The sequence below is a fragment of the Eurosta solidaginis genome, chromosome 1 (genome assembly GCF_040869045.1).
Source record: "Eurosta solidaginis isolate ZX-2024a chromosome 1, ASM4086904v1, whole genome shotgun sequence".
In the NCBI taxonomy this organism is placed as follows: Eukaryota; Metazoa; Arthropoda; class Insecta; order Diptera; family Tephritidae; genus Eurosta; species Eurosta solidaginis.
The window spans coordinates 326,946,548-327,018,636 of NC_090319.1; the positions used below are offsets into that span (position 1 = coordinate 326,946,548).

General features: G+C 36.9%; 4 protein-coding genes across 10 annotated transcripts in view; 2 read left to right on the forward strand and 2 right to left on the reverse strand.

Moving 5' to 3' along the window:
* Window positions 1–6,997, forward strand: part of LOC137240877 (aminopeptidase N) — a 309,531-nt gene extending 302,534 nt beyond the window's left edge. Inside the window, 1 exon segment of the mRNA XM_067767799.1 lies at window positions 2,114–6,997. Within this exon segment, the coding sequence (XP_067623900.1) occupies window positions 2,114–2,369 (256 nt within the window). The 3' untranslated portion in view covers window positions 2,370–6,997.
* Window positions 6,998–25,970: 18,973 nt separating this feature from the next.
* Window positions 25,971–29,465, forward strand: Spag1 (Spag1 axonemal dynein assembly factor). Its single transcript, XM_067772916.1, has 5 exons — window positions 25,971–26,243; window positions 26,316–26,734; window positions 26,827–26,954; window positions 28,659–28,786; window positions 28,845–29,465. Exons 1-5 carry the CDS (start codon window positions 25,971–25,973, stop codon window positions 29,349–29,351), a joined length of 1,455 nt encoding a protein of 484 aa, XP_067629017.1. The 3' UTR covers window positions 29,352–29,465.
* On the reverse strand, window positions 29,258–51,153 carry LOC137244229 (uridine phosphorylase 1). 6 transcript variants are annotated; one of them, XM_067772957.1, is made up of 8 exons: window positions 51,129–51,148; window positions 40,264–40,295; window positions 37,410–37,533; window positions 37,216–37,353; window positions 36,722–36,931; window positions 33,760–33,898; window positions 33,463–33,677; window positions 29,258–29,617 (listed from the first exon to the last, which is right to left on the reverse strand). In XM_067772957.1, exons 2-8 carry the CDS (start codon window positions 40,275–40,277, stop codon window positions 29,522–29,524), a joined length of 936 nt encoding a protein of 311 aa, XP_067629058.1. In that variant the 5' UTR covers window positions 40,278–40,295; window positions 51,129–51,148; the 3' UTR covers window positions 29,258–29,521. The 6 variants fall into 6 exon arrangements, with proteins under 6 accessions (XP_067629058.1, XP_067629065.1, XP_067629048.1 ...); XM_067772964.1 differs by lacking the exon at window positions 51,129–51,148 and adding an exon at window positions 51,085–51,100 and having other exon boundaries at window positions 29,259–29,617; XM_067772947.1 differs by lacking the exon at window positions 51,129–51,148 and adding an exon at window positions 50,870–50,971 and having other exon boundaries at window positions 29,259–29,617.
* A 17,525-nt stretch (window positions 51,154–68,678) lies between these two features.
* Window positions 68,679–69,801, reverse strand: Spc25. 2 transcript variants are annotated; one of them, XM_067772990.1, is made up of 3 exons: window positions 69,496–69,801; window positions 69,225–69,429; window positions 68,679–69,151 (listed from the first exon to the last, which is right to left on the reverse strand). In XM_067772990.1, the coding sequence occupies exons 1-3, from the start codon at window positions 69,614–69,616 to the stop codon at window positions 68,902–68,904; spliced, it is 576 nt and encodes a 191-aa protein (XP_067629091.1). In that variant the 5' UTR covers window positions 69,617–69,801; the 3' UTR covers window positions 68,679–68,901. The 2 variants fall into 2 exon arrangements, with proteins under 2 accessions (XP_067629091.1, XP_067629083.1); XM_067772982.1 differs by having other exon boundaries at window positions 69,225–69,432.
* Window positions 69,802–72,089: the final 2,288 nt, after the last annotated feature.

The following is a 72,089-nucleotide window of genomic DNA, read 5'->3' on the forward strand; positions in this document are numbered from 1 at the left end:
TTTGACCAGGTTTCCATAAAAATGTTTCCATTATACGATCCACAAATATTAATTGAAAATGTATTAATTCCACATATCATCGCATAACGGGCCCACAAATGGTGAGCATGTATGTGTGCATAATTCGCCTCAACGAAATTGTGTCCACCACGATAAACTTCAAGCAAGGCGAATCCATACCAGGTGGTGGCAAAGCGAATTCAACCAACTCGCCGTGCAAAAGAATGTCAAGTCAAAAGAAAATTTTCATTGATTTCGATTAACTGACATATTGTTGTACAAGGCTTTGTATGGATAATTATCAAGAAGAAGCAATCAGTTGATGGGATAACACCACCTGTAATGAATTCGCCTTGACTTCAAGTTTAGACATCGGTGAAACAAGTGGTGATATGGCTTGGTGGATAAATCATCGCACAGTATATCAAGGGCTAAAAATTGCCTTTTCTTTTTAATAAAATTTTTTTTTTATTGGCAAAAATAGGCAATAACTTAATAGTTCCTAGTCATACAAGTTTAATATCGGGTTAACTTGCCAAAAAAAACTTTGCTGCTACAATTTTTAAAACAATACACAATAAAAGTTAAATAAAACAAGATAAATTAAATAAGGATAAAATAAAATTAGTTCAGTTAAGATAAGATTAAATTAAATTACATAAACCAATCGAAACAAAATAAAAATAAAAAAAAATAAATAAAATAAAATTGTATTAAAAAAAATAAAACAATATAAATTAAATTAACAGAAAATGTAATTAAATATAATAAAATTAAATTATATAAAATAAAATAATATTTAATAAAAAAATATAGTAAAGTAAAATGAAATAGATAGTTTAACACAAAACAAAATTAAAATTACTTAAAATTAAAAAAAAATAATAATAATATTAAATTAACATAAAAAGAAATAATAAAATAAACTTAAATGCGCAAAAGTAAAACAAAAATAAATAAAAAAATTTAAATAAAATAAAAAAATAAAATAAGATAAAAAACTTAAGGGAATGTAAAATTAAATAAAGTAAAAAAATATTAAATAAAATGAATGGAAATAAAATAGTAAAACAAAATTTAAAAAAAAAATAGGATAAAATAAAATAATGTAAAATAAAAAAAAAAAATTAATAAAATATCAAATAAAATAAAATAATTGATAAATATTTAAAAGCATGGTTGAGAACACTGGCCTACTATATCCATCTCAGGTTAAATATTTGAGAAGCACCCCGGTTTTAATTTCGTGCGGCAGTAGGGCAAGGGCTTCAAGTTTCCACTCTAAATGAAGTGTGTGCTCCAGCCACATCCATCCAGCATGAACCATTCTAATCCAGTATCCGGAGAATATTTCAACCGGTCTGAATATATCCGCTACTTATCTTAAAAATGGCTGACGCCCATATTTCGTTGCTTTAAGACCGCTACCTTCTAGAAAACTGAAGGACTGCAATTGTCTCTTCTTATTATTAGTCTCGAACCTTCGCCGCCCCTGCACTGAAAGGGTGGGTGAAAAAACAAATCAATCCTACATGGGCTATAATAGGGCTTCTGCAACTGGAATAAAGAACACCTTTCGGGGATGAAAGGAGTTTTGGATATGAGAAAACGAGTTTTCGTCTCTTGTAGTTTACATACAAACGTGAAAAGATGGCTTAGCTTAGACAGTCGCCATGTCCGGTGTTAGCTCTAATTTCCAAATAAACAAAAATATATCACGATTTCACACGTGTAGCTGTCCGGAATATCAGAACTGCCAAAGCGCAAGTATGCGGTTGTGCTCTTCAATGGCACTAAGTACCTCTTATGTCCTAATTCTATTGCACCCACAGTATTAGGAATGCAGACCGAGGTCGATAATATTAATATCATCAGCGAACGCCAACAAACCTAATAGATAGTTTTCAATGGCGCTTTAGCTCTGCTGTTCAACCTATCGTCTATCAAACTTGTTTGGGTCTTAAAAGGTTAATAAGGGTTCTTCTCAATTCTATCGAATCCCCGTTTGTAAACGTGGTACATCAGAGGAGAAATCTTTCTTTCTATATTTGAGAACATAGATATCTTAGCTAACCCGGAATTTCGCTCAATAATTTTTTATTTTCCTTCACAGTTTCGGTGATGGTTTTTCTACACTTTCCGAGATGATAATATCGATAACGACTTACATGAATAAGGAATATCACAAAGATCAGCTGAATCAATTTGCCGATCGTGCAAGCAAACTTGGACTGACAGCAGTCGAAGAAGCAATTGGACTGGCCATGGAACAGGTCAACAATAATATTTATTGGCGTGATCATTCATATTATCAATTGAAAAGTTATTTGGAAGCGATAGTCAGCGAATTTCATATGAATATATTTTAAATTTAAAATAAATATTTAAGAGAATTTTAAGGAGTGCAGAGAAAGTTAGGAAAACACTCAGAAAAAAACGCTTAAAAATCTATTGGAAAATTGTAATATGAGAGATATTTATGTAGATTGTATTTACTTGAAGAAACGAGTGTAGTGTGTACTAAGTAGGTATATATTTGTATGTATGTACGAATAGATAGTATGTAAGTAAGAAATTATGTATATGACATGCAGAATGGAAGAACCTTAAGATATTGCGAAATGGCAAAACATTTACAGAAACAAAGAAAGAAAAATTGGAAAAATTATGCATCAAATTTAAATTTATTTATACAAATGATTAAAAAGTAATTTTTTTGTTAATTTATTGTTTTGCATAAACAAAGTGATATATTTGTATAAGTGATTGAGCTACATATAAATATTTTTCTCAGCTAATTACACTGGTTTACAGCCAAAATGCACCAGAGACGCCATTATGTAATTCCTATATAAAATCACCCCCTGATTTCGAAAATCAAGGTTATTTTTAATTCTATGGTAACGTTTTTGAAATATTTACGAATAACGGGTTTTTCCAAAAAACAAAAATTGGGTTCACTTAATCATATATATCTCCAGAACGAATTGAGCAATTCCAAAACGGTTTGAATCTTTTAAAAGGTAATAAAATTTTCTATACACACTTTTTGCTAAGCCCTGTAGATTCAAAGATAACGAACAATCATTACGGATTTTTTCCATTTTTTTTTGTAAACATATAAAAAAAAATTGTATTTTGTGAGGAAGGATCTCGAAAACTTTTTATTTTTTTGCAGATTTGTTTTTTTCTCTCTAAGCTCTGTTTTATTACAAAAAAAAATAAGCTTTCATTCAACAAAATCGATGGACTAATACAAAAGTTATAAGCATTGAAGTAAATATATCCATTTAATACTTAAGTACCCTACTGGTACATACGTGATCAGTTAGTTAGCGAATATTAACACATATGTACCAGTAGGGTACTTAAGTATTAAATGGATATATTTACTTGAATGCTTATAACTTTTGTCTTAGTCCATCGATTTTGTTGAATGAAAGCTTATTTTTTTTGTAATAAAACAGAGCTTACAGAGAAAAAAAACAAATATGCAAAAAAATAAAAAGTTTTCGAGATCCTTCCTCACAAAATACAATTTTTTTTGGAATTGCTCAATTCGTTGTTGAGATATATATGATTAAGTGGACCAAATTTTTTTTTTTTTAGAAAAACCCATATAATTAAAAATAACCTTGATTTTCGAAATCAGGTGGTGATTTTACATAGGAATTTCATAATGGCGTCTCTGGTGCCGAAAAAAAAAATTGGAACTTGTGATCCAGTGTTATTTAAATTAAAAAAAAAAAATATTGACGAATTTTTAGCAAATTGAGCCAAATATTTTTTTGTCAGCGCATTAGTAAGCGAATTTTTCGAAATATAAGCAAAGAGTATTTAACGCAGCTTATTTTTACTTTTATTTACATTTTAATTTCATTATTGGCCATGTAAGATTATATTTTTAGGCTTTTTCCTCAAATTATTTATTTTTTCATTAAAAAGTTAAGTATCGCGCATCAAATATGTTTTAATTTTAACTAAAATGCGTGCGTTAATAAATTTCGCTCAGTTAAATATAAAAATCTCAGAATAATGAAACATTCGCCTGTTTTCGTTTTCCATTTTCATTACATTGATTAAAAAAAAACATTAAAATATTTTGGCTAGCTCTATTTCTACAGAATTTTGTAGCGTCATCTTATTAATACAACAAATGCGAAAGTTGGGATGTCAGAATGTGCAGACGTTTGTTGTTGCTGTTGATGTGTTAACAATGCTTCGCCCCATTCAATAGGTGCAACCACTCATAAATTGGAATCAAAGTCCTATAACGGGATACTAAGGAAAGTAGCAGTTCCAATCGGGGTGAACTATAGGGAAGTTGCTGGTAGATACGCCAGAATAAAATTGGGCAAGGGTGACTCTTGTCTGCCTTGTTGCTGTAGCAATAAGGCCACTCCCCGAAGGCCTTGGGGAGTGTTATCGATGTTAATGATCCTTTGCCGGATGCAGATCCGGTACGTTCCGGTACGAAGCACCATAAAGGTACTAGCCCAACCATCTCGGGAACGATTTGACATGACCACATGAAACCTTCTGGGCCATACCGCCCTGCCACGCCTAGATCCAACAGGAGTTCTGGGTCGCCAGAGCCTCGGCTGCTAATGAAACAAGATTCGACACGGCTAGGTGAGGTTGAAAATTGGGTTGTAGAAGCTATATATTGCACTGGCAACACCTTGAGTGGGTTGCGCTACACAACCTCTTGAATCAGTTTGGTATTTTAGTGGCCTCTTACGACAGGCATACCTACCGCGGGTATATTCTAAGCCCCCTAACTCGCTGGGGGTTGTCTACCTTGGTAGTCCGCTTTCTTTTTCAGCAAGGTTTGTATAATGTATATTGATAACGGGGATCACCGGGCGCGACCTAGCAAAGGTGTTTACTGGTTCTATGTGGATCAAACGGCTGCGTAGGCAGGTGGCGAATCTTATCTTATCTAGAAGGCGGAGCTAGAGCAAGCAGTTGTTTGCTAGGTTGTCGCGGTTTGTGACAATTTAGCAAAAATTTATCATGTTGTTATGATATTTAATATTGAGGTCTTTTGTCTCCCTATTTAGACCAGTGTTGCACAACGCCGACAGATCTTCGAATACAAACGCAACCTTTTTTGTAGTAGTATGTGTTTACATGAGAATCCCTGTTGTTCTGGCAAAGTAACCCATTCGACATGCACTTTCTCATGGCCCTATTACAATGCCCATTATTAAGCCTGTTCGATGGATATTTCTCAAGGTATTTAGTTTACGATCGCCGTGGTGTGATAGTAGCGTGCTCCGCCTAACACACCGAGGATTCTGGATTCACGGCCCGAGCAAAGCAACATCAAAATTTTAGAAACAATTTTTTCAATTAGAAGAAATTTTTTTAAGCGGGGCGACACATTTGGCAGTGTTTGGCAAGCACTCCGAGTGTATTTTTGCCATGAAAAGCTTCTCAGTGAAAACTCGTCTGCCTTACAAATGCCGTTCGGAGTGGGTATAAAACGAGTAGATCCCGTCCCGCCAACTTGTAGGAAAAATTAAAGGAGCACGACGCAAATTGAAAGAGAAGCACCTTGCATTTATTTTTTTTATTTTTTTAGTTTACAATGTGGGGGATGTTTAGAAAAAATGTATCCTAAAATCTGCAGTGTGTGGCACGACGCCCTTACTATAAGGGCAAATGATGATATTTTTCAAGGCCTTTAGTTTGCAGTACTATTTGAAGAATGTTTACGGTGCTATTTGAAGATTGTTCGGCAACATTTTTGTAATATTTTCAGTGTCATTTTCGAATCACTTCGGTACTATATCCGGAATGGTTTGAGATTGTTTTCGGCATAATTTTCGGACCATTTCAGGATTATTTTAAAACTATATCCGGATAATTAAGAATTGTTTTCGGAATCATTTCGGGTGTATATTTAGATTATTTCGGCTCTATGTCGGGTTGTTAACGGGATCATTTAGGTACTAAGTATCTCCTGATCATTTGGGATTTTCGAGATTGCTTTTGTCAGAACTATTCCGAGATCATTTCTCTGCTATTTCGGGTTAAGTTTAGGATCATTTCGATACAGCTTTAGCGATAATTTCCGGACCATCTGAGGTTCATTTCGTAATTGTTTTCGGATTAATTTCGGTGCTACCTTGGGATAGTTTCCGCCTTGCTTCGTAAAAAACTGCGGACAATTTTGGGATTGGTTTTGTAAGACTACCCCTAAATAATTTCGGAACTATTTCGGAAATATGCCGGGACCGTGTCGGTATGATAATGGGACTATTTCGGGGTTGTATTCCAGATGATTTCGAATATGTATGGAGAGTGAAGAAATGTAATATTTTTAGTTCATTATTTATTAAAATGTATAATATCCAAAAAAATCAGGTCCCTAATAATTAACGTATTTATAGTTGTAGTATATGTATTTGTATACGAATTGAATAATTTAAATAATTAATGATACCTTAAATTTATGTATGTATGTAACTATGTAATCATCACAACTACTTTTGTAAAAAAATATATATTTTATTAATATAGTGACGTTCCTATATTGAAACACAGGGTCGAAATTGCCGTATGCATTCCGTGATCGAGAAGCAATTTTGAAATTTGCAATAAGTCCAAAACTCTCAAAATTTGTTATAAAACTCTTTTCTAGAATTCCAAAATGAAAATTTTGAAAATTATTTTTTTTTAATGAATTAATCGTTCTTGAAATATTTGCGTGAAAATATTTTAGACAAAAGTACATCCAATTATCGGGGGTTAAATTGAGCGAGACTGTTTCACAAGTTCACGTACAAACGTCACTACGCTGAATTAATCGTACGAAAACTATAATGACCTAAAAGTTGATTTTTTATCACGGAACGCAAATCGTAACTCGACTCCATGTTATGTATTGCAAGTTAAAGTAAAAAATAGTGTTTACTAAAAACTTGGCCAACAACCCATATTAGATTTAAGTTGAAATTTGAAAAATAAATTTAATTAAAATAAATAAAAAGGCAAAGTATTTTATTAGTACAAAGTAGGTATCGAATACAGCTAATGAATTATGTACATTAGGGCGTATCACAAAACAAAAATTAAAAATGTGCCCCCTGCATTCGAATACTTAACATCCGTTTTTTAGTGCGAGTTTAAACTCCAATGAGAGTTGAATAGAGTTTAACCCTACCATTTCGGTCGCTTTTTATACTCAGCTGAGCATAGCTCACAGAGTATATTCAGGTCTGTTCTGAATTCCGATTCCGATCAATTTTTTCGGAATCGAAATGGATTGGTGTTCTCAATTTCGATTCCGACCAAAAATTATCGTTTTGAAAAGTATTGCCTCTGAGCAGTCGGAATGAAAATTAATTGGCAGATTAAACACAAATGTTGCGATATTTGTCTTTCAAATAATTTTTTTTTAATTCTTCGTTTTATTTGAAAGAGTTATGTGTAGTTTTTTGTTTAAATTTGAGTTAAATATGCATAATAAATCTTTCTTTAAAAACTTTTATCAAGAAATCTATTAGGCAAAGAAATCGATGCTGATCGAAATGAACTCGACCTGTTCTGAATTCCGATCCAGCGCATGCGCAGTATTAATCGAAAAACTCATTATTGCCATGTGTAGAGAAAAAATATTCGAGTGCCATATTCCAAGAACATAAAATCTAAGCACTTTTATTTTTGGTCCTATGTTTGTTATTCTATTGGCATTATATGAGGAATTATAATAATAATTGTTATTATTTATAATTATTATAAAGTAGTTGCTAAAATACATCAAAGTAGTACAATTTTCGAAAATATTTTCGTCCAATGAATTTGTCACTATAAAAAGTACGACTAATGGCAACCCTTATTTACTTCGATCAGCTGATATCTACTGCATTGTGTATCATACGAAGTGTGATAAAAATAAACACTTACAAATATTTGGGAAAAACAAGAGATTTTGTAATGTAAGTATTCATTTGACAGTTTTACTTTGCTTTAATTTGTTCCAAATATGGATATATATATGTATGTTCATATATTTCAGGGGAAAGAAGCGAAACCCAAAGCTGGAAGAAATCCTCTTATCCTTTATGCAAGGCAACGAAGCCATTGCTAAAGGTTTCACTAAAGGGGACACAGTGGATGTAGAAGCAAAATGGGGTGAACTAACAAAGTCCCTGAATGCTGTTGGTCCTCCGTGCAAAGATTTGGCTGGTTGGAAAAAGGTAAGGAAGTTTGTTTGGTTATTCTTTACTTTAGCTCCCAACGGCTAAGACTCAGCAAAAAATTTGGGAAAAGGGATGGAAAGACGCGTTTTGACCGTATCAATAATTGGAAGTACATTTTTTTGTTTCTGTGAACATTTATTGGCACCTTTCTGAGTTGGCTGCATTCGGCCACGATTTAAAAAAAAAATAACTCTTAACCGATCCATCACCGGCTACGCGATATTCAGTATTACTTTGTAGAACAGCTTTCTGCGCTTTTCGGAACACTCTAAATGTGTGACTACAACAACCAATAAAAATTACGGAGTGTTGAACTTTGATTGCAAATATCTCGACAGAAATAAAAAATCGCCTTCGGATTATTGATAAGGTCAAACCGCGTATTTTTTGTATAACTCCCCCGGCATTTTTGAACGTGTTTTAGCAGTTGCGTGCTGCCGCAGAGAATACTCCAAATCTCGATTGCAATTCGCTTATTGTAGTAAAGAATTGTGGACGTCCACACCAAAAATACACGATTCCAAAAATGTTTAAAATTGACTTTTAAATGCACATCCCTTTCCCTGGCGCCCGCTGCTACTACTATGCTCAGTTCATTCGAAAAAACTTTTTTCAATTTACTTAAAATTATAAATAAGTGAATTGTGCTTTTCTGGTGTGGACCTTCACATTTACTCTTTGTTTTCTTTTGGTTTTATTTCAACTGAAGAAGCGATTGCGGTGCTCTGTAGCCTATATAAATCTGTGAATGGTATGGATGGCGTCAGACGCTATGGACCCTCACAAGCTCCAACTACAAGCAGCAACCGGGAAGTCCCAGGTGACGGCGCTGAAAAGTCTGCTGATGAAAGCAGCGACAGCATTGCAGAGTCAACCACAAATAAAGCTGCTACAATTGAGCCACGAAATACATCGCGTGCACGTCGGCGATCTATTGACACTTTTGAAAAAATGTGCATGGAGCCAAATGCTGCATTTGATCGGATTGCCCGTGCATTCGATGAACTGCTAACATTCAAGAAAAAAGAATTGGAGATTAAAGAGCAGGAGGAAAAGGAGAGAAAAAGACATAACGAAAGATTGGAGGAAATAGAGTTGCTGAAGTTAGAAACTTTACGAAAATGTTTGTAATTGCAATGCTAAACCAATGCTGTGAATATCGATCTCTATTTGTACATTAGGGTGTCCTTTATTTCCCAAGTTGTTTATAAGCAGCACCCGCAAAATTTTGGTTAAGGCCTCATAACTAATTTAAGAACCAGAAAATTTATTAATTTTTATTATTACTATTAATTTTGTAGAAGTCAATGGATTACAGGTATTTTTTTTTTTAGCAATTTTCGCCTACTTTGGCTTCAGTAAAATTATTTTAATAATTTTTTTATAAATGAATATGTTAGTGAGTGTTAAAAAATTTGTAAATGTTAGTTTACAAATTACACAAAAATTTAAATAATTTTCGGAAAAACTTTTACGTTTGTAGTACTAATCTTGAGTCTATAAAAAAAAATTTTGTAAAGTTTTTGCAAATTTTGCATAAAGTGTTAACTTTTAATTTACTGTTTGTGTAATATACATATACCCCATTTCATAATCATAAGGTCACTCACGTGGACATGTTCCAATTAAATTAATTGCCAGTTAGGAGCCGTTCAAATCTGCGTTCTAAACTTTTTAAATATTCTTTTAAAGAAAAAAATTTCTAAAAATTAAAATAGATTTTCCCAGACTTAGGAGTTATACCCCTAGAATCTAGAATTTGATGGAGTTTCGGTTTTTTGATTTGAAGTATTTCAAAAAAATTTCAACGTTTTTCAAAACTTTTTTCAACTTATTCCAAATTTTTTATTTAAGGCGTATATTTGCAAGGCTCCTAACTTGGAATTAATTTATACAAAAATTAAAATTTAAACGAAATGATAAACAAAATAAGAACATTTTAATATGAGTGACCTTATAATTATGAAATTGGGTATATATTTGCATATATATGAATAGAAAATTAGGAAACATAATTTTACTGAAGCCAAAGCTGAAGAAAATTGCAGGAAGTTGCCTATACGCAGACTTTGGTTTGGATAGAGATTCGAATCACGAATCAGAAGCAGCTTTGAATTGAACGGAGAATCAAATCACAAGTAAAATTTTTCTTTTATTTGAACAAATTATTAAAGACACGAATAAAACGATTGTCAATTTAACACTTTAATTTGAACAGCAGTGTACCTGTAAAAACACATGTATATATTTCAGGGACGTTCTTGTTTCAAGAGGAGCCATTAATAATAATACGTAGTTATTGGAATAAAAGTTATAAATCACCATTATCAATATAATCAATTTATTTTACCAAAACTAATAAATATGAGAATTTTTTTACAGAGTGGTGGAAAATTATGGGGGGGGTGGGAATATCAGAGGAAAAGGAAGAGGAGTTAGGAATGTCAGAAGCAAAAGACTACGGAGTGTGTGATGAAAATTGAGAGGAGGAAGGTGGAGAAAATAGGAAGAGAAAACTCAAGACCCTGAGAATGAGGTTTCCGCAAGGAAAGTGCGAGCGACCTCATTCCTGACCTCTGCTCCATCTATAATGATCTGCTCAATTGGTTCATGCTCCTCTTCGGTTTCAGCATTTCTATCTGGCATTTCGTGATTTCTATAATCTTCGTTTCTTGGAACGTTACGCTTGCGGCAAATGTTGTGTAGCGCAGAACAAACATTGATAATCTGCGCAACAAACTGTGGATCATAGTGCAGAGTTCCTTGCAAGCAACGAAACCGACTTTTCAATAACCCTATAGTACGCTCAGCCATATTGCGGGCTGTAGCATGCTTTGTATACATGTTCCATGGATCCGTGTTGTGGGTTCCTGTATGGTGTCAACATAAAACTTTCCAGGGCATAGCCAGAGTCCGCCAAAATCCAAGAATTTTCGGTACGATTATTGATGTAGAATTGTCTCACGTCACTTTGATTCCAAATGAAAGAATCATGGCACGAACCAGGGTGACTTGCATATACTGCTATTATTTCCATATTGTAATTGCAAACCTGTAAGACATTTCATGATTTCTAGCCAAATATTGTAATATTTGATAACATACTATCATAACATTAACGCTAAAATATCCCTTTCTATTGAAAAAGAGGGACTCGTCCACTGCTGGCTTTATTATTTTCACGTGAGTGCCACACAACCAATGACACCCGGAAAATTAAATTGCCTGTAGAAATATTGCTTGGATCGATCCATTTCCACAGCAGATATATTCAATTGAATATTCTCTTCACAAATACAGTTCTCCAATTCCTGGATAGTATAGTGTAATATCTCCGAAAAACTACTTCTGCCAACGTTTATGTCCTGATCCTTAGGTATGTAGGTTCCTGGGCACTCATCTCAGATTGCTGTTTAAAATGAACGATATCGGACTATAAACACGCCCACTTTTTCGATATCGAAAATTTCGAAAAACCGAAAAAGTGCGATAATTCATTACCAAAGACGGATAAAACGATGAAACTTGGTAGGTGAGTTAAACTTATGACGCACTGCCCACTTTTAAAAGAAGGTAATTTAAAAGTTTTGCAAGCTGTAATTTGGAAGTCGTTGAAGATATCATGATGAAATTTGGCAGGAACGTTACTTCTATTACTATATGTATACTTAGTAAAAATTAGCAAAATTGGAGAACGTTCACACCCACTTAAAAAAAAAAACTTAAGTCAAATTTTAACAAAAAATTTAATATCTTTACAGTATATAAGTAAATTATGTCAACATTCAACTACAGTAATGATATGTTGCAACAAAATACAAAAATAAAAGAAAATTTCAAAATGGGCGGGGCTCCGCCCTTTTCATTTAATTTGTCTAGGATACTTTTAGTGCCATAAGTTGAACAAAAATTTACCAATCCTTGTGAAATTTGGTAGGGGCTTAGATTCTAGGACGATAACTGTTTTCTGTGAAAATCGGTTGAAGCCACGCACAGTTTTTATACACAGTCGACCGTCTGTCCTTCCGCCAGGCCGTTAACACGACAACTTGCGCAAAAATCGATATTTCTTTACTAAACTCAGTTCACGCATTTATCTGAACTCACTTTGTATTGGTATAAAAAATGGTCGAAATCCGACTATGACCACGCCCACTTTTTCGATATCGAAAATTACGAAAAATGAAAAAAATGCCATAATTCCATACCAAATACGAAAAAAGGGATGAAACATGGTAATTGGATTGGGTTATTGGCGCAAAATATAAATTCAGAAAAAGACTTTGTAAAATGGGTGTGACACCTACCATATTAAGTAGAAGAAAATGAAAAAGTTCTGCAGGGCGAAATCAAAAGCCCTTGGAATCTTGGCAGTAATAATGTTCGTGGTATTATATATATAAATAAATTAGCTGTATCCGACAGATGATGTTCTGGGTCACCCTGGTCAAAATTTTTGTCGATATCTCGAAAACGCCTTCACATATACAACTAAGGCCTACTCCCTTTTAAAACCCTCATTAATACCTTTAATTTGATACCCATATCGTACAAACACATTATAGAGTCACCCCTGGTCCACCTCTATGGCGATATCTCGAAAAGGCATCCACCTATAGAACTAAGGCCCACTCCCTTTTAAAATACTCATTAACACCTTTCATTTGATACCCATATCGTCAAACAAATTCTAGAGTCACCCCTGGTCCACCTTTATGGCGATATCTCGAAAAGGCTCCCACATATAAAACTCAGACCCACTCCCTTTTAAAATACTAATTAACACCTTTCATTTGATACCCATATCGTCCAAACACATTCTAGAGTCACTCCTGGTCCACCTTTATGGCGATATCTCGAAAAGGCGTCTACCAATAGATCTAAGGCCCACTCCCTTTTGAAATACTCATTAACACCTTTCATTTGATACCCATATCCCTGCTCCATCCCTGGTCGCCCCTTTTTCACCTTTATGGCGATATCTCGAAAGGGTGTCCACCTATAGAACTAAGGCCCACTCCCTTTTCAAATAATCCTTAATACCTTCCATTTGATACCAATATCGTACAAACACATTCACCCCTGGTCCACCTTTATGGCGATATCTCGAAAAGGCGTCCACCTATAGATCTAAGGCCCACTCCCTTTTAAAATACTCTTTAATACCTTCCATTTGATACCCATGTCATACAAACACATTCCAGGGTTACCCTAGGTTCTTTTTACAACATGGTGATTTTCCCTTACTTTGTCTCCACAGCTCTCAGCTGAGTATGTAATGTACGGTTACACCCGAACTTAGCCTTCCTTACTTGTTTTAAGTTACAAAGCAGCAAAAATTTTATGTTACAGAACAAAGTGGCAAGGTTAAATTATAGTCAACTTAAACTGGCGTATAAACTAGCACTGAAAACCCGAACCTTAATGGAGAGTTCAAAAATTGAAACAAACTTTTTTTAGTACACTGTAAGAACTACGAATTTCATTTTATTACAACTTATTTTTCATCATTGATTTTAACGAATGATACATTTTTCTAAAGGTATTTACTCAAGCCACAATTCGTCCGAAGAAGTCAAGTTAAGTTTTTCTAAAACCGGCACCCTTCACTCGAACCATATATCGAAAAAAAACTTGAATACTAAAATAAAAGATTCAGATATCAATTGTATCATTATTCTAGTAAATAAATTACTACCTTTTTAGTATTTACTACAGTGCAAAAGTGATAACTGAAAATTTGATATAGAAAACATAGAGGAAAGCCCGATCTCGCTGTTAGATCTCGTTATATTCGATTAATCCAATATTCGGATTAATCGAATACTCTAATATTCGATTTCCAGAGTTCGATTAGTTAAAATCGAATAATCGTCGATTATTCGAATAACTACTGCTGAACGATTATTCGAATCTTAAAATATACATACATAGATACACGTTAAGTATAAAAACTCAATATTTTTCATTTTAAACCAATGTTTCTAATTGATACTCCAGAGCAGCAGCAGAAACGAAAAATATGCTCTGCTACTGCTCCGGATCTGAACATGCATAGAGTATAGAGTAGAACAATTGAATAAAAAGTGATAGTAATGCTCCGGGCGCTGCTATGAGCGACGTTGTGTTTTAGAGCGCAGAAAATACATAGGAGAATAAAAACGGTAAGGTAGGTCGCGCGTTGCATTCTGTGGTCATTTGGGATTATTTCGTGGTTTTTCCGGGGTAATTTCGAGGTCAGTTTGTGGTAATTTTCTGAAGATCTTAGGAACTCTTTCGTGGTTCTCCAGGGGTCATATAGGGATAACTTTTGGGAAATATCCATCCCGACTATTTCGGGATCACTTAGGGACTATTTCTTGGCGCCCGGGGTCATTTAGGGATGACTTCAGGATGGTTTTGGAGACTATTTCGGGGTTATTTTTGAGAATTTTTTTTGGTGATTTCGTAATGGTCTTTGGGTCCTTTTCAGGTCATTTGGTTTATTTCAGGGTCCTATTTTCGACCCTCAAATAGTTCCCAATATCATCACGTCTTGACTTCTTGAAGTCCATTCATCTACAGTAATGGACGCACTTGCTACCTCAGCCAACTCGTTAGAAAGTTTTTGTTGTATATCATTATATATAAGCTGTAAGCGTGATCGAATGCTTTGCTCAGAGGGAACTTTATATCCGGGTTCAACTAAACTCATGAGCTCACGAAAGCCATCGGATGAAACAAACGGGATTGGTAGCATATTGCTGGTCACTAAACGCGCCACTCCTCGGGATAAAATTTCCTGTCGCTCTAATGTGCATTCGTAAACATCGTTTGCATTTTTTCTTTTGCGGCCACGAGTGGGTTGTGCTGTTTGCGCTTCATTAGATGATGCAGGTGCAGGTGTGCTATATGTTTTTTATTGGTAACGATAGTTGCCACTGCATCAGAGGTAATTTTTAAGACTTTTCACTTACATGTCGCCAAACTGACTCTTTTCCCTCCTGTGAATTAGTCGTAAGTGGTTAATAAGCAAGGACCTAGAGTTGCGAAAGCTTAAAATAGCACCACAAATGGACGGGGGGCGTCTTAATTGCTGTTCAGCGAACATATCGTTCAACATTGATGCCACTACCCAATGAAGATACTCTCTCAGCTGTGCATTACAGTACATGGATCTTCCAAACTATTAATTTATGCTTCTTAAACACCGTCAACTAGTGGGGATTTGCTTTACAAATATCATGTTGATAATATTGTAGCCTTAGCATCTGATCACGAAAACGTTTGCGTAATCCTTAGCAAATTAGAATGGTCTGATATAAAGGGTGGCTTTGGGCTCTACCCAAAATCTATTAATACTTTTGCTGAAACATACTTGATTGATAATTTTTCAAAATGTGACCTTAGTCAAGTCAACAGTTTTTATAATACTTTTCATAAAATTTTGGACCTTATCTTTTTAAGCGATATAAATTTTTCTATCTAGGAGTGCCTCGACCCTTTGTTTGCATCATGTACCGCTTGTTCTTCATTTGGAGTTTTATGAGTTTAATACTTATTGTGAGGACTCTTTTTCAAACTTTTGCTTTAAAAATTACGATGTCGATGTTGTCAATACGGCAATTGATTCTATTGACTGGGATATGCTATTTACTGGGGTTGAAGTCTCAGGTTGTTTTGATATATTTAAGAATAATTTAAGCACTATCTGTAGTGACAACATCCCGAGAGCCAAAAAAGGGCTTATAAAATTCCTTGGTTTACTTAGGACTTGAGAAATCTTAAGAATTAAGGAAAAAGTTTTATAAAAAATTTAAAAGATCAAACTTGCCTTCTCATAAAGAAAAGTATTTGAAGTACTTAAAAGAGTTTAAGTCATTGAGCAAGGATTGGAAGAAGAAAAATGTGCGTAACTTTGAGGCAGATATAAAATTGAATTCCAAGGCTTTCTGGCGTTATGTTAAGTCGAATGTTCGAATGTATTGTAAAAGAAAAAATTATTTTATCAATAAATCGTCTAATCTCTGTAGATCAGCATGGTTTCATGTCGGGAAGATCAACCACGTCTAACTTGGCAGTGTTTTCGGAATACTGCATCGACGCTTTTACTAATCGAACCCAAGTAGATACCGTGTATACCGACTTTTCAAAAGTCTTCGATAAGTTAATCATAGTATTCTACTATTGAAATTACATTGTTTTGGTTTTCATTCTGTTTTTTTGAAATGGATTAAATCATATCTCTCCAACCGTAGTTGTACCGTGGTAGTTGATGGTGTGACTTCATATCCCTCCATAGCTTCTTCAGGCGTTCCTCAAGGAAGCATACTGGGCCCTATTATTTTTGTGATTTTCATTAATGATATTGCCAGCTGTTCTGAATCTTCGCAATTCCTGCTATACGCAGATGATATGAAGATTTTCAACAAGATTATTTGCCCCTCCGATTCAATTAAACTTCAGAAGAACCTAGATAATGTAGTTACTTGATGCAAAAATAATAAACTTGCGTTAAATATTAAAAAATGCTATCATGTCCCTTATTATAAATCCCGTTTACTCATTCCTACTTCCTATCACATTGGGGGCGCGCAACTAAGCACTGTGTCCGAGGTCACTGATCTTGGGGTGGTCTTTGATTCTAAGTTTTCTTTTCATAGTCATTTAAACTTTACAATAGCTAAGGCTTACTCGATGTTGGCTTTTGTTCGACTATTCAGTTCTGATTTCACTGACCCATATACTTTAAAATCACTATATACTACTTTCGTACGTTCGAAATTGGAATATGCCGTATTTATTTGGCGGCAGTTTTATGCTTGTCATATTTATCGTCTTGAAAGAATTCAAAAAGTACTTATTAAGTACGCTCTACGTCCCCTTCATTTTGATCTTCCTTTTCCTTCCTATTAATCCAGATGTTTGCTTATCAATCTTACGAGTTTGAACTGCAGGTGAACTTTTCTCTCTTTAATATTTGTTTTTAATTTAATCCGTGGGGCTGTTGATTGTCCCTACCTTTTAGAACGCATTTTCCTTGCTATTCCACATATATACCTAAGAAATAATGCGTATTTTTTTGTGGGATTGGCAAGAACTAATTATGCTGCAAATGCTCCTCTTTCCAGAGCTCTTAAAGAGTTTAACTTGCTCTCAAATTCGTCAATTTTGGACTTTTCCTACTCTGAAAATACTTTTAAATTGTTACTTAACGAAATGTTAAATTAGTGGTTAAGTCTTTATATATGTCATTAGTCTGTAAGAAATGTAACAATTTCAAGATGAGTAAATAAATAAATAAATAAATGCCAGTTCCTTGCCTGCACTCCATTTTGTAAAAAACCTCCAAGCCCAACTTTTTTTGTTGCGCTCATTTTCCCAAATAACACTTGATAAAATGAAGTACATATTCGATTTTGGTAAGATATTCGAATAACCGTTGAGTTATTCGATTAATTTAAGCAAACCAATTATTCGAATAGTAAAATTCGATTAATAAACGTACAAAAATCGAATATTCTAATAATCAATTAATCGAATTTATAGAACAGTTTTAAGTGCCCTACTCGCTGTTTTTACAGTGTCGAAAATTTTAATTTTTTTAACTTTTAAGGTAAGTGTTCAAACACAGGGGGCACATTTACAACATCGTTATACGCTTTAATGTACATATATACATACATACCTACGTATACGAGGTTTTCAATTCTGAACGTAACCCACTTACGACTTCGGTAGCCAGTCTACCAAAAAAAAAACTTTAAATCGATTAATTTGAAGTCCACCGAGGATACATTTTTGTTGACCTTAAAGTCATGCAGAAATAAAAAAATAAATAAACGATTTTTTGGTCTGATATAAATCCACCCCAAAATAATGCAAACATAAATATCTTGAAATGGTTCAAAAACAATGCCGGATCAGTATCGAAATGATCCTGACAAAAATTCCGAAACAGTCCACAAATTAAAAAAAAAAAATTCTGAAATTAAGACCTGGAAATTAAAGCGAAATAGTCTTAGCGGCCGCCGTAGTGTGGTGGGCTCCATTCCCGGGCAAAGCAACAACAAAAATTTAGAAACTAGTTTTCCCAATCAGATAAAAAGTTTTTCTCTGCGGGGCCACCTCGCCGGTGATTTGGCAAATACTCCGATTGTGTTCCTGCCATGAAATCTTCTGAGTGAAAACTCATGGGTCTTACAGATCACGTTCGGAGACGGCGTAAAAACATATAGGTCCCGTCACGCCGATTTGTAGGAAAAATTAAAAGGAGCACTCAGAAGTTCGGCGTAAGTTCTTCGGAGATATATCGCGCTTTGTATTTATTTTATTTAGTCGTAGAATAATTTAATAGGTCCCAATTAAAATTCAGAAAAAAATCCGAAAATGGTTCAATAACTATTCCGAAACAGTCAAAATTATACCGAACTCTATTATATACAAAGTTGTCATGTGAATATCTGGATTCCGTGACGTATTCTATGTCTGACATTATAACTCTACTAGGTGGCAATTATATGCAAAAGTTGCCTCTTTTCGATATTACATATAAAACCGGAAACGTGATTGGTATGTGAAACCTCACGTACCAGTACTTTTGCCTACAGAAATGTGTTATACTTTTAGGAGTTCGATTTTGATATATAATTTCCCAATGAACAACGAAACAAAAGTTCTTAAATATTTGAGTTATTGGCGACCTTCCTCCTTTACCTTGTACGAAACTCCACGCCAACTACTGAAGACGTGTAAAACAATTCAGCGCTGAAGACTGTTACCGTGAGTAACCGAAAATCGGGAATCGAACCCATCACACCACGGCGGCCGCCAAGACTATTTCGGTGTAATTTCCAGATTGTTTCAAGGCCTTAATTTCAGAATATTTTAAGGGATAATTTTGGTAAAATTTCTGGACTGTTTCGGAATTTTTGTCAGGATCATTTCGATATTGATCCGGCATTGTTTTGGTACCATTTCAAGATATTTATTATTGAATTTATATCAGACCAAAAAATTTAGGAATATTGGTACAATTAAAAAGCACTTTGGTATTTAATTTAAAACCTCTAGCCAGCAAAGCACAAATGTAAAGTTCTTAAATATTAGAGAAAATGTCAGTTTCCTACTTGATATTCGGCGCATTTTCAAACTCTTCTCAAATGTTATTGTTATTTTATTATTTGTTCGAGAGATATTCATAAAATATAACCCAAACAGTATTGCTTTACTGGCTGTCAGAGCTTTCGTGTTTCTAAGATTTTAATTTTCAACTTGCCTGTTATTTGAGAACTAAAAATATGCCTTTAAGTTTGAAAACGCTAACTAGTTTTTCAGGTGCATTTGAAAACATGCATTTAAGATTAGTTCGCAAATGCATACTAACTTGGAATTTAACAACACGCTTGTTGGGTTGCTTTATCTTTTTCTAGTTTCAAAACGAGCATCGAATTAATTTTGGGTTGTTGATCATCGTTTGAATATACACCGAAATAATATTTTTGCATCCTTCGATAATATAATTTTTTCAAGTTTATGTTCAAGATCATTCTCCAATTATTTTCTAACTTTTCGTAAATTCCTAGTTCTCGAATCTTTATCCAGGACATTTCTCCAGTTGATATCCTACATTAGTTATTGAGTTGAGTTGAAGTTAAAACAAAAATGTTCTCCAAGGTAGCACCACCAAAGCTAGCAACTGTTTATTATGCAGAAATAAACGAATGGTTGGAAGGATAAATAAAGCGTTATAAATATAAAATAATTTATCATTATTTACATTATTTTCCATAAAATACTGCAGTACTGGAATCCTACATTTGGCTGCAATTAGAGACTCACACTTGAGTACAAGCTGAGAACTATATTTTTCTCAACTTGGTAAACAGCATTTTTGCTATATAAAAAAATCCCTTTTTGTTGAGAAAACTGTGATTTTCAAGTTGAGCCAGTGTTGAAAAACAACAACTAAGATTTGAGAAGTATACTTGGCGTCATCCTGAGCTTTATTGTAACACAAGACCAAGCGTTACCTCAATGTTCGCTTAACGCTAGCCAGTAGTTAGAAAATCTGTCAAATAAATAATCAATCAGCGTCAACCTGACATTGAGAAAATGGCCCTAAGTGTCAATAAACTCGCTTAATGAACATGTACGATTACATAATTAATAATTCACGATAGCCATTGTGTAAACATAGCTTTAGATTGCGGTGTCCTTATGCTTTCTAGGTGATTGTCAACATTTTTAAGAAAACCAAAAAACAAATATATAACACACATTACTATATCACTATTTAAGTACTGAAATAAATAGTGAAAACTATTTTTTGTAAATATCAAAAATAATTATAACATATTTAAAGGCATTTGAACTTTTTGCACCGTCATTCCTTAAAACATTATTTTATAAGTAACTAACAGACCCGGCAGACGTTGTTCTGCCCTAAATTTGGTCTATCTGCATACATTTCAATAAGCTTTTTCCGTCTAACTCTGCCCTCGCCCCTCTACACTTTTTCCTAATCTTTGTATTCACTCCTCCCTCGATATTTTTCGCTTCAACTATCTCCATCTTCGTCTCATTCTATCTCTTTCTCAGTTTCCCTCTCTCTTTTCTCTTCTCTCAAGTTTTTCTCATTCTTCTTCATATCTTATTGCCAGTCCCAGAGGGTGGTATGCATTTTCTTCCAGTCCCATTCCGAGTGTCAGTCCCAGTCCTAGTCCTAATCACAGTCCCAGTCCATCTCTGGTCTATTTCCCGGAAAAAAGGATCGAAAATACTAATATAGGCCAATTTATATACCAAATTTCAGGCAAATCGAACAGGACGTATGTAAATAGGTATGTGGGTATTATTAATTCATGCCTTTATTTGGGCTTCGCATGCATATTTATCAGTTTTGCCAGGTTTATGCGACTAAATCGAATATCACAATGAAAATTACTTTAAGGCTCGCAGTAACAGCTTTCATTTGATATCCATAATATATACACATTCTAGGGGTATCCGAGTCCATGTTTTGGCCTATATCTCGAGACCCTAGTCACCCAGCGGCATAAAACTTATTCTGTACTAAAGCACACATCAACAGCTTCAATTTTAAATCCATAATGTAAACTCACATCCTAGTGTTACCCTGATCCACGTTTTGACCTATATCTCGAGACCCTAGTCACCCAAGGGTATGAAAATTACCCTCTTATCAACAGCTTTCATTTGATATTCATATGGTATAAACACATTCTAGGGGTACCGGGATCCATGTTTTGGGCTAAATCTCGAGACCCTAGCCTCCCAGCGGCATGAACTTACTCAATATGCTCATACAATTTCATGAGAATCGGTCAGGCCGTTTCGGAGGAGTACGGAAGCGAACATTGTGACACGAGAATTTTATATATAAGATATTTTTAGCCAAGTTAAGTAATTAATATAAAAAATAATTACTTTTATTGTATTAAACGAAAAAAATTTGGAAAGTGCTTAAAAACTACTTTCTTGTGTAATTAATAAAATATGTGTTAAAATAAAAAAGTATCTAAGTTGTCTCTTATCCGGTGAGTCATATTTTGTTTTTAAGTCGGACGGAAGTCATCATCATCATTGTTAAAGGCTTAGCCGCTTATTGTTGTTGTTGCAGCAGTGCTTCGCCCCATCCAATAGGCGCGACCGATCACAAATTTTCATCAATATCCTCTAACGGGAGTCCAAGGAAACTTGCAATTTCAAAAGGGGTGGACCATAGTGAGAGGGGTGTTAGAGGCGTTGGTTCCACAATACAATTGAAGAGATGGTTGGTGTCATGTGGGGACACATTGCAAGCAGGACATACATTTTGTATGTTGGGGTTGATTCTGGATAGGTAAGAGTTTAACCTGTTACACTACCCAGATCGAAGTTGAGCTAGAGCGACGCGCGTTTTCCTAGGGAGAGTGCGTTCATCTTCTGCGAGTTCTGGGTATTTTTCTTTAAAAACTGGATTCGCCGGGCAATTCCTGATATAGAGGTCCGACGTCTGTTTATGGATAATACTGAGGACCTGCTTGTCCTTTTTTGATGTCTGTTGAGATGACCGGGTTTCTGGGTATTCAACAGAAACTGTTTGTTCAGTATTTCATTTCTCTCCCTGATGGGTAGTACTCTCGCGTCATTGTGTAGATGGTGTTCTGGGGACATAAGAAGACAGCCCGTAGAGGTTCTGAAGGCAGTGTTTTGGCAGGCCTGTATTTTCTTCCAGTGAGTAACCTTTATGCTTATCGGTCATATCGGGCACGCGTAGCATGCAATCTTATGAGCGTTTCTTTGTCTTTACCCCAAGTGCTGCCGGCAAGAGATTTGCGGATTTTATTACGGCTCTGGATTTTAGGTACAATATTGGTTGCATTCTCTCCAAAATGTAGACCCTGATCGAACGCCACGCCCAAATTGTTCGGGCGTAAGACAGTCAGTAGCATAATGCCATCGACGTGGATGTCCAATATGGTCGACATTTGCCATGTCCATGTTGTAAATAAGATCGCCGATGATTTGGTCCGTGACAATATCAGGTTTTTCGAGGTGAAAAAACTGGCGCGATCAGATAGATAGCTGACCTTTGGCTACTTTGGCTGTTGCGTAGCAAGTTTCGCTTCCTAATTCCCTAGTCACAGCAAAAGTATTTGTGCTTCTATTCGTTGCACTATGTTCCTAACTGCGCAAAGTTCATAGAGCTAATCAATAAAATTCTTTAGATACACTTTGTTGGCAGACAGACCTACAAACATTTCACTGAACTATTCTCTCGAATACTCCAAGCACCATACCATACGTCGTTTATGATCCCAAGTCATACAAGAGATTGATTCCTGAAGAAAATTTCATTTCATTTTCAGTTACCTTCTTAGTCAAAAGCAGTATCTGTTGTCGGGATTTCGATTTCTCTATCGGATTTCTAGACTTACATTGTTTTCGCTGTTAATACCGACTCCCAGATAGACAAAGTCGTTCACAACCTCGAATTTATATACGTTAACAGCAAGTACTTCTGGTTTCAATTTTTTTGCTTCTTTATTCAGTCCAGAGAATCCAGAAATTACGGCGCGTTTATTAAAGCCAATAATATCAATATCATTCATCTGAGTTTAGATCTTGCTATTTTCTACAGCAGCAGGTTAAATCAATCGCACTATAGCGAGCCGCATGCCCAAAGCCGTTTGGTTGGCTCAAAGAGTCCTTCCAAATCCTTAAAAAGCTGGTGGTGTTGCTGAACGACATTTGGCAAAGCTATATAAGTTGTGCAGGGAACTCAATTTCAACATAGCAGCATATAACCAACTCCTTTTTTGGGGGTTTCGTGAAGATCTGGTCGATATTATATTTTTAACAGGTCTAAATCTGCACTTCAATTAGAAGAAAATTTTTCTAAGCAGGGTCGCCCCTCGGCAATGTTTGGCAAGCGCTCCGTGTGTATTTCTGCCATGAAAAGCTCTCAGTGAAAAATCATCTGCCTTGCAGATGCCGCTCGGAGTCGGCATAAAACAAGTAGGTCCCATCCAGCCAATTTGTAGGAAAAAATTAGAGGAGCTCGACGCAAATTGGAAGAGAAGCTCGACCTTAAATCACTTCGGAGGTTATCACGCCTTACATTTATTATTTTTATTTAAGTCTGCACTGATAAAGTCTAATTAGTTCGTCGATTTTAAGCTTCAATCTCTCGCTCAGTACGATAAAAATTTATACGCGACATTAAGCAAGCTTATTCCGCGGTTGTTGTTGTTGATGTAGCGATAGTGACACTCCCCGAAGGTCTTAGAGAGTGTTATCGATGTTGATGGTCTCGGGAACGATTTGTTATGACCACATGCGACCTTCTTAGCCATACCGCCCTCCCACCCCCTAGATCCATGAGGAGTTCGGGGTCGCCAGAGTCTCGGTTGTTAATGAAGCAGGATTCGCCACGGATAGGTGAGGTTGACAATTGGGTTTGGAGAAGCTATATATTTCGCTGGCAGCCTGAAAGGGTTGCGCTACATAACCCCTTGAATCTGGTATTTTAGTCGCCTCTTACGACAGGCATATCTACCGCGTGTATATTCTGACCCCCTAACCCGCTGGGGGTTATTCCGCGGTAATAAGCGCGTATGCGCTATTACATACCTTCTGGATATGGCAGAGCACACTTAAATTCCAATCTGACGCCATTGGTGCTTTTTACGAACTCTTCGCCTCCGTGTTTGAACAGCTCGGCGGATAATCCGTCGTTACGCGGCCCATTTTTGTTTCTCGGCCAGGATCTTTCCATTCCCATTCGTAATACCTGGAAGAACGTATATTCCTTAATTGGGGATTGGGATATTGGTTTCGTCAGCAGAACATATATTCCTTCATCAGGGATTGGGATATCGGTTTCGTCAGCTCCCTTGATATCTAAAAATGAGGACAAGGGCTTCCTGTACAACTTAAGCACGCTCTATACTTCGGTGACCGAACCTCCATTATCATTCACACACGAGTCTGTCCCTGTTTTGCAAACATCCGTCATCCACTATATTTGTTGATAGAACTATAGGCGTACCAGTTGTATATGCGGTTCTCTTAACATTTGCGGTGTCTGCAGCGGCGGTACGTACGGAGGAACTCATGTGCTCCGACTATTCGGCTACATCGTCAGACCGAAGATTGATCTAAGTGAGCAGTTGTGAAAGCCAGCCGCTACGTAAGCAGCTTTTCACGGACAAACTTTCCTTGTGTCACTGCGTGCACTTTATTCGTCCCACAAACCCAAGTATCTTTACCACCACAAAACTGACACAGTGGATTATAATTTCTCGTATCTTCTTCTTTTTTTTCTTGTAGCGATAAACACACTTCCCGAAGGATTGGTAATAATGGTCCTATGCCGGACATTGGTTACTAGCACTATTGAAGTACTAAACCGACCATCTCAGGAGCGATTTGATAAGACCACTTTGTTGTTGTATTAACGATAAAGGCACTCCCCGAAAGTTTTGGGGAGTGTTATCTATGTCGGTGGTCCTTTGCCGGATATAGATCCGGTACGTTCCGGTAACAAAGCACCATTAAGGTACTAGCCCGACCATCTCGAGAACGATTAATATGACCATATTAAACCTACTATGCCATACCGTCCCCACCCCTTAGTTTCATGAGGAACATGGGGTCCCAGAGCCTCGACTGCTAAATATGTGTATGTGCATTCATATTTGTAACATGATTCCCCTCGCTTAGGTAAGGTTAACCATTGGGTTACGGAAGCTTTGAAGGTATAAAGCTCCGTACTACGCATATCAACCAATTCGAATCTTTTACCGCGGAAATATTCTAAGCCCCAATTGCGTCACCTTACTTTCAGCTACTACGGCTGACGTCACACGACCCTGTGGTCTTGTCACATTCATCTAATTCCTAACCTTTGCTTTCACGAGAACATAGACCAGTCAGGCTGCACTTGCTCGCCTTCGTCTTCGACTCTAACTCGCTGGAAGGCTTAGAGATGCTCATTACTTTGGCCTAATTTCGGTCTGGGTGATGCAACGCCTAGTGTGCACATTTCGAACTTCATAGATCCCAAATATTTAGCATGCACATTCGATTCCAATACAACAAAACCAAACCGAATGTTTGCTTCATGATTGGCTCGGTCTCTAGTCGTTACCATGGTCGCGCCAACTCGTTGGAACTTGTTTTATCAATTTATGAGCAAATTAGTTTCGTAAAAGTTATTTCGATGTCAAATAAATTTATTAAATAATAAATATTGTTAATCAATCCCGCGCTATCATGGACGGCATAGAAGGAAAGAAGCTTGTCGATAAGTATGAGATCCCAATAAATCATTTGGATTTCGCTTACATTCGCGAGTGTAAAAATGCGCGCGAAATGGAAAAAATTGTACAAATTTTACGCTCAGGCGAGGAAGGATTTTTTCCTGATCTAACTAAATGCGCCGAGGACAAGTTACGCGAACTTAAACCAAATAGTCGCCTATTTCGTTATGAAGAACAATTACGTGGGCGAGAGGCGTTATCCAATCAAGACTGGAAGCCGATTTATGTAAGTTATAATAGGAAAGAACCCAAAACTTAATATGAGTTGTAATTAACTCCCATGCTCCATCTCTAAAAGGATTGGACAAATAATATAAAAGTCACAGATAACAAACTATCTGCTGCAGCTGAAAAAATGGCACCCGATCTTGCCTTACCGCCCATACGTAAAGGGGGTATAATTAAAAAATCATCTGAAGAAAAGGAAACGGAAAAGCAGAACCAAACCACTAAAGCAACGAAACCATTAAAAACATCATGTGAGCGCATTAAATCTACCGATTATAATAAATGGGATAAATACGATGCGGATGTTGAAGTTCTGCGCATGGAATTGGCTGAGGAGCGTGTGCAGGAGGAAGTAGAACGCAAAAATCTTGGCAATAAACAAAAATCTAAATTACAAGAGAAGGGTGCAGGTGGTGATGCGGATTCTCTCAAGCAGCGTGACGTAATGAGCAAACTCACCGAGGTGGAGCGCGAACGACTTGCAGAAGAGTGAGTAACTTTTTTACTATAAGAGCTTGGAATAGTTTTCGGGGCTCTTTTGCTTGATGTATACTTATGTAAATTTTCGGCATTTCTTTTAGATATCGACTACGTGGTAACGATTATTTTCGTGCTAAAGAATATGAGAATGCCGTTAATGAATATAATCGTTCGATTGCTGTGTGTCCCGAAAAAGCGGCTCCAGCCTATAATAATCGGGCTGCTGCGAGTAAGTACAAAATATACAAATATACATAGATATATACATATATGTCGGGCTTTTCACGGCAAGTGTGTATTTCAGTATTGAAATCTTACATTTGAATCCAATCAGAGAACCACATTTGAGTGGTTGAGGAATGTGACATGGGAACTTAATGTGGAGGATAGATTAGGAAGCTCTTGGCACGCACTGGGCACTGCTAGTGCTATTAAAATGTTTAAAACTGTAAAACGCACAGCTCTAATTGGAATCAGCGGAGTTCTTTAAATAAGAAGCCTTTGTGGGAAGGCGCTATGATATTGTTCACGAATATATAACTTCTTGATGAAAAGATGATAGAGTTAATCCATAAATTCAAGTAGATAAATTACTGTACTTTTTTCGCGGAGTTCGCCGCAAATTAGAATGATGTAGGTCCGGTGCCATCAATTGGGGTCTAGAGCATAGCAATATCTCTCGCCCGCGAATCTTTTGGCTCGAATATACGTGGCGTAGCTCCTCGAATTGGTGTCCAGCATGCCTAGAGTAGGGTTCTTTCTGATTCCATGGATCGCCATAGGACTTACTCAAAGTCAAATTCAGTCTTCATCTAATATGGCATTCAGTATGGCATCTACCACATGCGCGAATAAATGGGGATGGAAAATTGTATTTCGATATAAGTGGAGAATATAAATAGGATTACTTAAACTGAAAAGAAATATGATCATTTGATTAAACAACGATTACTTAAGTAAAAGGGTGGACATCTTATGAGAGCCTACGCGTTGGCGTCAGCGAATATAGGAGAAGTTCTTAATTGTGTATTAAAACACTGCACTGGCCATGTTATGGGAATTAGGAAAAATGCCTCAGTTCAGAGATATTCTCAGTGGGACTCGTTTAGAAGCACAATAAGAGAGAAACTCCGTTGAAAGGACCAGTTAGAAAACTATTAGAGTAACTAATTTTTCTGCCATTGGCACCAGGTTGTGCAACGCAAAAGTCTTGCGCGATTTCTTGGGCGCCAAACTTTCACTTACAGCAGAGACGTTGGAGTGCTTATGAAATTTGCGGCCAAGAATATGTTCTCTGTCCCTGACATGATTGTAAGCAGGAAGCAGGACGTTGTATTTGACAGGCGAAAGACGTCATATTCCTATATTAGCCATCAGCTCCCACCTCAGTACCTTTTGCCACAATCGTGGCTAATATTAGTCTTAGTCTGCAGTTGCTCTAAATGTTTTCGGTTAACTCCTGCCCAAAGAAAATTTTCAAGGATTTTAAGATAAAGCTTAAACGTTCGAGTCGGCGTAAAACATGTATGTAGGAAAAATTAAAAAGGAACACGACGCAAATTGGAAGAGAAGCGCGGCTTAAAATCTCTTCGGATGTTATCGCAGCTTTTATTTATTTATTTATTTAAGCCAAGTTTTGGATGTGTTATCAGATGTGAAAGATCGAGCTATCTAATTTGAGCTTGAAGTACTATTGTCCTTGACTCTTAATTACTTCCAATGCAAATCTTGTTCCGTATAAATAAATAAAATAAATACTTGGCGCGATTTACCTCCGAAAAGTTTAAGGCCGATCATCTCTTTTTTTTTTATTTTTCTCCATCAAATTGACGGGACGGGACCTATGTACATATTTTATGCCGAGCCCGAATCTCTATATATATGTATAGAGTATAATCTCTTAAAAATTCACTACTGATTGAATCTCTTTTAGACATAAAACTCAAGTGGTATTCCGAAGCCATTAAAGATTGCGAACTATGTCTCCAAATGGAACCTGATAATCTAAAAGCACGATTAAGGTTAGCGGAGGCCACATGCTCCGACGGATTGCGAAAAGAGGTAAACAATTGAAAGCAAAACAAATTTAAACAATACATTAACTTAACACCTGTTCCAGTCTTATGCATTGTACCTAAAAGTTCTCGAGTTAGACCCACAAAACGCTGTCGCACTAAAAGCTACAACAGAATTAAAGAACCTCTTCGGTGAACTCCCTCCACCAACTGCCACACGACTACAAATTAAAGAGTGTAGTAGTACGAAAAAAACCAAACCGAATGCAAAATCAAACAAAGAGAAGAAATCTATAAAAACAGAGAAGACCATTAATGAAACCAAAAGCTCATTGTCATCGCCATCATGCTCGGCAACGAAACCAATGGATTATGATTTAGCGGATTTAATAAAACCAAATCGTTTGGTTAAAAATAAATTAGCTACTGCGGCTGCGGCTTTAAGTAATATGAAGAGTATGAAAGCGCCTAATCAACAACAACAAAAACCTATAAAATGTACATCGCATGCAATGAAGCACCCCGAGAATATTTCCCAAATTCAGAACGAGTTGAAACTACGGACAAACGGTGTTCAGCATACTGGAAAACTTTTCATCCAAGAGATTTAAATAAATGATATGTAATAAATAAACTTTTTGAATTTGTAACAGTTGCTAAATTATTATTATCTACACAAACATATTTACAATTTGCTGTAGAAAAAATACATAATCATTATAACATTCCAATTTAGCTAATAACAATGTTCTTATTTAATTAATACATTTTGGTGTTGATTTCAGGAGGAACCCAAGATATGGCTTTTAATAAAGCGAGCCACAAGTGTGAAAGGCCGTTCTTCGAAAGCTTTTAATTGTGCCTTTGGGGTTTCCACCTAAAATTATTAAGACAGAAATATAAAACAGTAATAAACATAGATCAGTGCTCTGCGACAAGGATTACGATTGCGAGACTGGAGTTGGCAAATATTAGGCGCCAGTGAGTGGCTGTAACAGTATCTGCATTACGTTCGCAATAACGCTTAGCAATGAATGCAATGTCGGACCGAATCACAGCTCATCTCACGGCAATAATTAACTTCGCCAATATAAATCAACGAATATGTGAATACAGAATATAAGTGGTGGTTAAGTGTGCTGTATGAGGGACCACAGAATGTAAGAATGTTGGAATAGTATGCGTGTATGTAAATCGCCAGCGGTTGGTAGTGACGGAAAGCAAAGGAAACTAAAGGGAAGGCAAAATAGGAAAGGAAAGTTGAGAAGCCGAAGCCGAAACCGAAACCGGACGAGGTGTTATTGAATTGTTACGGTGTTGTTAATGGTTTGCTATCGATAACGTGAAAGTGTTATACATTTCTTCCCGACGAGTTATTGGTTTGTTATACCTTTGTTATCGGCGTGCTATCGACGGGATATAGACATATCGGGTTTTTATCAACGAGATAGTAGTTTTTACCGATGAGTTATAGAAAAGTGATTGATTTCTTATCGTAAACATCTCGATTTGTTATCGAAAAGTGGTATGTTTGTCATCGAATTGTTAACTGTTTGTTATTGACTGTTATTGATAGAGACACTCTCCGTTTTGGGGAGTGTTATGTTGTTGTTGTTGTAGCGAAAAGGTTACTCCCCGAAGGCTTTGGGGAGTGTTATCGATGTGGTGGTCCTTTGCCGGATACAGATCCGGTACGCTCCGGTACCACAGCACCATTAAGGTGCTAGCCCGACCATCTCGGGAACGATTTATGTGGCCACATTAAACCTTCAGGCCATCCCCTCCCTCCCCACCCCCAAGTTCCATGAGGAGCTTGGGGTCGCCAGAGCCTCGTCTGTTAGTGAAGCAGGATTCGCCGCGGGTAGGTGAGGTTGACAATTAGGTTTGGAGAAGCTATATATTGCGCTGGCAACCTGAAGGGTTGCGCTACACACCCCTTGAATCTGGTATTTTAGTCGCCTCCTACGACAGGCATACCTACCGCGGGTATATTCTTACCCCCTTACCCGCTGGGGGATGGGGAGTGTTATCGATGTTGATGGCTCTTTACGGAATATAGATCCGGCCAGCACTGGTAACAAGCGCCATTAAGGTGTAAGCCCGACTATCACGGTAACGATTTAACATGACCACATTGAACCTTCTACGCCATTCCTTAGTTCCATGAGAAACTTGGGGTCGCCAAAACCTCGCCTTCTAAAGAAACAGAGATCGCCACGGGCATATGAGATAGACAATGGGGTTGGAGATATTATAAGCTGCGCTGGCAGCTCCTTGAAACCGTTATCGATGAGTAATCGGATTATTTTCGACGCATTTTGGGCGTGTTAGCCACCGAGTTATCGGTTTGTTATCCGTTTGTTATTGGCGTAGTATCAACGAGGTTTAGACGAGTTATCGATGGTTTATCGAAGTTTTATAAAGTGACTTTAATTTCTATTCAGAATTTCGTGTTCGGCTGATACGCCTTTTCGATCTAGATTTTATATTTCGTACGCGACTGTACATTCTAACCATATTTACACTTCCATTTCGGTTCTTTAATAGGTAACAGAATCACTTACGGTCCCAGTTTCGCTATCAATTTCGAATTAGATTTCAGATTCTTCGATTCCACATTCGGCTTTAATAGCCGTTCCAGCTTAGTTTTTGATTTTGGTTTCGGTTTCTGATTCGGCACTGATTTAGCGTTTAGCTGCACTTCCGGTTTCGATAATGGTATTTGTATCAGTTCTTGTTAAGGTTATCATTTAGGATTGGGCCTGGGTTTTGGCTGATTACGTCTTGAATACGATCAAAGAGACAAAATTAAGCTGAGCGCAAGTTTAATAACTTTATGTTTGTACTGAAAACCCGTACCTTAGCTTTAGTTTAGTTTCGGGTGTGTTTCAGATTACTGGAGAAATTCTTGTTCTGTGAAACAATAGAGTGAAAAAAATTTCATATATTTGACAAATTTTTTGTTCGAATTTTATTTTCTTTATATTAGGTCGGTTGAATGTTTGTCCGCTTTTCATACAAATCTTGCAATCCATTTTTAATTAACTTCTCATTGAGCTACAAACGTGAAGCTTTACACATAGGTTAGAACAACGTGACAATGCAACAAAAGGAAAAATATCCGTTAGGTGGCGCACGGATCGAAATAATTAGATAAGAATTTTAAAATTTTCAAACCAGCTTTTAAGTAACTTATCGATGAGCTGGAGACTTGAAATTTCAAACTTAATTCAGAGGTCGATGACAGCCGATGACACGACACAAAAAGATTCGCTAGGGGGCGCACGGGATGAGATATTTAGAAAAATACGAAACGGAGGGAATTTTGCACTTGATTTTTATGTACATAAGTTCTCATTGAGCTACAACTATAAAACTTCACAGATAGTATGAGACGCCGAGAAAATTTAAGAAAATGAGAAAAAAAGTCCGTTAGATGGCACACGTATCGAAATATTTAGATAAGAATTTGGAAATTTGGAGTTTTGAGATCGATTTTTCTCATTGAGCTACAGACATGAAACTTCACAGATAGGTTAAGACACCGTGACAAAGACAAAAGGAAAATTGAAAATTAAAAATAAAATAAAAAACAGTAAACACTTCCTTTATATAAATAGACAAAAATCGGCGAAAAATGTTTACTTATATAAAGACATTTTTATATTTTTATTTCTCATAAATATTTTTGTAATTTATGTCGAAATTTAAAAATCAAAGTTTAGCAAGAATATGTCTTTATATAAGGAGCTATTTTTCGCTGATTTTTGTCCATTTATATAAAGGAAGTGCTTAAAATTTATTTATTTTATTTTTATTTTAATTCCACCTTTTTTAAAAAAAAACCAGTCCCACCTAAGGTTTGGCTAGACTTCGTTTTGGATATGATTTGATTCCAGTTTTGGTGGATTTGGCTTCGGTTTTGGTCAATTGCAGTTTCCGTCCAGGGGTAATTCTATACTACAGCATGACACTGCTAATACGCGTCCAAAAATATCGAGAGAGGTGTCAAAAGACGCGTATTGACCTCGACAACAATAATCCAAAGGCGGAAAATAAAAATTTTAGTTCAAAAGATATTAAAGAAAACCCGAAAAATTACCCAGGAGTGCTCCGAAGTCAAACGCGTCTTTTGATACCCCTTCTTTATATATTTGGACGTGTATTAAGAGTGCCAGTATCAACTCCGCATTTGGCTTCGCTTTTAGTATCGATTTCGGCTTCGGTTTTTTCGTTGCCTTTCCCCTTGCTTACTTTTCTTTTTTCCCTTATCATCATATTTCCCTATTTACACATCAAAATGTGAATTACGATTTAGGTTTTCGTAATCTTAGCTGCAATCGAACGCACATGTAATCCCTTTCGGTCAGCTCCGATAAAACTATATATATATAGTACAGTGGTGGGCACTAAATTAACTCATATATATTTTTTTTTTAAGTAAAGGGGCAGAAATCTTTCAGTAAACTTTCAAATAAACTGTCGGTTAGGGCTAACCAAAAACGGCTCGAAATTTCTTAAGTATGCGTTGGGTAGACAATTTTTACGGTTCAGAGTACTGTCGATGTAAGGACACATCCTCTCGTCATTGCTTAGCCTTGACTTCACATACATATGTGAACCCAGAAAAGAGAAAACAGAAAGTGCCCCAAGGTGAAGTTTTTCCACCACTGTGCAGATGTTGCAAATGTTTTCGCAGAAAATAAAAAACAAACTGCTCACCTGATCACCTTCCAGACGATTCAAAAGCGTCACACATACATCAGCTGCACGAATACCACAATGTAGTGTTAATGCAGCAAACATTGGAGCCTCCATTTCTATATTTCTTATGCCACAATCGTCGTGACAACGTTTCAAAAAATTCAGTTTATCAGCTACAGTGTAGGGGGCACCTTTGGCATTGATGCAAGAAGCACCATCCAGACGCCCTTGGCCTATAGAGAAAAACAAAAAGGAAGCCAATGTGAAAAATGAAAAATTTTTAAAAACTCATATGGTATTTTTCGATGTATTTACCTTCGTAGAAGCAATCTGTGCCCATCGTATTGCCTTCGATAACATCCCAGCCATTTAAACATTCAGCACAAGCTAGTAACTTCTTACGTAATCTTTCGTCAAAAATGGCAGGTCTCGCCACGCGCTCTCCTAAAATAGCCTGCAAAAATTAATTGAAAGATAGTCGAACTTGGATAAATTTGGACGGGAACCTTATTTCCTAAGTACAGTATGCATACATCTGGAACGTTGCGTGGCGCAAAGGGTTGTTGTGCACATAGCAAAGGCCTATTCAGGGTTTTCTCAGACTTGGCAGAGGCGTTTAAGGGAAGATTACTTCCAATTAGGACACGCCACCGGGGGTGCAATCTATGGCCATTGCTGTTGAACCTTGCCCTTATTGAGCTAATAAAAAATTAAGAAAATGTAAGGCGCGATAACCTCCGAAGAGATCTTCTCTTCTAATTCGCGTCGTGCTACTCTTGATTTTCCCTACAAATTGGCCGGGACCTACATGTTTTATGCCGACTCCGAACGGCATCTGCAAGGCAGAAGAGTTTTCACTGTGAGCTTTTCATGGCAGAAATACACCCGGAGCGCTTGCCAAACACTGCCGAGGGGCGACCCCGCTTAGAAAAATTGTCTTCTAATTGAAAAACCTTATTTCTAAAATTTTGATGTTGCTTTGCCCGGTGTGTGAACCCAGGGCATACGGTGTGGTAGGCGGAGCACGCTACCATCACGCCACGGTGGTCGCCTGTGTAACGCATAACTTGCAATGCATAAAGAAAATATGCAAAAGAAGGCAATTGGGATAAGGTTTGAAACAACTAAGGCATGACGTGGCTGAATGCGTTTGTAACACTTCAACCATCGTAGGAGTGCGGGTTCAAATCCCACTTCCGGGAGAAAAGGCTTTGAAGAGATTTACAAGGTATAATCGAAATAGCTATCGCCTTGTCCGTCCTGATGTCACGTTGTTTAAATTTTTCCCAAATTATTAAATAAAAAGCATTTTTAAATTGAATGGCCCGTAATCATAGTCGCTGACTAAAATACTCTTTAGTTACAATCTTGCCTAAATTAAAAATGGGATTTAAAATTTTGATCTGTCATAGACATATTAAACACAGTTTTCAGCTAAAATAAGCATGGACAGGGTATCCGCATGAAAAAAGGTATTGATTGGCGCTATGAAGAAATTTTTTGGAAGTTTTGAAAGTTCACCCTGTTTCTTACAACCGTGGTTACTTGACTCCACGTATAAAAAATGGTAATTATTTACTTGACAAAAACTCTTAAAATTCCACAAAAATTGTCAAAGGAGTATCCGAAAACACGTTTTGATCATAATCCGGTGGCGGATAATCATCATTCAATTCTATTTAAAAGTTATTAGCAAACGTTTTGTAAAAATTCGCTGTTTTTTTATCAGCCGTCAATTTAAAATTGAGTGCTCAATCTATTAATTTAACATGAACATACTTATTCAAAGAAAATTACTTAATTTCGTTTTAATTATTTAAATATCGCAGCATAAACGAATAGGTAGTTAAAGCGGATTTGGGCTCCTTAAAGCAAATGAAGCAACAAGGCGATTCACTCATACAGTCGTATTCATGTTGAATAATTATGTATATAGTTTGCAAGAATGTTGTAAAGAAAAGTTGTTTGCATTAAGACAGATATGACGGCCAAAATGATGCAAACCTTAAATGTCCTAACCGTTAAAGCCGTTTATTTTAATAGACCCGAAACCGAATAGGGATATGTCAAACCTCGATACTAATAAGTATGCAGGACATTCAATGATAATCAGGTTAAATCAAATTTAGGTTTGTCTTCGCAAACTCAGTATAAATAAAGGGAGTTTAGTATAGTTTTCCATACGAAAGAAGTGACCTAGAATGTTGAGCCATTGTACATGGACCTGCAAAGTGTAAGTCCCTTTTACATTAGAAAATCATTGAACTCAAGTCGATCATGACATAGACGAAGAGGGTGATAAAGGAGGGAAGTAGTACCACAGCGACCATACCCAGCAGTTCTTAAAAGTTTTGTTGCTAATTCTTGTTGTATTCCGTGTTTTATTTCACGTTTTCTTTTAAGAGAAATTGGAAAATGTAAAGGGGAATAGAAGACACAAAAGGAAATGCCAGCAGAATTGAATTCAAGAATTCTGTAATGTAATTCAATAATTAGAAGTCGGAAATAGGAAATTGTTCTTTTATTAATAGATATTCACAAACAACCGAATAATTACCCTCAAACGGCTGAGAAACTGGTGAAAATTGTATCAGCGCTAAACGCCTTTTTAGTTAATTCTTTTCTGTGTACAACAATATTACCAAAATTACAGCAACTACATGAAAGTCTTAAACTTTTTTTTTTTGCAAAACTATCTTGACAGAGTAAAAGTATTACTTTGCCGCCTTCGGATTATTGCTTCTGAAATTAAAACGCGTCATTTGACACCTCTCCCGAATTTTTTGACATGTATTAAAAATCGACGCCTGTGGTAAATAATTCCTTCCATTGAATATTTATTTCTAAATTTAATGCCAAAATCAGTATAGGATGCTACTTTTTCCTCAAAAGATGCTAAAATATCAAAACTCACAAATATTTTTGAATGCGGAAAAGTCTTAATTAAAGATTTCGCATATGTGGAACAAAGTAACCATCGCACATTTTAAAATTGTGTAATTTTCGTCGCAAACATATTAATACGCATTCTAGGTATAATAAATTAGTTCCTGACGTATATTTGTTTGTCGGGGAAGCCTTTTTTCACTTCCATTTAAGTTCATCGCGTTTAAATGGCAAATTGTTTAATTTCTCTAATAAATGATAGACGATTAAATCAAAGATCAGAACAAAAACAAAATTTATAAATTTCAAAAGTTAACTTTCTCTAAAAAATCGCTCGCATATGCCTCACAAATCGACCCGCTCTTATATGCCTATCCTATGCAATACTTACAATTTCATATTCACTGCGTAGTAAACCATTATAGCCTCGGTTGGAAACGACCACTGTTCCTGGCTTAACACCAAGCCCGCCACTGGTGCCGATTCGTATAAATAAAGGATCTTCACATTCAGCGTAACGCATCAACTTGATTAGCTCGTGTAATAATACGCTCATTGTGGAACTGCCAACACCATGACTAACACACAATACGCAGCCAACCTAAAAGTCGAAAATTCAGAGTTGAGGCCCTTACTGTTCCTTTAATTAGGTATTCACCAGAGCTTACGAAGCAGTAGTGCATAACTTTACTTCGACGCGGGCTTTCAGTAAGAGTTTTACCTCCAGTCAAATATGACTAGAGTTTAACACTGCTGTTTTTCCTAAATTTGAACTGAGCTCGCACCGAAAACCCGGCCCTAAGTGAAACTTTATGTTTAAAAGTAATAGTAGAATTATGAACTTCTGTTGTTTAGTTTAAGTTTATCACGTCATTCTATCATTACCATAAAACCCGCATATCTGTGACCGTCAGCGAATAAATTCTTTTCATAATCGGTACCCGAATCTCCATTATACACATTCTGATTTATATATTTAGCTAGTTCCTGCATGCGACCATCTTTACCACCCAAGCACACAACCTGAAAGACTAGATAAATAGTAAATTGAAACAACCGTGTGTGAAAGTTTGACTTACCTTAATATGTCCGTATCGTTTTTTGATCTCAGCTGTGTTTTGAGTATCGGGTATATTAATTGCTAAATGATATAAAAAATCGGATGGCATTTGGCTCAAATGCGGATTGCAATCAGGTAGGGTTCTGGGTAAGGAAATTGCAAATACATATAAGTTTAATGTCTCACAAAGCGTTAGCCGTACATGGCTTCCAGGGACCTATAGTTTAGTGCTGACTCCGAACTAAATATTACGTTGGGTACCACAGCACCATTTGGAAACATATACTTCCACTTTAAATGTGTCGGTTTCCTCCGAAGGCCTCTTTCTATTTTCAGTGCGCTGTTCTCCTACCTGACAGTACTCTTAAACCATTGGAGGAAGATAACCCCAGCGCGATAGGGGGCTTAGCATATACCTGCGGCAGGTATGCCTGTCGTAAGTGGGGAACTTAAATACCCGAATGGTTCAAGGGAGTGTGTAGCGCAACCCATTCAAGGGGTTGCCAGCGCAATGTATAGCTTCTCCAAGCCAATCGTCAGCAATGTACCCAATCGAATCCTGTTTCTTTAGCAGCCGAGGCTCTGGCGACCCCAAGTTCCATAAAACTAGAGGGAGGGATAGGCTAGAAGATTCAATTGTGGTTATATTAAATCGTTCACGTGATGGTCGGGCTTGTACCTTAATGGTGCTTGTTACCGGAAAAACCTTCGGAGAGTGCTTTATCGCTACAGCAACAGCAACAACAACTGGAGTGAAATCAAAATTTTAGCTTCATTCACATACTTATGTACGTCTCTGCTACGCTCTGCTTTCATTTCCTGTGAATTTCATCCGTATGTTTTTTTTAGGTTTAGTGAGCTGCTTGGTTTCGAGAAAAATTCTAATAGTACAGAGGCGTACTTAGGCCTAGTACCACTGGTGAGAGTGCTTTTTGTTTCCTCAAAGGATCTCAGTTTTTGCTTTACATTGCGTAGTATTGGTTTATGAACCGATTTGATTGTGTGGCCGGAGCAGCGCATTGGCATCAAAAGTGTCCGAGATTCTCTAGTTAAGTGTAATCTATATTTCTGCAACAGAAATCATTTTTGGGAAGTTCTTTACGTTCCATGTGTATTCCACTCTGACAGTGACGACAAATAAATCCAACCAACAGACTTGACGACTAGATCTAATCGTATGTTGGAAATAATTTTATTGTCATTAATGTGGGACCGCCAGGCCTGCCTAATTACCCTGCCTTCTTGTGCTCATTTGCCATTTTTTCTGTTAAAAATTATTACGAGCCAGGTTTTACGGGTAAAAAAGGAGATTAAGTGTATAGCATGGATTTTCTTGCTGCATCGCCCGACTCGTAAGTTTCTACATTTAATGCGTATGTGTCATAGACCCAATAACACTTCTTTTGTGCACAAACTTACTATATTCTTTCAAGCAGCATTTGAAAATCGCAGTGGAAGCTGGTATATTTTCTTTTACATTTTCTCATTCGTTCTTCTGTGGGGCTCTGGTTGCATATAATCTGGCTGAAAAGCATTGCCTAAATAATACTAATTTCCTCCATGGTAGATTTGCTGTCTCCCTGCCGTCGCTTTGCCGGGCCTGAAATTTGCCCTTGAAGTTCAATAATAGCAGGTTTAATAAGAATTTAAGAAATTTTATAGGAGTTTACGCGTTGTTTCTGTCATAAGCATTTCAGCCGACCGTTGTACCTTAACCATGTTTAGTAAGCCAACTTCTACCACCAAACCGAGATACCATTAAAGGGGAAAACTACTCATCCTCTTTTATGGTAGGAAGAGAAGTAGTGGGGATTCAAGGAGTTGTTAAGCGCAATACTAAGCCTTTTAACTTCACAGCTTCCCCAATCAATTGTCAACCTCACCTACACGAGGCGAATTCTGTCACAAATATGGGAGACAGTGCTCTCCTTCAACTGTCGTAGATGTGTTCGTTTCAGTTTAATTTTCTGTTCAAAATTCTTAGATATTTGCCATCAATGTTGAGGTTGAGGTTATATGGGTCCATCTATGTCTTGGAGGAATTCATGTTGAATCCCGTCTTTTAACGGCATACCCTCTTAAAATTCATTAATCCAAATTGGAAAGTTAAGGAAAATTTAAAGAGAAAAAGATGATCATGGTTGTACTTCGGCAGTATTCCAGCAGCTTTCCTGCCTTTCCAGGTCAGTCGGAGTTGAGCAACGAAACGACTCGGACTCTAATGCGGTGATGTGTGCCTCGACAGTTTTTGACAAACCCTGCCAGTTTTCCACAACAGTCAGACTTACTAAGTATCGGACCGCTTCGAAAACAGACAAGAAATGTCTTCAAGGGGTTGATTAGCGTAATACAAAGCTTTATAGCTTCAAACCTTCCGCAACCCAATTGTCAACATTGTCTACGCGAGGGAAATCCTGTTACAAATATGAATATATCATACACATATTTAGCAGGCGATGCTCTGGCGGCCCCAAGCTACTCATGGAAGTAGTGGTGGGGGAGCGATATGAATCGTTCCCGAGATGATCGGGCTAGTAGCTTAATGGTGCTTTGTTACCGGAACGTACCGGATCTGTATCCGGCAAAGGACCATCAACATCGATAACACTCCCCTAAACCTTCGGAGAGTGCCTTTATCGTTAATACAACAACAACAACTATTGTCTTCTTGCAACACTGTACAAAAAAGCGAGTATTTTTCACCTTACAACAACGAAGTCTTCTGGAAGTATGTACATCAGTGCATAAAAAAAACTTGTATGCAAAAGTCAACAACCGCCTTGGCAGATTCAGTTCTGGGTCACAGTAAAACTGTAGATCCCTTGAATTTGGGAAAACGTTTAACAACAAATTTTACATACAATCTTACTCACCGATTTGACGACATCTTAACGTTTAAAGAACTCTGAAACCAATATATTCATATAAATTTTATATAAGCTATTCTTTAAACAATCTGCAATGGAAAACAGTGGAAAGGTGCAAACGGAATGTGTACATATGTATGTATGTATATAGACTTCTACGCAAACTGTAGAATTTAGAACTGGTTCGGAATTAAGGAAAAAGTGAAAATTCGTAAATTTTAATGAGATTCAGCCCTTCAAAATAATTTGATTTTATTAAATTACTACCATAGTTCAACTGTATGGTTAGCTCATCTCTACAGCAACAATATACCTACCTCTGTTCAGATTGTCAAAATCTGCGTGTTGGTGGTAGGCAAATGGAATGGAGAGAAAACATAAAACTTTCCAACTCTTGTGTGTTATGAGAAAATAATTCGTTAAATTAGATTGATTTCCTAAAAAAAATAACTTAAAGTGATATTGTATCGCTTTCCCCTCTCCCCCCTCCCCCCTTCTTGGTGTCCATGCTCGATCCCTGTCTCACCAGTGCATCTTCCCCCTTCAACTTTCTCGACTTTTCTTCGTCTTATCCTTCTCTTTTTCTCCGTCTACAACTCTCACCCTTATTCCTATTTTTATATTATTTTAATTTTTTCTTTCTCATCCTATGGCTTTTTGTATAACTCTTCATTTCCCTCTCGCTCTTCTTCTTACCCGCTACCTCTTGTAAAACGTTCTTCAACACATCCTATTGTGAAAACATATTTTGGGATCACCTGGTGCACGTATTGGGCTATATCTCAGAAATAAGTCCATATATGGAACTTACACCCATCTAAAAAACTAACGCAGCAATGACTTTTAAAATTGGGTTATGCGACCCTGAGCTACATATAAAGTTACCAACAGATTTTTTACTCGTTTTTATGTAGATATAAGATTTATCTGTTCGAATGGGGGCCTCGAAAATAGATTTCGAACAAATCGTACCATCCTGGCCCACTTTCCCGTTAGAAGAGGTCCCCCAACTACTAAGCTTGTCTCTGATTCACTCCACGGTGAGCAACGTTTCTCAAATATTTACTTGATCAAAGAGCCACCCCTGTACCGAATTTCGAACAAATCACACCATACATTTAATTTTTTGGAATAGGTCTACCCTTGGTGCACTTTCCGAAAGTAAAAGTTTCTCAAATAATGAGGAGTTACCCCAGTGCCAAATTTCGAACAAATCGTACCATAAATAAGTTTGTCAAATATTAAGTTGACCAAAGAGGTACCCTTGTAAAGAATTTCAAGCACATCGTACTATAAATTTAGTTTTTTGGAAATGTCCACTCCTGGTTCCCTTCCCGGAAAGATAAGTAAGAAAACGGACCATATTGTAAACCTTAAGCATCCTTAAATCGCCTTGAAGGCACACACAAAATTTTATCAAAATTGATCCAGTCGTTTAACTTATTTGCCCTTCCCTCAACATTATTTGAGCTATAGATTTGCCCGCATTTGAAACGTACATACATACAGCTTCGCCCAAGATTTTCAATACACTTTAAAAGCTCCGTCACATAAGCAGTTTTTCATATAGATGCGTTTTAATCAATGTTATGCATTATGAGTAGATTGCACCATCTGACATGAAAAAGTAGCCAACTTCCAACTTTTGTTACAAGCAAAGCATAAGAAGAAGAATTTCACATTTCACATCTTACAAGTGAAAATAATTTTTCCACTCGTTGGTAACTTTTGTAACATTTTTCACAGATAAAAACTGCAAATAAAACAAATCAATTGGACACAAAATATGTTGGCAAGTATATTTCTTGTACAGTTAGAATGTTTATGACAGGGATTCGCAAAATTGTGTATGTTAATGTGCAAGATGAAATAAACTTCCATTACCTAGTCTGAAGTTCCTTCATATTTACAAACGCAACATCTTGAGTGATTGTGGCGATGTTACTGTCATGCATAAGATTGCTTTTAACACATCTATATTAAAAACTTCATTGTGTCTCGGCCATAGGAAACACATATACAGCCCAATTCTAAACAAAAATTCCGTGCGAGTTTTTTCCCTTCCCCCATTCCTCGCATTCTAAATAAAAATTCTTTGTGAGTTTTTTCACTTCTCCCTTTCCTCCTATTCTGGCCAATGTTCGAAAAAGGGGAAACAGGTTATGCTAGGTATTATGAATGTGAGTGAAAGAGAGATTTCTCTGCCATTTCTTAGGAATTTTTTCACTTGTTAAATTAAAGGGCATGCATCAAAATAGTTAAAGGAAATTGGTTCTTTTGAGAAAGAACACTCATTTGTACAAAATTGTGCTAAAATGTGTACATTCTACCACAATATTCTTTGATTTAAATCGAAAAGTACTTATATTATAAGCAACGGAAGAGCTTTTGGTATATTTGATGCAGCCATCCCGAAATTGCGCAAGGATTTTTTAAGAAATAGATTTTGGTATATGACGAAAGACGAATTCAACTCGATCATTTATCCACCCTGTCGGAAAATCAAAAAAACTAAGGCCCGCCTACAGTGCGATCGAGGGTGGTCTGGGAGTGCCTGACCTCGCTTGCGATTGCATCGAATTATTTTACAATTATGATATCCCGGGTAACTGTCAAGCGGATCGCTTAGCCCGCATCGGTACAACTGAACCGAATGAAGATGGCTATAGGGATTTCGGGATTCCGCTGGCCACCTGTGGATTGCTCCTCCATAGCTGGGCCTCGAGTCAGCTCAGCAAACGTTGGGCGGACACCACGTCTTGCAGGGTAGCAAGATCTTTCTGGCCGAAAGTAGATGGCAGGAGGTCTGCCGAAATAATTGGGTTCAATAAGGCTCACCTATCAATGGTCATTGGGGTATTGACAGGGCAGTCCCATGGGTATCCATGCGGTACGTCTCAATATACTGGAAACTCCATCCTGCTGTAGCTGTATGGAGGATGATGAGGTGAAATCACCAAATCACTTTATGCTTGATTGCTCAGCTTTTGCCAGAACTAGGCGAAAGTACTTCGGTCGCGACTCACTTAGATCTCCCGAGGATTTATCCAAAGTTGAGATCGGTATCATTCGGAGCTTTATCGTTGCTACCCAACGATTCTCTAAGTAGCTATATTTAAGTCACCGTTTTTTTTGGTGTATGTGGTATCACAACGGACCTTCGTGTTGACCAAGTGAGCTATCCTTATCAGGGCAGCTACCACCTAACCTAACCTAAGGCCCGCCTTTTCAGTAGTTGGTTAAGCTAAGCTTAATCTAAGTTTGCTTCAACTCTAGTCAAATTTAAACTCCAGTTAAACTACTGCGCAGTTTTTCAGTCACAGTTTAAAACCGTCTTTGGTGTTGGCTTTGTTGTACGGCAACGTTGGTTTTTTATTATCTAGATAATTTTTCGATACGAAAACAGCTGGATTTTGTTTACCCAACAAACATTTAAAAGATATTTCCCTAGCAAAATATATATATCTAGTTCCGGAGGTGATATCCAACATCATTATCTAGTTATTCTTATGCCAGATAGTTCTCAAGTTGATATCCAACTTCATTCTCCAATCACTATCCAACCTTTAAGAAATTTTGTGAAATCTATAGTTCTCGAGTTGGTCTCCAACGTCATTAGCATTTTAAAATTATTATCCAACCCTTGAGAGATTTGGAGAAATATACAGTTCTCAAATGAGTATTCAACACGTTTCTCCAGTTGACATCCTACATTGGATAGTTGAGGAGAAGTTGAAAAAAATTTCCAAGGTGGTACCACCAAAGCCAACAGCTATTTATTGTGAGAAAAAACACCTGATTGATAGCAGTAATGAAGCGTAATTAATCAAAAATAAATCATATATATTTTATTTTATTTTCGTGAAAATACTGTAGTATTGGAATCTTACACTTGAGTCCAGTCAAAGAAATTTTTGAACTTAAGTAATAGCATTTTTCGCTTTTAAAAAATTCCCTATTTTGTTGAGTACACTATGATTCTCAAGTTGAGCCACTGTTTCGTAACAACTCTTGAGATTTTAGAGGTATGCTAGTTATCAACATTAGTTCTAATGGTACTCAAACCCAAATACTTGTTGGGTATATTCGACGCCATTTCGAACGAACGCAAATCATCGATAGGTTAACTAGTGTTTAACCCTGCCAGATCGGCCGCTTAAGCTGAGCTTAAACTTCAGTTAAGTATACTAAAAAAACTATAGAATAAGTTTAAGCGTACTTTAACTGACAAACTGGGTTGAACTTGTACTGAAAAACCGGGCCTAAATAAATCAATTCAACTCGACTTGGCCGCCAGAAAATTGCTTTGCTGAATGGAAGCAGGCAAATCAGGCGGATTTGTGTTATCCCGCCGTCTTCTTCTTCTTATGCTCCTCTGTTGATGTTGCTGTGGCACCAATTCATTACTCATTTCAGTGAATACCACATGAAATGCAATACTATGCATTGTTCATATTTTATTTCTTAATTTCAAACAAATTCGCAACAATAATAAAACTTTTCAATTTTTTAAGCAAAATCAGAAATACACAAGGAAATTGCAATTGACAAAACAGCTGACTTCGAAAATTCGAAATTCCAATTCCCCAATTATCGTTCTCCGTAGGAGAAAAGAATTGGAGGATTTTTTCCGTGGGAATAAAAAAATCCACGAGAACAAAATTCCGAGGGAATATTTAGAATTGGGCTGATAAACTTTCCATCTGTGTATACTAGTTTCATACAGTTGTATGTACATATTATGTATATGTATGTCTTATGATATCTAACCTATAGCATTATTGTAGGTCAGTAGGTACGACCTTTATTGTTGTTATTTGCACAGGCAACATTGCACATTGCATCTGCGCGGTTAAAAGAAGAATAGGAATATATTCAGCATCAAAACAGATGTTCGAAATTGAGCATGCGCATAGCGAAATCTCTTTGATTCAACTGCAAATGCACATTAGGGTGAGTGATTTTGTAGCATTTTTTTTTTAACACGCTTATATTAACTTCACTTGTACATATGTATGTATGCATGCATGTTTGTTTGTCTCTCTAGGCTAGGTGCGCAAAGGAGAGTTACAAGCAAATAAATATAGTTTTAAAACAATAATGAACGACAACTACTAGTCCCCCCCAGCGGGTTAGGGGGTCAGAATATACCCGCGGTAGGTATGCCTGTCGTAAGAGGCGACTAAAATACCAGATTCAAGGGGCTGTGTAGCGCGACCCTTCAGGTTGCCAGCGCAATATACAGCTTCTCCAAACCCAATTGTCAACCTCACCTATCCGCGGCGAATCCTGTTTCACTAACAGACGAGGCTCTGGCGACCCCAAGCTCCTCATGGAACCTGGGGGTGGGGAGGGAGGGATGGCCTGAAGGTTTAATGTGGCCTTATAAATCGTTCCCGAGATGGTCGGACTAGCACCTTAATAGTGCTGTGTTACCGGAGTGTACCGGATCTGTATCCGGCAAAGGACCATCACATCGATAATACTCCCCAAAGCCTTCGGGGAGCAACCTTGTCGCTACAACAACAACAACAACTACTAGTAGTATTATTGTGAAAAAAGCATGGGCGCTTTGCGCCATATATTTCGTATATCGAGCGCCCCTAAACTTACATATTTTGAAAATTATTTTTAACTTTTTAGTTCGATATTATTTAAAAGCGTGTTTTTATTTATTTTTTTTTTTTTATTATATTTATCATTTAGTCAAACATCAAATGCAAGTATCATATAGAAACATTTGAACTTATTCAGTAAAAAAAATAAAAACAAATGTAAGGCGCGATAACCTCCGAAGAGCTCTAAGGCCGAGCTTCTCTTCCAATTTGCATCGTGCTCCTCTTGATTTTCCCTACAAATTGGCCGGACGGGACCTACATGTTTTATGCCGACTCCGAACGGCATCTGCAAGGCAGATGAGTTTTCACTGAGAGCTTTTCATGGCAGAAATACACCCGGAGCGCTTGCCAAACACTGCCGAGGGGCAACCCCCGCTTAGACCCCGCTTAGAAAAATGTTCTTCTAATAAAAACCTTATTTCTAAAATTTTGATGTTGCTTTGCCCGGGGTGTGAACTAGGGGTTTACGCCGGTCACTTAATCGGCGGCGTGGCCGGCGCGCCGACAAAGTGATCGGCGTAAACCTCTGAATTGAATGGCTGGAATTCAGAGTATCATATTGTCCACAACTAATGAATATGGAAACATACTGCTGACGTCAATGGTATTTTTGACGATCTGGAAGAATATCATTAACTTGCGGATGAGTATCTGAGAATCGCGAAAATTAAATAAAAATAATATTTACAAAGGTTTTGTTTATATGTATTTAAGAAAGTCGACGTTTCGGCCATTTCGGAAATATCCGCGGTTTTTGCCTCAAAATCTCGTGAATCGTTCAAAAAATTTCGGGAGTAGCTCCTTGCGGAGAGAGGAAGAAATATTTAAAATGGTCACACATTTGTAGCGTAGTTTCAGCGAAGGAGATGTTCTGGACTAACTCTAATACCCGACGTCGCCACGATTTCTATAAATCATTTATGGCTACATGCTGGTCAGGCACAAAGGCGACTTACGGTTACTATTAATTATCTACTAATAGTCATGACTCTCGTGGCACAGTTCTAACGATTAGCGTCGACTGTTTTTAAGAGCTACAATTCCCGACGAGCGAACAGTAGCAATCCCGACCACCAGTCGCTACCAGCACAGAAGCCATAGGACTCTTCTAACTCATACCTTCGCCGACGTCACTTTCCTGGAAGCTCTAGGTGTAACTCCGAAGACATTCTGACGGATGTTTTTAACGCGCTATGCTTCCGAGTTACACAAAAAAAAAAAACATCTTGAAACGTTAGAGAGTAACTATTCAGTCAAGGATGCCGCCCTCGAAATCATAAGCAGTCTAAGTGGATATCATTACGCAACTCATAGGTGAAAATCGTATAATCCTTGGTGCATCTATATAAAAAAAGTTTAGAAATTTAGACCAAAATTTGCAGACGTTTGTGTTCGATACATTGACCTCAATAGTCTTCGTTTCCGGCCTTATGATATAAGAGCTCATTATGGATGACCGCCTTCAGTTTTCACACAAGTTCGACTATCCTCTACGTGAGAGTAGTAGAACACCCGGTAATTTGGTGGACTGTCTTGAGAAAGCTTAACCACTTTGAGTGTTCTTGCGAAGGACAACGCCTAACCTAGTTAAAAAATGTGCCTACGTATTCACATTTGTAACTGGAGCCGTCACGTGTAGGTCGTATTTAGACATGCTTAATAGGCTATATCCAATGTGATTCACTCCAAGGAACCAGTTGGAGATAGGGCCGCCAACTTTAGGAAATGTCAAACCGGGATACTTGGGGTTTGAACGATGAAGTGTGAAAATCAAAATTAAGATTTCGGACGCTATTTTATAGTTAAGCAAATAAAGTGATTTTTCAAACCCTTCTCATACGTGTTGAAGATATATGCAACTTAAGTGTGAGGTGAGAATCATTCCAAAGGAGAATTTAAACCATTGGAGCCTACTAAAGGACTTTGCATCACTGATTTCGCTTATTCTTTCCGCTAATCGGTATATAAAACTCGGCACCTTTTTCGCGCAACTTGCTTTTTTAACAACTTGAGGACAATTTCAAAATATGTTCGACTTGGGACATTTTATTTAAATTCATTGTATTTTATTAATTTTTTGAAAAAATTATGCGAAATGAGCATTTAAATTTATTATATAACTTTTCTTTAAGTGTTTTGTTTTAATAACTTGCTGAATTCGGTGATGCGAAATCCTTGTTAAGCTGGCATTGAAAGCGTCTGTTTTCTCAAATAACTTTTGATCGGTTAGAAAGTGTTAAATTTCGCAATTGGATTTTTATAACTGGCAGTGAGGCGCATCCCTTGATACCCCTTTCGACCATATCGAACCAATTTTCGAGAGTAGAAAATATAGTAACGCGCCGAACGCCACCGCCGCGCCGCGAAAAACGTCTCAAATCGGTGGCGGCGCCGGCGTTTATCGGCGGCGTATTTCTTTAGTGTGAACTCAGGACCTACTGTGTGGTAGGCGGAGCACGCTATCATCACACCACGGTGGCCTATTCGGTAGCTTAATCAAAATTCCTACTTGACCGACCGGGGAAATCAAAAATGTTGCATATCTTTGATTTCTGTACGGAGTTTTCAAAATATTTTATTGTTTGTGCTTAACTTGACGATTTAAAATGAGGAATTCCAAACCAAAACGCAATAATTGCACCCCTCAGTTTTTTTGAGTTATGGGTGGGATGTAACTTTATTTTCTAAACACTATGTTACAATCTTTATGAGAAGTAAAAAGCAGCAAATGTAGCTATTATGGAACATTCCAAAAAATACCTTTCATAGCAAAAACCAATAATTTCTTACAATTTTTACATTTTTTGAGTTGAAGATTTTGTTTGACGATTTGAGGAGTACTTTAGGAGTATTTAAGAAGTATACGAGTACTCCACATGTGATTCTACTTATTCGAAAATATGTGAGTTAATTTAGGATCACCTACTTCAGCTAGGTGTACTCCTTCAGAGTATTCCATGGAACAACTACGGATGAAAATTTTCGAAAAAATCCCAAAAAGTTCCTCAATGGACCGCTCACAACAATTTGATCCAATTTGCGTAGTGCTCCTTTTAATTTTTCTACAAATTGGCGGGCCGCCGACTTCGAACGGCATCTGCAAGGGAGATGAGTCTTCACTGAGCAGCTTTTCGTGGCAGAAATACACTCGTAGTGTTTGCCAAATCACTGCCGAGGGGCGACACCGCTTAGAAAAACTTAATTAATCTAATTGAAAAAATCACATTAATCCATTTTTAACTCAACCTACCTACTAATAGACTTTCCATAACCGCTTTCGCTAAAAATTGGACAATGGTTTTAAACCATCGAAACAGTTTTCTATGAATTTTTCAAATTCTTCCAGCCAATCGGGAGATATGAATCTCAAAAAAATTTCGGGAATTTTAAAATTACATATTTTTCATAATTGCGAATTTACACAGACGCTTTAGTCGCTTCAAAAAATCGGTAATTCGTTTCATTAGTATCTCACGGCGCTATTAAAGCGTCAACTTGTGAAAATTGTTCGACATGGGCCATTTTTTTCAATCACCTGTTGTGCTGCTGGATTAGACAGGGATTTGACGGTTGACCATAGTTTAGATATCGGTAGATGAACTTTTTGAAACTTAGTTAAATTTTTTTTTTTTTAAGTCCTGCCTTAGTACACTCACACCTACTGAGAGTTTTAAAATGTATACTTTTTCTTCATATAATTTGTATGAAACGAAAATGTACATTTCTCACACTTACGGAATACAGCGTGTACGGTTATTTGCATTCTTCGATTTTTTATTAAAGTTGTCAAAAAAGTACTCCCGCAAAAAATTTCCTCAAAAAGATTTTGAACACAACAAGGCAGCTCAGAGTTTTGCGCATTTGATTTGATTTGTATTTTCCCGTTTCATATTTTGTGTTGTGTTGACGGTTGCTGAATTGCTACTCAGAGTAGGAATATTATACTACGGTTTTTGATGTTGCGTATTTGCAATGACGTATGTAGCAAATGCAAAGTCGTATATTTTGTTAGTCTATTGTACAAATATACTACACCAGTTTGCTAATGCAATGATGCACCATTTGCACAAAATCCTGAACTTCCCGCATATTTTTCAATCAAATTATTCAAGCCGAAAACAGCAAGTTTTCAAAAAAATAAAAATTACGAAAAAGTCGGCAGATTTTCAAAAATTCATATCTTCTGATTGGCTGGAAAAAAAAAATAAAATAAAATGTACATATGTGTACATAAAGCTATCCACAAGTCAAGGAAATCAGCAATTCATGGAAAGCCCCATTTATTTTAATTGTCAACCAAATTTAGAATTTGTGGCAGAAATATGTATGTATTGTATATAATTTTCTTCAGTGTGCTACGATAGAAAGTAAGATTTTTCCATATCATAGGTATTATATTTTTAGTTAAATATAATTATTATCTAAATATTACACACCCTAATGTTCATATTTTATCAATGCAATTACAATGCCAATCAGCTGGTGCTTGCAGTGCTCGTGAGTACTTCATCTTTGGTGAGTACCTACAACATCAGTGAAGAATTATTACACCATCAATAGTATACCGCCAATATACTTTTTTTATTTTAAATAAACTGTAACAAGCACCATTGAAGTACTAGGCCGACCATCTCGGGAGCTATTTAATATGACCACATTGAACCTTCTAGGTCATCCCCCCCCCCTTATTCTATGAGGAACTTGGGATCGTCAGGGCCTTGGATGCCAAGGAAACAGGATGGGTATTTTAGTCGCCTCTTACGACAGGCATACCTACCGTAGGTATATTCTAAGCCCCCTAGCCCGCTGGGGGTATTTAAAATAAGCTGAAACCGAACTATATTGAAGGGAGTATAGAGTATTGTACACTTGATATTGCATGCGTTGCTATAGCAAATATAAGATACGGATGGTGAAGAACTTTTTTCATTGCATATTTTGTTTTGTATTGACAGTTGCTGATTTACTAATCAGATTTGAAAAAAAATAATAACTTTTTTTGATGTTGCGTTTTTGTAATGACGTAGCAGATGCAAAGCCGTGCAGTTTGTTAGTGTATTGTAAAAATATGTTCCATAAGTTTGCAATTTTATGAAGCTAGACCATTTCCACAAAATTTTGATTAAAAATTAATTTTTCCTTTGCATTGCAGACATATGTACATTCATATATACCATACTTATTAAAATAATTAAAAGCCGCACTTTACATTACTAAATGTTTGATAATTTTAATTAAGCTGACTATACATACGCGCGCTTTGAATTGTAATCTAATACTGAAAGAAAAAAACTCATGTTTGCCAAGTTAAATTGAGCATTAAATGCGTGTATGTACGTACAGGGATGATAAATGGATTTTTTTCATTTTGTGCCAAACGAGGGAAAAAATGTACCAAACCATCCAAAAATGTACCAAAAGTCTTCCGATGCGAATGTGAACCAAACTAAAGTTATATTCTGCTTCTTTATCCAAAAATTGTTTTTAGTCAGGGAACTTTGTAACACAAATTAAAGGTAAACAGGGAAATATGATTTATGAAGAACTACTTTTCCAGTAAAAATAATAAAAGAAGTTTATCGATTGAAGCGTACAATTATGTACATATATAAAAACATTTCTTTTTGAGTAGCAGTAAGGAGCATAAAATTAATATTAAAAAAACAATAACAGCTGCATTCAATGCAAAAACATTTCATAAAAACATTTTAGGTACAAAAGATTTACTCAGGTATAAAAGTTGACAAATTGTCGCCTACATCTATACTAATAACTCATATTTCAATCACTACATTAACAGTTCTTCTTCTTTGAGTTCATTAAATACCTCAGTTGACAAAAAGCGTTTTTTCGTATCTATATTATGACAACTACTGTTAGCTGATTTCATCAAGTCTTTAGTTTTTATTAAATTCGAAACTGTGTTTATTTGAAGCCTATTTCTACACTTCGTTTTAATTAAATTTTGTATAGAAAATATCTTTTCTACTGTAACGAATTTGCTGGAATTCCTCTTATTTGCAACCTTCTGCTAACGTTCGAATCACTAAACTGTTGAATAAATAACTCCAATATTCGATAATGCAAAATGGTCTTTATTGAAGTACTTCAGAATAACACTACTATTGCTCGCCAGATAGCGTCTTAAATCAAACTAATTGTCGCGCCTCTACTGTTGCTGCCTTTTATACTCTGTGATTTCTCGTTCGCATACTTCTAGGCGCTTCCAGAATTTACTTAGTTACTGCTATAAAATTATAACTACAGATGCACGTGTATAGCTTCTCATATGCGCGTGTATTTGTGAGCGACACTTCCACAATTATAATTGCCTACTTTTGGGAGCATCTCAGATAAGATATCTGCATGTGTTTGTGCATCTCTTCTCCACTGCGTGTACGTACATAATGGTTGATTTATTGATGTGCATACAAGTCACTGCTTAGCATCGGCTTAGAGATGATAGTATCCCTTAGTGTTGCTAATATTCGTCACACTACGTTTGTGGATGAATGTGGAATCGACAATATATCTTGAACTATTCTATAAATATTGGAAAACATTTGCGCATTAGTTCATTTTTAACTGATCTTAATTCTTCCCAAAAGCTGCATATATTTAAATTCTTGAATTTTTTAAGGATCTCATTCTCTGCTAAAGCTCTAAATTCAGAATTAATTTTCTCCATTTTATCAAATTCAGATTTCGGAAACAAGTCCATAACTAAAGGCACAATACTATGTGTTTCACCGCTTAAGATCTTTCTGGTGAAAGATTTGCAGCCCATTTATTTATTATACTCAGTTGAGCAGAGCTCACAGAGTATATTAAGTTTGATTGGATAACGGTTGGTTGTACATATATAAAGGAATCGAGATAGATATAGACTTCCATATATCAAAATAATCAGGATCGAAAAAAAATTTGATTGAGCCATGTCCGTCCGTCCGTCCGTCCGTTAACACGATAACTTGAGTAAATTTTGAGGTATCTTGATGAAATTTGGTGTGTAGGTTCCTGAGCACTCATCTCAGATCGCTATTTAAAATGAACGATATCGGACTATAACCACGCCCACTTTTTCGATATCGAAAATTTCGAAAAACCGAAAAAGTGCGATAACTCATTACAAAAGACAGATAAAGCGACGAAAGTTGGTAGATGGGTTGACGTTATGACGCAGAATAGAAAATTAGTAAGATTTTGGACAATGGGCGTGGCACCGCCCACTTTTACAAGAAGGTAATTTAAAAGTTTTGCAAGCTGTAATTTGGCAGTCGTTGAAGATATCATGATGAAATTTGGCAGGAACGTTACTACTATTACTCTATATGTGCTAAATAAAAATTAGCAAAATTGGATGAAGAACACGCCCACTTTTTAAAAAAAAAAAATTTTTAATTCAAATTTTAACATAAAATTTAATATCTTTACTGTATATAAGTAAATTAAGTCAAAATTCAACTCCAGTAATAATATGATGCAACAAAATACAAAAATAAAAGAAAATTTCAAAATGGGCGTGGCTCCGCCTATTTTCATTTAGTTTGTCTAGAATACTTTTATTGCCATAAGTCGAACAAAAATTTACCAATCCTTCTCAAATTTGGTAGGAGCATAGATTCTATGACGGTAACTGTTCTCTGTGAAAATGGGCGAAATCGGTGGAAGCCACGCCCAGTTTTTATACACAGTCCACCGTCTGTCCTTCCGCTCGGCCATTAACACAATAACTTGAGCAAAATCCGATATATCTTTACTAAACTTAGCCCACGTACTTACCTGAGCTCACTTTTTCTTGGTATAAAAAATGGGCGAAATCTGACCATAACCACGCCCACTTTATCGATATCGAAAATTACGAAAAATGAAAAAAATGCCATAATTCTATACCAAATACGAAAAAAGTGATGAAACATGGTAACTGGATTGGTTTATTGACGCAAAATATAACTTTGGAAAAAACTTTGTAAAATGGGTGTGACACCTACCATATTAAGTAGAAGAAAATGAAAAAGTTCTACAAGGCGAAATCAACAGCCCTTGGAATCTTGGCAGGAATACTGTTAGTGGTATTGCATATATAAATAAATTAGCAGTACCCGACAGATGATTTTCTGGATCACCTGGTCCACATTTTGGTCGATATCGCGAGAACGCCTTCACATATACATCTAAAGGCCACTCGCTTTTAAAACCCTCATTAATACCTTTAATTTGATATCCATATCGTACAAAAACATACCAGAGTCACCCCTGTCCCACCCTAATGGCGATATCTCGAAAAGGCGTCCACCTATAGACCTAATGCCCCCTCCCTCTTAAAATGCTCAGTAACACCTTTCGTTTGATACCCATATCGTACAAACATTCTAGAGTCACCCCTGGCCCACCCTAATGGCGATATCTCGAAAAGGCGTCCACCTATAGACCTAGTGTCCACTCCCTCTTAAAATGCTCAGTAACACCTTTCGTTTGATACCCATATCGTACAAACATTCTAGAGTCACCCCTGGCCCACCCTAATGGCGATATCTCGAAAAGGCGTCCACCTATAGACCTAATGCCCACTCCCTCTTAAAATGCTCAGTAACAGCTTTCGTTTGATACCCATATCGTACAAACATTCTAGAGTCACACCTGGCACACCCTAATGGCGATATTTCGAAAAGGCGTCCACGTATAGAACTAAGGATTACTCCCTTTTAAAATACTCATTACCACCTTTCATTTGATACCCATATCGTACAAACACATTCTAGAGTCACCCTGGCCCACCCTAATAGCTATATCTCGAAAAGGCGTCCACCTATAGACCTAATGTCCACTCCCTCTTAAAATGCTCAGTAACACCTTTCGTTTGATACCCATATCGTACAAACATTCTAGAGTCACCCCTGGCCCACCCTAATGGCGATATCTCGAAAAGGCGTCCACCTATAGACCTAATGTCCACTCCCTCTTAAAATGCTCAGTAACACCTTTCGTTTGATACCCATATCGTACAAACATTCTAGAGTCACCCCTGTCCCACCCTAATGGCGATATCTCGAAAAGGCGTCCACCTATAGACCTAATGCCCACTCCCTCTTAAAATGCTCAGTAACACCTTTCGTTTGATACCCATATCGTACAAACATTCTAGAGTCACACCTGGCCCACCCTAATGGCGATATCTCGAAAAGGCGTCCACCTATAGAACTAAGGATTACTCCCTTTTAAAATACTCATTACCACCTTTCATTTGATACCCATATCGTACAAACACATTCTAGAGTCACCCTGGCCCACCCTAATGGCGATATCTCGAAAAGGCGTCCACCTATAGACCTAATGCCCACTCCCTCTTAAAATGCTCAGTAACACCTTTCGTTTGATACCCATACCGTACAAACATTCTAGAGTCACCCTTGGTCCAGCTTTATGGCGATATCTCGAAAAGGCGTCCACCTATAGAACTAAGGATTACTCCCTTTTAAAATACTCATTACCACCTTTCATTTGATACCCATATCGTACAAACACATTCTAGAGTCACCCTGGCCCACCCTAATGGCGATATCTCGAAAAGGCGTCCACCTATAGACCTAATGCCCACTCCCTCTTAAAATGCTCAGTAACACCTTTCGTTTGATACCCATATCGTACAAACATTCTAGAGTCACCCTTGGTCCACCTTTATGGCGATATCTCGAAAAGGCGTCCACCTATAGAACTAAGGATTACTCCCTTTTAAAATACTCCTTACCACCTTTCATTTGATACCCATATCGTACAAACACATTCTAGAGTCACCCCTGGCCCACCCTAATGGCGATATCTCGAAAAGGCGTCCACCTATAGACCTAATGCCCACTCCCTCTTAAAATGCTCAGTAACACCTTTCGTTTGATACCCATATCGTACAAAAATTCTAGAGTCACCCCTGGCCCACCCTAATGGCGATATCAAAGGCGTCCACATATAGACCTAATGCCCACTCCCTCTTAAAATGCTCAGTAACACCTTTGGTTTGATGCACATATCGTACAAACACATTCTAGAGTCACCCCTGGCCCACCCTAATGACGATATCTCGAAAAGGCGTCCACCTATAGACCTCATGCCCACTCCCTCTTAAAATGCTCAGTAACACCTTTCGTTTGATACCCATACCGTACAAACATTCTAGAGTCACCCCTGGCCCACCCTAATGGCGATATCTCGAAAAGGCGTCCACCTATAGACCTAATGCCCACTCCCTCTTAAAATGCTCAGTAACACCTTTCATTTGATTCCCATATCGTACAAACACATTCTAGAGACACCTTTATGGCGATATCTCGAAACGGCGTCCACCTATGGAACTAAGGATCACTCCTTTTCAAAATACTCATTAACAGATTTCATTTGATACCCATATCGTACAAACACATTATAGAATCACCCCTGGTCCACCTTAATGGGGACATCTCGAAAAGGCGTCCACCGATAGACCTAAGGCCCACTCCCTCTTAAAATGCTCAGTAACACCTTTCATTTGATACCCATATCGTACAAACAAATTCTAGAGTCAGCCCTGGTCTACCTTTATGGCGATATCCCTAAATGGCGTTCATCCATAGAACTATGGCCTACTCTCTCTTAAAATACTCTTTAATACCTTTCATTTGATACACATGTTATACAACCACATTCCAGGGTTACCCCAGATTGATTTTCCTTATTTTGTCTCCATAGCTCTCAACTGAGTATGTTATGTTCGGTTACACCCGAACTTAGCCTTCCTTACTTTTTAATTTATGACTTGTATTTATTTAAATTAGGAACTCATTAGGAGTTGGTAACGCCGTCTGGCTCTAGCCATGCGCTCTACATATTCTACGAAGCTACTGCTTAGCGGCGTCCCGATTGTTGCCCAACTTCAAGTTTCATTTGTTGAAGTGTTGCAGCTTCAATGTTGAAGAGCACTTCAGTATTCAGTGCTTTGCATGTATATTTGTTGGTGATGTTGTTTTTGTTGTCCCGTATTGCCCACGCTTTAAGAGTTGTTACATTAACTGTTTTTTTGGTTTTCTTTACTCGTTGTTCTTTTTTTTATGTCATTAACATTTTTTTGCTTCCTATTTGTACAGTTTGCAAGTTGATGTGGGTGGGAGAAACAGTCGTTTCTCTAATATTTTTTTATACTCAGTTGAGCAGAGCTCACAGAGTATAATAACTTTGATTGGATAACGGTTGGTTGTACAGGTATAAAGGAATCGAGATAGATATAGACTTTCATATATCAAAATCATCAGTATCGAAAAAAAATTTGATTGAGCCATGTCCGTCCGTCCGTCCGTTCGTTAACACGATAACTTGAGTAAATTTTGAGGTATCTTGACGAAATTTGGTACGTAGGTTCCTGTGCACTCATCTCAGATCGCCATTTAAAATGAACGAAATCGGACTATAACACCGCCCACTTTTTCGATATCCAAAATTTCGAAAAACACAAAAAGTGCGATAATTCATTACCAAAGACGGACAAAGTGATGAAACTTGGTAGGTGAGTTGAACTTATGGCGTAGAATAGAAAATTAGTAAAATTTTGAACAATGGGCGTGGCCCAAAGAAGGTAATTTAAAAGTGTTGCAAGCTGTAATTTGTCAGTCGTTGAAGATATCATGATGAAATTTGACAGGAACGTTACTCCTATTACTATATTTACGCTTAATAAAAATTAGAAAAATCAGAGAACGACCACGCCCACTTTAAAAAAAAAAAATTTTAAGTCAAATTTTAACAAAAAATTTAATATCTTTACAGTATATAAGTATACAGTATATAAGAAAGTGTCTAGGATACTTTTAATGCCATAAGTCGAACAAAAATTTATCAATCTTTGCGAAATTTGGTAGGGGCTTAGATTCTAGGACGATAACTGTTTTTTGTGAAAAAGGGCGGAATCGGTTGAAGCCACGCCCAGTTTTTATACACAGTCGGCCGTCTGTCCTTCCGCTCGGCCGTTAACACGATAACTTGAGCTATAATCGATATATCTTTACTAAGCTCAGTTAACGTACTTATCTGAGCTCACTTTGTTTTGGTATAAAAAATGGCCGAAATCCGACTATGACCGCGCCCACTTTTTCGATTTCGAAAATTACGAAAAATGCCATAATTCTATACCAAATACGAAAAAGGGACGACACATGGTAATTGGATTGGTTTATTGATGCAAAATATAACTTTAGAAAAAAACTTTGTAAAATGGGTGTGACACCTACCACATTAAGTAGAAGAATGAAAAAGTTCTGCAGGGCTAAATCAAGAGCCCTTGGAATCATGGCAGGAATACTGTTCGTGATATTACATATATAAATAAATTAGCGGTACCCGATAAATGATGTTCTGGGTCACCCTGTTCCACATTTTGGTCGATATCTCGAAAACCCCTTCACATATACAACTACCACCACTCTCTTTTAAAACCCCATTAATATCTTTAATTTGATACCCATATTGTACAAACGCATTCCAGAGTCACCCCTGGTCCATCTTTATGGCGATATCTCGAAAAGGCGTCCACCTATTGTACTAAGGCCCACTCCCTTGTAAAATACTCAATAAACACCTTTCATTTGATACCCATATCGTACAAACAAATTCTAGAGTCAGCCCTGGTCCACCTCTATGGCGATATCCCTAAATGGCGTCCACCTATAGAACTATGGCCCACTCCCTCTTAAAATACTCTTTAATACGTTCCATTTGATACACATGTCATACAAACACATTCCAGGGTTACCCTAGGTTCATTTTCCTACATGGTGATTTTCCCTTATTTTGTCTCCATAGCTCTCAGCTGAGTATGTAATGTTCGGTTACACCCGAACTTACCTTGCTTACTTGTTTTTCTAATAATTTACTTTCTCTAATAATGTACTACCAAATTGTATATAGAATTGTTTAGCACAGCTCTTAAATATGTGTACGTCGTCTTTTTTGAAAAGGTTGTTTGATAGAATAATATCCACATTAACACCGCTGTAAACTTCAGCTGGGGTTAAGTGATTTTCGTCTGAATCAATATTTTACATCCAAATAGGACTGGAGTCTAAATAAGATTTTTTTATAAAATTTTTAATTTGGTAATAAGTAAATGTGTGCGAATGTCTTCAGACTGCATTTCTATATTCACATTATTTATTTCATTTAAAATATAAGAAATAAATGTAAAATATACTTTAAAACAAGTAAAGGTGTATAAGTTCGGGTGTAACCGAACATTATATACTCAGCGTGAGCTTCAATTGCACATTTCATTTCAGATAAATTACTTTTCCACATAACACGGGGCACCGTCCGTTTAAAAAAAATGTCTCCCCATTTCCTCTTACAATAAAACTTGATAAGTGAAATATCATTGATTGAAAACTATTTTTTGCTTACACTCAGAGAAAAACACCGTTCTAAATTCCAGCACCACCGGACTCAATTCAAGCTTTTCATGTTCTTACTTTTTTGTTCTTGAAAAACGAACGACCTTGTTCTTGAACTGACACCATTTTCTTGAAAAGAGAACGGCTGGTCTTAAAATATGAACAAATGTTCTATTAATGAGAACGATGTTCTTTAAGCTGGAGACATTGGTGCTTTATCGGTAACCGTATCGGTAACCTTATAACAGCTGATTCGACCAACCTTATGAGAATCAATGCAATCGATTATTGGTGCCGTCGTAACCGTATCGTAGCCAACCAATTGGGTTTTGGTTTACCGTCGGCACCAATGACTCCGGCTTAAATTAAGCCCAAGAAAAAAACGGTACAATTCGTGTGCACTACAATGTTAAACACAACATTTGGCACCAGCTATCAAGCAGTTGTAGTGGCTATGATGTTGCGCTTGCGATCGTGTGGCGCCAGTTCGATCACAGTCAAACTCTGAATTTTTTTAAAACAATTTTTTTATGTTCTATTTTTTTTAACTCTTATTTTTCGTTCAGTTCCATTCACATATACTCAGGTAATTCTCAAACTTGTTATGAAATGTTTTAAGTATATATGCAGATTACATCTTCAAATAAGAATAATTTCTCAATAAGAGAAATGTATGAGAAAATGCTTAAAAAATAAAAAATAAATGTAAGGCGCGATAACCTCCGAAGAGATCTAAGGCCGAGCTTCTCTTCCAATTTGCGTCGTGCTCCTCTTGATTTTCCCTACAAATTGGCCGGACGGGACCTACATGTTTTATGCCGACTCCGAACGGCATCTGCAAGGCAGAATAGTTTTCACTGTGAGCTTTTTATGGCAGAAATACACCCGGAGCGCTTGCCAAACCCTGCCGAGGGGCGACCCCGCTTAGAAAAATTTTCTTCTAATTGAAAAACCTTATTTCTAAAATTTTTGATTTTGCTTTGCCCTTGGTGTGAACCCAGGGCATACGGTGTGGTAGGCGGAGCACGCTACCATCACACCACGGTGGCCGCCAGAATGCTTATTATGCATTTTTTCTTAAACTTTTGAATTTTAATAACAATTTTTTTGTTATAAATATTTTTTATTTATATAAAATAAGTGCCCCTCCCACCAAAGATCAAGCACGAACCGTTCTTAAATTGAGACCGAAAAATGTTAAATCGACCCCAAATCGTTCTCGAAGCGTGAGAACGAAAAATCTTAAATCAAGCACAAGTAGTGCTTGAAATGAGCACAGAAGTTTCACACATCAATACCAAACTCGTCATAAAATACGAACGGTGTGCTTGGAAAAACTGTTCTTAAAACAAGCCCATCGGTCACAAGTTAAGAAAAAACGTACTTAAGAGACTTTTGTCAACGAATGTTCTTTATTTTGTACTTGTTTCGTTCGTTTTAGAACGATTTTTTCTCTTTCTTCGAGTTATGGCTCCCGAAACATAGAAAATTGCTTAGTCATAAAAGGGGCGGTGCCACACCCATTTTCAAAAATTTTAGTGTTTTCCAATTAAATGTTATAATTCAATTTAGAAAATAAAATTCTATTGATACAAAGCTTTTTTTCGCTAAGATATAGCTTATTATTTTCGTCTACGAACCTTTTAAAAATCTTTTATATAAAAGTGGGCGTGGTAAAATTTGCGTACCAAATTTTATTACGGATCCGTTAATTTTTCTTCGAGTTATGGGCGGTGCCACGCCCATCTTTTTAAATTTGAAGTTTTTCCTATTTATTGTTATAAATACACTTGGGAAATGGAATACCATTGATATAAGCTCTTTTTTTTTCTTTTTCGTCCACGACCCTTTTATAAATCTTTTATATAAAAGTGGGCGTGGTCCTTAACCGATTTCGTCAATTTTTCTTCAAAGTATTCCTTATAGTAAAGGCAACCTTTCTGCCGAATTTTGTTACGATATGTTTAACGATTTTGGATTTATGATTAATAATATTTGTAAAATTGATTTTATCACAAGTGGGCGGTGCCACGCCAGTTTAAAAAAAAAATTTTTTAATTTTTATCAAAGTCTCAATATCAGTCCATACGTCAAATTTCAACATTCTAGGTGCATTATTTACTAAATTATCAGGTTTTTTGTGTTTTCCAAAATGTTATATATATATAAACAGTGGGCGTGGTTATCATCCGATTTCGCTCATTTTCAATACCAATCTATTCTGGATAAGCTCGTGTACCAAATTTGGTGAATATATCTCAATATTTACTCTAGTTATCGTGTTAACGGACGGACGGACATGGCTCAATCAAATTTTTTTCGATACTTATGATTTTGGTATATGGAAGTCTATTTCTATCTCGATTCCTTTATACCTGTACAACCACCCGTTACCCAATCAAAGTTAATATACTCTGTGTGCAAAGCACTCTGAGTATAAATAGGACTTTGAAAAATTTCAGATATAAGATTAATATTTTGATTACTGCTTTTATTTTCAAATACGTAAAGATTAAAATAATACTTGAGGCCACCTTGTGGGGGCGTACTTTAGTATAACATGCATTTCTGTACCGAAATGTTCTTGAAAACTCTGAAAGTCTGCTCTCCTAAGGGGCTGTTACAAAAATGATAGTTTACGTCTTTTAAAAATGTATCAATTTGGTTGGGAAATACAACACAAGCGGCCATTGAAGCTAAATTTAAAATGTGACAAACACATCCATTAACATGCAGATTTGGAACAACTTGCTTCAGCCTTGCAATTGCCGGCAATGAAACCAATCATTTTTTCAAGTGGTATTGAATGGTCTTTCAAAGATTTAATAATGGCATTAAAAATACCCTTCGTGCTACTACCGGTCAAAGCTATCAAATCTAAAAATCTTTTTATCAAAAATTCTAATCGAAACTGCCAATTTTTTTTTTATACACATTTTTTTTTTATACAAATTTTTTTATATACATATATCAGTCGTTTCATCTGTTATTAGAGAGTAATGATTCTTCTGAGAAAATGCAATTATGAATTTATAATTTTCTGGCCCTGTTATTTGAGTAATTATTTTCTGTGCTTTAATTCTATTGATGTAAAATTTGTTTACAATAATTTTTGTTGTTATATCGGCCTACTGATTTTAAGATCGCGGGTTCGAATCGAGCTCAAGGCCTAACAATAATTTTTTATCATTATTATTGTTATGATAAATTTTTTCTTAATTGAAAAAATTTTTAAATTAGAATAGAAGAAAGAAAAAATTTTTGGCAGTTGTCTAAAATTTTTTCTTTCTTCTATTCTAATTTAAAAATTTTTTCAATTAAGAAAAAATGTATCATAACAATAATAATGATAAAAAATTATTGTTAGGCCTTGAGCTCGATTCGAACCCGCGATTTGTTTACAATTTTAGAATCAGTTATGCTATTTTTCATAAGCATATTTAAATGATACATAATTGCGAATGACAAATTGTGATCGGCAACAAAACAACTTAACTACATATATATTCTCTTCGAAAAATTTAAAATTTTTTTGTACATTCAGAGCTGCTTTGCAAATGCCTTGATGTGTAGTGCTGTATTTTACAAAAATGTACCAAATATGTCAGTGTAGTACCAACGTACTTTCGGGAAGCCAAATGTACCAAAACAAGTACAAATGTACCATGATTATCATCACTGTGTACGTATGAAAAAGAGTTATGGTGTTGCCACTTTGAAACATGCTACATTCGACCTTTTTGACGCATACATTTTTAGAATACTTTTAAACAAAGAAATATGCTCCCAGTCTTCCCGAAGGGAAAGCCAGGTTGAACACCGGGTCGCCCTTTGTAATACCAAGTACTTATTCGAACCACCGGACAGACCTAAATATTTCAGAAGCCAAAAAAAATTATATATTAGTGCGGAACATCACAACCAATCTCCACTTGCAAAAAACACCTTTTATTTATCAGCCAGTTTGTAGGACGCGATGTTTGGGACAAGCTATCGATATTCTGCTTAGAGAAGCAGAGAGAGAGGGCGGCTCTAATCCGCTGGAAGGACCAGGTGGAAAACGATTCAAATTCCATTTGTGTGACCAATTGCCGCCAGTTAAACCCACGAAGAAGCGACTGGCGCGCCTTGTTGGTTGGCCATAACTGTTTAGACGGTTATTGGTCAATTAAGTATCGATTTTCATAGTCCCTTTCCGGACTTAAATCCATCACGCTTCGCACTTAGCACCCTAGGATTTCAGCCCAACTATCTCGGCAGCGATTTCATATGATCACATCGAATGTTCTAGGTCATCCTAACTCCTCCTTCCCCGTAAACGATATCCCAAGTGATGGGGACCTACTAGTAGTGACTACCCACTACACTGCAACATTTTTTTTTAAATTTCGATTTTTGTTTGATAAAGAATTTTATCAAGGAATGGCACGCCCTAACGTACATACGTATATACATATATGTACATATATGCAAACATGCGTTTACATACATATATGATATGTATATGGCGCGAAAACAAAAATAGTCTGTCCTGCTTCGATCGCTGCTACAATCTTAACTTTGAAGATTAACTTTTTGTACTCAGATGAGCAGAGTATGTTAATTTTGTTCGCATAACCATCGTGTTCCAATGGTACATGAACCGGATACGGATAGAGATCTAACATGCAAATGCAACAACAATATGAACCATCCGTATCTGGTTCATGTACCATTGGAACACGAGGAACGGTAGCCTTTAACGCCATAAACTAATCGAGATAGATATAGACTTCTATATATCAAAATGATCTGGGCGAAAGAAGAAATTAATTTAGCAATGTCCGTCCGTCCGTCCGTCCGTCTGTCCGTAAACACGATAACTTGAGTAAATTTTGAGGTGTCTTAATGAAATTTGGTATGTATATTCCTGGGCACTTATCTCAGATCGCCATTTAAAATGAACGAAATCGAACTATAACCACGCCGAACTTTTCGATATCGAAAATTTCGAAAAACCGAAAAAGTGCAATAATTCAAGAAATACATAAATGGTATGACCAAGAATTGACAGAATTGAATAAACTGAAATACCGGTTGCACTCACAAGCTAGAACAATGGGTGACTATACCGAATACAACATGGTCGCGAAGTACTACAAAAAACTAATCAAATTTAAACAGATTAAATACATGGAGAATAATATTGATATCAATAGTTCAGATAGCAAGCTAATGTGGAAGCATCTTAAGCATGCTGTAAACTTAACAGGGCCACAAGAAAAGATCTTGACAGTGATCGTAAAAGGTGTGATATATAATACACCTCATGATATTGTTGAAGCATTGAACTCCTTCTTTATCGATAGCATTGTTGATATAAACAGAGGAAATTGAAGTTGTTCAGAGTCAGAACGATTTCCAATATACAGCTAGATCATGTTTAAAATTCGAAGAAATTACGGTTGAGGATGTTCAAAAATAAAACTGGGGGGAAAAATTTACTTTCAGAAGGCGTAATTAAAGATTCGGTATCGTACATGGGTTTCTTCTATGCAAACGCTATAAACAAATCCATGACTACTGGAATAGTGCCAGACATGTGGAAAATCTCAACAATAGTACCAATTAGGAAAGTAAAAGATTCAATAATGGCAGAAGAACTAAGACCGATAAATTACATTGCCGAACAAAGAAAAAATTCTGGAAATTGTAATAAAAAATCAGCTGGTTAATTACTTGGAAAATCCTTATAAAGGAACAATCCGGTTTCCGAGAAAGGCACTGTTGCGAGACGGCGTTAAATTACGTAATATCTAGCTGGAAAGAAGAACTGAGTCTAAAAAACATATAGTAGCAGTTTTCATTGACCTGAAAAGAGCGTTCGAAACAATTGATAGGAATATAATGCTCGATAAACTACAAAAAATTGGTATAAGGGAAAATGAGTTGCAGTGGCTTAGAAGCTTCTTATCAGACCGGAATCAAAGAACAACCATAGAGTCAGTAGTCTCATCCGAGGCACAAATGGGCATAGGCTTACCACATGGGTCGGTTTTAGCACCAATCCTGTTCAACATTTACATAAACGATATATCATCAGCACTGAAATATATTAAAATCATGTGCACTACATTAAGTAAATGAAACGGACATTTCAATCGCAAGGAGCAAAATACAAGAAGATTTGGACTCATTGTTTAGATGGCTTTGCATTAATAAACTCAAGATTAACGTTAACAAAACTAAGATCATGGTTTTATCTAGGACGACCAATAAAGAATCACTTAATTTAGGTTTAAAATAATGATTACGAGCATTGCGGAAGTTAAAATATTTAAGTAACTTAGAGATCCTGATTGACAATATACTGAGGTTTACGGATCATATTGATTTTATTGTTGCCAAAATGGATTTTGGAAGAGATCATGTAAACTTATTAGTACGAAATATAAGTTGAAAGTTTATAGATGGATTAGAGAACCGCACTTCTTATCGGGCTAGCACCTTAATGGAGTTGTGTTACCGGAGCGTACCGGATCTGTATCCGGTAAAGGACCATCACATCGATAAAACTCCCCAAAGCCTTCGGGGAGTAACTTATCGCTACAACAACAACAACAGTGGCTAATTCTGCTGAGCTGCTAGCTTTTGTGTTGATCAGAATCAAATGCATTCCGACAGCATAAATAACAAAACTGTGTAATCTTTAGTTTTGGATCACGACAGGATTGGAAAAACGTTCTTTCCATCCTCCCAATAAAAGTGCCTTATAACTCTGAGATCCGAGTCATATGTGTTGATTGGAATCTATTGCATTCCGACAACATAAATAATTAAACTATGTATTCATAAGTCTTGGAGTAGGGCAGGATTGCGAACACGTTCTTTCCAACCTCCCAATAAGATGACTCCAGGCCCGTTGGGACCACCAGTTCCCGTGCTGATCGAAATCGTATGCATTGCGACAGCCCAGATTTTAGAAATCCTATTACTATTAAAATGTACTTACAAATTGTAATAACCTAAGTTTTAGGCTTAAAACACCGTAATAAATAATAAATAATAATAATCATTCATTACCAAAGACGGATAAAGCGATGAAACTTGGTAGGTGGGTTGATATTATGACGCAGAATAGAAAATTAGTAAAATTTTGGACAATGGGCGTGGCACAGCCTACTTTTAAAAGAAGGTAATTTAAAAGTTTTGCAAGCTGTCATTTGGCAGCTGAGTATGTATGTTCGGTTAAACCCGAACTTAGCCTTCCTTACTTGTTTAATCATAAATTCGATTCCCAAATCATAATATATGAGAGGCAATACTTTATTTGTTTGAGGTAATTAAGAAGGATAAGTTTATATATACTATATACATATACATATGTATAAGACGACAGAAAGCTTTGAGAAGCAAGAGAAATCACATCACGCATTTGGTTATCAAGTACTAAAAGATAAGCTGGGAAATGCTAACAACAACCATCTTCTGTTAAAAACTCAGAAACTCGGGCATCCTAATAGACATCTGATCGAACAGGCCCACCTCCCGGGGCCAAAGGAGCAAGCTTACTTACATACTTAATTAGCGCTTAATGGTTTAAACGGTTCTAACAAAGCGCGCCAGTCGCTTCTTCGCTCTGCCAGCTGGCGCCAATCGGTCACACCATGGGAGTTTAAACCGTTTTCCACTTGGTCCTTCCAGCGGAGTGGGAGCCACCCTCTCTCTGCTTCCATAGGCGGGTTCCGATAAAAACAACTTTCTAAGCTGGAGCGTGATCTTTCATTCGCATAACATGGTCTAGCCAGCGTAGCCCCTGCGTTTTAATTTCGCTGGACTATGTTGATGTCTGCGTAAAGCTCATACAGCTAATCATAACAACTTCTTCGGTACTCGCTATCGCCAACGCGTAGAGGTCCACAAATCTTTCGAAGAACTTTTATCTTGAACACTCCCAGAGCCGCTTCATCTGATGTTGTCATGGACCATGCTTCTGCACCATATAGCAGGACGGGTAAGATATTTGACTTGTAGAGCATGATTTTCGTTTGCCGAGAAAGGACTTTTCTTTTCAATTGCCTATCTAGACTAAAGTAGCATAGTAGCAGGACGGAGCCGGCTTGCTCCCAGCGGGTTAGGTGGTCAGAATATACCCGCGGTAGGTATTCCTTTCGTGAGAGGCGACTAAAATACCAGATTCAAGGGGCTTTGTAGCGCAACCCTTAAGGTTGCCAGCGCAATATATAGCTTCTCCAAACCCAATTGTCAACCTCACCTATCCGCGACGAATCCTGTTTCACTAGCAGACAAGGCTCTGGCGACCCCATGCTCCTCATGGAACTTGGGGTGGGGAGGGAGGAATGGCCTGAAGGTTAAATCGTTTCCGAGATGGTTGGGCTAGCACCTAAAGGGTGCTGTGTTACCGGAGCGTACCGGATCTGTATCCGGCAAAGGACCATCTCATCGATAACACTCCCCAAAGCCTTCGGGGAGCAACCTTATCGCTACAACAACAACAACAACAACGGAGTCGGCTACCACCACGCCACGGCGGTCGCGACACACAATTCTTACTTAATTTACGATTCATCGTTTGCTGTGCTTGCTGTCGCTGATTGGTAACACCAAGTAAATAAGCATCAATTTATTAGGGGAAGTAATTAAGTAAGTAAATAAATAAGGAGGATGAGCATGCATACCATTGCCTAATGCTTTGCTTATTTCTGCCTCTGCATTCCAGAGAATTTTAATGATATAATTAGCAATGCTTCGCTCCCTTCGATAGCCTCGATCGTTCAAGAAATTGTTCCCAAGAGGATTAGGGCTTAGAAAATACCCACGGCAGCTATACTTGTCGTAAGAGGCGACTAAAATACCAAATCGATTCAAGGGATTGTGTAGCGCAACTCTTTCCCGGAGTTGCCAGCGCAATATAAAGCTTCTACAACCTAATTGTCACCTGCTGTGTCTTCTCGTGGATCTAGTGGGTGGGAGCTAGGGATGGCCTTGAAGATTTCATGGGGTCATACTAAATCGTTCCCGAGATGGTCCAGCTAGTACCTTAATGGTGCTTGTTACCTTAGCGTACCGGATAAGCATACGGCAAAAGACCATCAACATCGATAACACTCCTCAAGGCATTCGTGGAGCTTTTTTATCGCACCAACAACAATAACAACTCAAGAAATTGTCATCATATGTTGCCAACGAGATGGCTCTTTAATGCTCCGGCAACTTTACCCAGATGTAGGGGTTTTTAGGAACTACACAGAGATCCCTTAACGCAGAGGTAGCTAATTTACTCTTCAAAAATGGGGTTACATTTTAGCCGTCTAAGCAGTTATCCTCTAGATGATGAAACTGATATTTTTCGTCATCAGCAACAAAAGTTTGCCTTACATATGAAGCACAATTTAACTCGGGTAAGTCCTTAGTGGTATGTATATTTACTTGCATTAGCTGTATAAACAACTTCGTTATTTTCAAAATATGTTTGCTTCAATTAAGTTGTGCACAAATGTACCTACTTCAAATTAAACATGAACTACACAGTAATACATTAACTATACATAATTATATTAACAATTGCTGCACACAATTACGTTTCTACGCTACAAGAAAAATTACAAACTACCTTGGAATTATTGTTTTTTCATTTCACGCAACGGTCGAAAAAGCAACTGCTCCCACGCTTCACTATATTCAGCAGCATTCTTGGAGTTGGCCCATATAATCTGTTTCAATTCTTCCGGCGAATGACTTAGTGGCTCAACGCAGAACGGCTGCCAAATCCTCCTATCATCCATTTCTATTATTGCTACGCCTTGAACGCGTGCCGGGAGGGCCTTTAAATTGATATAAGTATTGGTCGCAAGTTTAGTGTTTTGTATTCTAAATTATGGAAAAATTAAATTTGTTGAATATTTCACATACGTAAAATTTCTATAGCGAATTGTTTGCTTACTCTTCTAACTCATCATATAGCTGCTGAGAATAATAATCTGCTATAGCTCGATGTTGTTTAACAGCGGCTTCTATTTGCGACATGACCACCATGCCTTCCTCCAACAGTTTTTCACGTTTTTCGTTCGCTTCCTTTAGCTTATCTATAAAATTTGTTATTTCACTAAAACCTTGATTTTGTTTATGGTAGCGCTGCTCCACTTCTTCTGCTAATTGCAAGTATACAATGTAATGAGTTCAATTGACGGCAGTGTACTTACTAAGATACTTACCCAGTTTTTCTCTATACTTAAAGTGCGCTTTGGTTAATTTGGTTTCACGTTTCTCCAAAGTGATATCTCGATTAATCATCTTCTCCAGACGTTTCGCGTAGTCCACAACGTCCGCGACCATTTTTTATCTAGTTTATTTTGGGGATTTTCTTTGGCAGTAATTCGCAGATCTGCATAAAGCAGATATATTCCTATGTGTATTCTTTTGTTTGGAAATTGTTTAGTATAATTTATAGAATTATATATGGGTACTTTGTTTTGATTCTAAAATTTGTCCCCGGCATTATAGATTAGATTGATACGAATCTTTTGCTTACGCTCTCATATTTTCGCTCTCATGAGGGATTTATCTTCTAGTTGTTGCTGGCAACAATCACAGATAAATCCCTCGCGCCAGCTGAAGCGGGTGCCAGAACAAAAAATGTGCCAGCAAACGAAAAACGTGCCAAAAATTTTGGTAAACTTTAGTTTGACCTACAACTGTAGAATAACGTTCAAAAATTATGGGGAAAAGGATAAAAATACTTGTTTTAGTGTAAGTATTTTAGTTCGAAGGCGGAGGGTAAATATTATTTCCCATTCAAAAGTTATCACTAAAAATAGGTTTTGTAAATATGAACTCCCGATGCAACAAGTCCATTTTGATCACAGAACTTGGAACGCCAGACATGTAGGATAAGCCCTATCCATTAAATAATGTTAACTATTATATCATAGGTCCGATTTACTGAAATTTCAAAAGAATATATGGTTTTCACTGCGAGTTAAATGCGTTACAATATTTGACTAATTAATTTAATCGAAATGTAAATTTTACTTAGGCTTGTTCATATTTAACTCTAACTAGTCGTATTATTGTAAAATAACTTTAAGGAAATAAATATTTTACGACTATCATTTTATTAAATGATTGAAACTATAATCGCCGAAATGTATGTCAAAAATCCCCATTTTAAGATCTATTCATTTTTGTTTGGAGTGGCATCATTGATAAATGTTATAAAAAATGTGAATTTTGACAGCGCTCTCACGAAACGAAGAGTTGCAAATCCATTCATCTATGCCGGCATTGTGAATGATGACAAAGTGTGATCCATAGTGTACCTATACAAGTGTGTTCACTAAGCGATAAACGTCAAAACTACAAACAGCCTCGCTCACCTGATGGAAATCTCAGGTCTAGAGTCGCATTTTTGGTCTCAACGACAACATTTTTGACTACCAATCGTATGGACTTTTTCAATTTTTCAATCATTCGGCGCACTCGGTAATGGTATCCATTTTGAATTCGCTGTCATTCCGAATCCAGCGAGTGCCTGTCAGAATGCTTGACAGATAAGTCAACACACTTGTACTTGTACACTATGGTGTGATCTCTTCTGCATAAACGTCAAAATTCCAAAGTGATTGGATCACCTGATTCGTATTTGGCTATCGCTGTCTCATTCTGTATCTCTTTCTATCACCCGCTGAAGATAGGCGCCGCCATATTGAACAGCCTGTCAAAACGCTGAAAAGTGACCATATTGAACAGCCTGTCAGGCAGTTGACAGATAAGAGATCACACTTTGTCATCATTCACAGTGGTCCCCGGAAAATAGTACAGGTTTACAAATACGATATCATAGTAAATTTTACCAAGTAACGCAACTAACAACTGATCGGTGAAATTCGCACATTCACACGCACAGTTCTCGACTCAGTTTCAAAAAAAAACTTTAGATTAATGAGCTTAAATTTTAATGTGAGATAATCCTTACCAATTGATATATATATAGAATATATAAGGCGTTTTTGTTGTTATTAAAAGAATCTTTTTATTTATATTAAAGTTTTTATCATTTATTTTTGAACTTTATTTTAACAATTTCAAGCGATTTTAAAGCATTTTCGTGCATATAAATACAACCATGTGCATATACGTTTTGACATTACATTTCATACACGTTCGTATTTGCGATTCTCATTGTTTCTAAATTCGTAAACAATGACCGCGGATATTCTGTGTGATTTCTCGAAAAAATGTATTATTTTTGTGAAATTTTGTACTTAATCTATGGTATTGTGGTGGTCAAGAAGCTTTTATGCAATAATACTTCAGCGGCAATTACCCACCGACGTGTGTCGTACGTAGGGACGTTTGTCGTACGAAACACGTTTGAGCGAACCCTCAAGCCCGTAGGAATCAATGTGTGCGTATGTGTACATGTACATAACATATTTGTGTGTGTATTGTTTACAGATAAGCACTGTTGCCATTGGCCATTTTGCATGCATGCTTATGGAAACATCAACTTTTTCCAATTTAATTTTTGATATTGCAAAAGGCTGGAATTAATATTAAATAAATATAAATAGATGACATATTTATAATCTGCACTTTTACATAATTATTTCGAAATATTTTCACAATTTCTCAAACTTTAATTAGGTGTTTTTGCATAAAACTGCAAACAGTCAAAAACTAGTGCACAAAAGTTTACTAGGCAACTCTGTCTAGTGAGAGAGCGATCAGCTGACACGTTATTACGGAAAAATCAAAATTGTTTTGATTTCTACGTTCCGGGCTACGTACGTACGGGCGTTGCACGTCG

Excerpts from the sequence above, each read along its gene's own strand:
- Spag1 (XM_067772916.1), top strand. The coding sequence starts at position 25,971 with ATGGACGGCATAGAAGGAAAGAAGCTTGTCGATAAGTATGAGATCCCA. Across the intron at positions 26,244-26,315 it reads AAGACTGGAAGCCGATTTAT|GATTGGACAAATAATATAAA; the intron begins GTAAGTTATAAT and ends CATCTCTAAAAG. Across the intron at positions 26,735-26,826 it reads CGCGAACGACTTGCAGAAGA|ATATCGACTACGTGGTAACG; the intron begins GTGAGTAACTTT and ends CATTTCTTTTAG.
- Spc25 (XM_067772982.1), bottom strand. The coding sequence starts at position 69,616 with ATGGTCGCGGACGTTGTGGACTACGCGAAACGTCTGGAGAAGATGATT. Across the intron at positions 69,433-69,495 it reads TAAGTATAGAGAAAAACTGG|CAGAAGAAGTGGAGCAGCGC; the intron begins GTAAGTATCTTA and ends ACTTGCAATTAG. Across the intron at positions 69,152-69,224 it reads CTATATGATGAGTTAGAAGA|AATACAAAACACTAAACTTG; the intron begins GTAAGCAAACAA and ends TCCATAATTTAG.
- LOC137244229 (XM_067772928.1), bottom strand. Across the intron at positions 37,534-40,263 it reads GTTAAGATGTCGTCAAATCG|AACCCTACCTGATTGCAATC; the intron begins GTGAGTAAGATT and ends TTCCTTACCCAG. Across the intron at positions 29,618-33,462 it reads ATCGTCTGGAAGGTGATCAG|GTGGAAACCCCAAAGGCACA; the intron begins GTGAGCAGTTTG and ends TAATAATTTTAG.